At 40.9% G+C, this 72,089-nt stretch overlaps 2 protein-coding genes across 3 annotated transcripts; both read left to right on the top strand.

Annotated features, from left to right (window-relative positions):
- The first annotated feature begins 36,973 nt into the window (after window positions 1-36,973).
- On the top strand, window positions 36,974-55,260 carry ncaph (non-SMC condensin I complex, subunit H). 2 transcript variants are annotated; one of them, XM_032516045.1, is made up of 18 exons: window positions 36,974-37,137; window positions 38,911-39,130; window positions 39,337-39,427; window positions 39,647-39,739; window positions 41,028-41,145; window positions 41,327-41,478; window positions 41,678-41,867; window positions 41,982-42,064; window positions 43,259-43,452; window positions 43,994-44,139; window positions 45,529-45,635; window positions 49,054-49,173; window positions 49,840-49,947; window positions 51,464-51,610; window positions 52,379-52,489; window positions 52,842-52,918; window positions 53,950-54,025; window positions 54,930-55,260. In XM_032516045.1, exons 2-18 carry the CDS (start codon window positions 38,916-38,918, stop codon window positions 54,987-54,989), a joined length of 2,088 nt encoding a protein of 695 aa, XP_032371936.1. In that variant the 5' UTR covers window positions 36,974-37,137; window positions 38,911-38,915; the 3' UTR covers window positions 54,990-55,260. The 2 variants fall into 2 exon arrangements, with proteins under 2 accessions (XP_032371936.1, XP_032371935.1); XM_032516044.1 differs by lacking the exon at window positions 36,974-37,137 and adding an exon at window positions 38,561-38,760.
- A 1,979-nt stretch (window positions 55,261-57,239) lies between these two features.
- On the top strand, window positions 57,240-71,103 carry LOC116689492 (vesicle-associated membrane protein 8). The gene is made up of 3 exons (XM_032516046.1): window positions 57,240-57,488; window positions 66,658-66,819; window positions 68,557-71,103. Exons 1-3 carry the CDS (start codon window positions 57,474-57,476, stop codon window positions 68,746-68,748), a joined length of 369 nt encoding a protein of 122 aa, XP_032371937.1. The 5' UTR covers window positions 57,240-57,473; the 3' UTR covers window positions 68,749-71,103.
- The last annotated feature ends 986 nt before the right edge of the window (window positions 71,104-72,089 follow it).

The raw sequence follows: 72,089 nt of genomic DNA, 5'->3' as shown, positions 1-72,089 counted from the left end.
GAGTAAATTTCCCATTCATTTCTCCCATTGACATCTGGAAAAAATTTGTATATAAAGAATTTTAGACTATGCCTTAGGCTAACCAGTTATGTGTGATTCATAAACATACAACATATCATTTTGAGTGAAAACACAAATATAAAATCCATAAAGTCAAAAAGGTTGTTCATTATCGAACAAAGGAACTACTCATCCCATATACCACCGCGCACCACCGAATAAAAGAAGCTAACATTTGTTTAGCTAACAGCTAATTCGGCTAACCGCTAGCTGAGACAGCATCTAATAACTTTAAAAGACCTTCAAAAACAGCTGTTTTGTCAGCTATAGCCTGCTTTTCCCAGTGTTTACCTTGAGTTAACATTATTTTAGACTGACTCAAGCTGCCCGCTAGCAGTTAGCCAAATAGCTCTTAGCTAAACAACGTTAGCTTCCCGGCGGGGGTTTAGGGCGGAAGCGAGGGAACAGATGGTGATTGTGAATTGTCGTGATTCTTTGTAAAAGGATTCTCGTCTTGCGCATGCGCACAGATCGGGTACCAACAGCTCCCCCTCCTCACCAGCATGAATTCCACCAATCAGAGACATCACTGTGGGATTAAGGGATGGTCCGGATTGTGGGTAATGAAGTACTTATCCAAGACATTGTGAATGAAAGACATTTATCTCAAAATAAGGTTGGTGCGCCATCAACTTTTGCCATCTATATGAGCATATACAATCGTTTAGTCATGTTGTAGCTGGTTTTAAGTCTACCATCAGACGGTTACGATTTTATGGCTTACTCCAGATGTCAGTGGAGAAGTTGCATTGTATTTTTTACTTCCTGAACATGCTGTGTTGAATATTTGACTTGGTAACAAAATGCTTGCTGCAAACAGAACATCAGACATAACATTAACATCAGCATAGTGTCGGGTTCTCCCTGCTGATTCCTCACGTCTGTTTTTAGACTTAGACAGATGTTATTGTCATTCAACTGCACATTCACAACATAGAGTTAAGCGAGATTTTGTTGCAAGGCTCCGAAAAAAGAAAAACAAGACAAGTAAAAAGAGAAACAGTATAAATATAAGTATGTTCAATATAAAATTATTAATTATTATTAGATGGTTATGACTAGTGCAATATCTGTAGCAGCAGGATGTATTACAGTGAAATTAACTATATACATTTAAAGTTACTAAGTGCAAATAGGGTCAACGTAAAGTAACTAGTGTCTTATGTGTGGGACGGGGGATTATTGGGAATTCAGCAGTCTTATGATGTGGGGATGAAGCTTTTCTGGAACCTGGTTGTTCTGCATTTGAAGCTGCTGAACCTCTTACAAGAAGGCAGCAGGGAGAACAGTCCAAGGTTGGGGGGGGAGGGGTCCTCTGTGATTGATTGAGCCCTGGTCAGGCAGCGTTTCGAGAAGTGTCATGGATGGAAGGAAGTGCTTTCCCGATGTATTTCTCTGCTGTCCTCACCACTCTCTCTACACGTTTCCAGTCTAAGGCGGTGCAGGCCCCAAATCAGACAGAGCTGCAGCTGGTCAATATGCTCTCTATTGTACCTTTGTAGAAGTGGTGAGGATGGGAGGGGGGAGGTTTGCTCTTCTCATCCGATGCAGAAAGTCCAAACGCTGCTGCGTTCTCTTCACCAGATTGTTCCTGATCTGCACCCCCACAAATTTGATGCTGCTGACTTGCTCCACTGCGGCTGTTTTTTTACTGAAGTTACAACAATCTCTCTTGTTTTGTTGACATTCAGGATTAGATTGTTTGTGTCAAACTAGTCCACCAGGTGTCTCACCTCCTCCCTGTAGGCCGGTTCGTTATTGTCCCTGATGAGACCCACCACTGTCGTGTCATCCACATACTTAAAGATGTGGTTTGTACCAAACCTGGCACGGCAGTTATGGGAAATCCATTTGGAGATGAAGTGGTCCTTTACCAGCCTCTCAAAGCACTTCATGATGATGGGAGTAATTGCGACAGAGCGGTAATTGTTGAGTGATGAAATTGTGTTTTTTTTGGGCACTGGTATGATGGTGGTAGTCTTGAGACAGGATGGGATGATAGCATGGGTCAGCAAGGTGTTAAATGTGTCCATATGGACGTCAACCAGCTGGTCAGCACAGTCTTTGAGCACCTGTCCCTGTATGTTATTGGGGCCCGCTGATTTTCGTGTGTTCAGGCTGCCTTGAATGTTGCCTTGATGTTCGTGTAGGCTCGGTCTAGTATGTTTGAGCCTCTGTGTAGGAGCCACATTATATTGTTTATGGTTTCATTTATTGATTATTGTATTATGCGCTAATATTGTAGGTGGTGGGCGTTTTCATGACGGTTTGAGCGGAAGTGATATATTTGGATAGGCCTATTACAAAGATTTGCCTTCTACAGGAAGCAGAGGATTCATGAGGACATCAAGCTCACCTTTTGAACTTCATAGACTTTGACTGTGACTTAGACATTGTCTCAGAGGGTTTTTGGCTCTACATGACTGACTAAGTGATTATACTGATCACTCTTTTTAAAGAGTCTATGGACTCTTTCTACGCGTTTTTGTTCCTTTTTTGAGCTCAAGAAGAAAAGGACATTTTTAAATGGACTATTTATCCTTAATAAAAAAAAAAAAGGGAGAAATGATTGTCGGTCTCCTACATAATATGTATTCATGTAATTATTGTGGTAGAATAATTTGGGGCCGGAATGTAGGAGCCACATCATATTGTTTATGGTTTCATTTATTGATTATTGTATTATGCGCTAATATTGTAGGTGGTGGGCGTTTTCATGACGGTTTTTTGGGCTTTGACGGAGAGGGGGTGAAGCTGGGAGCGAACACTTTTGTTGACCGCACCGCGCACAACGCAGCACACCGTATAATGCAATTATTTCTACGCTACAGTTAACAATTACATAAGGTAACAGCAATGTTCAATGTATTGTACATTTTGGAAGACGAAGAACAATAAAATCATTTTGCAATACGATCAAGAGCGCGTCACAGGTGTGTGCATCTCTCAGCATTTAGTCCCTCGCGGCAGCACTCTTTTGGACTGCTTACAGACGCAATACTCTGGTTGCAAACTTTACATACTGATGGAAATGGGAGAGAACTGTCTTCATGTTGGCCTGATTAAAGTCCCCAGCGACAATGAAGACACCCTCGGGATATGTACTTTGCAAGTCACTGATGGAGCGCAAGAGCACACTGAAAGCCTCCTTGGAGTAAGCACTAGGGGGGATGTAAACAAAAGTAATGATGACGGTGGTAAATACCCTGGGCATATAGAAGGGTCGACATTTTATGGTCAAAAACTCGATGTTCGGAGAGCAATGACTTGTGACCACCTTGGCATTGTTATGCCAGCTGTTGTTAGTGTAGATGCAAACACCAGCACCCAGGGTTTTACCACTGAGAGTGCAGCTCCTATCCGACCAGAAGTTGTTAGCCCCTCCATGCTAACAGCGTCGTCAGGGATGGAGGGGTTTAGCCATGTCTCAGTCAGAATTATGGCAAAGCAGTCTGTCATCTCACAATTTGTGGTTAAATCCAGCTTCAAGTAATCCACTTTGTTCTCCAGGGAGCAGATGTTGGCAAGCAAGATGGATGGAAGTGGCGTTCTGCAAGGGTTAGCCTTCATTTTTGCTGTTATCCCTCCACAGCTGACACGCTTCCGCTTCCTATCACACCGTCTCCATCTCCGTCTCCTCAGGGTGCAGCCCGTGCTTATGGGAACTCCCGCTGCTTTGTAGGCCACTGGGTCTTGTTGTCATAGCAGTCCGAGGCTGTTCAGAGTGTGTAGAGTTGTGATGTCCACTGTCGTTGATATGCAGGTTATGCTTAGTTCTAGGATAAACTGCCGATCATATGATAATCTACCATTATTATACAGAATGTTCACTGCTAAACTAGCTGGTGGAAATGTCGTTCCGTTAAATGTCCATTGTTCTCAGGAGCCATTGCAGCCACAGCCGAACAGGGCTGTATTTACCCTGTTGGTAGTAAATAACAACACACAGAATCTTTTAGACGTGGAGACACTTTGTGGAAAGTTGTTGGTGGGCATGGCTTTCAGAGTACGACACCATGCACACTGTCTCTATGTGGAGTGTTCTAAGTGTGTTTGCCTTGTTAGTTTATCTTCCTGCACAAGTTAAAGGTCCCATGGCATGAAAATGTCACTTTGTGAGGTTTTTTTTTTACATTAATATGCGTATCCCAAACCTACTGGTCCCCCAGTGGCTAGAACGGGTGATAAGTGTAAACCGAGCCCTGGGTATCCTGCTCTGTCTTTGAGAAAATGAAAGCTCAGATGGGCCAATATGGAATCTTGCCCCTTATGACGTCATAAGGGGCCCACCCATGAGACAGAGACATCATGGCTTTCAAACGAGCAAAGTGGCAGTTGGTCAAGGCCACACCCCCAGCCTCCACCAGACATCATACAAAGCTTAAATAAACAGCTTGTTTGCTGTGTAGGTTAATGATGTGGTTGAAGCCTTGTTTACTGCTGCTCTTTACTTCTTCTCCGGTGAGAGGAAGAGGAGGATGGCTATCAGAAAACTGGACTGATGGACTCAGGGATGGCTATGGTTGAACGTTTTCTTTCTCAAACCTCAGTGCCTGTCATGATCAGTCCCGCTTCACTTTTATTTTGTGTTCTGTTGTTTTGGACTTTCTGTTTTATTCTGATATCCGTTGTCATTTGTCTTCCTGACTTTGTCTGCCTTCCTGCCACTGTGATTGCCCTTCCGCCCCTAAATCATATCACCTGTGTATCAGCATCATCACCTGTGTCATCAGATTCACTATCCTGTGCCAAATTGTTGACTAACCTCATGTGACTCACTTTCCAGCGTTATTTCCAATTTGTTCGTTCCCAGTGTTTCCGTGACCATTTGCTTCCATCCTGACAACAATTTTTGCCTGCTTTTGTACTGTTGTCTGATTGTTCTACAAACAATAAACTGAACTTACCTGTCTATCGTGAGTCCTGAGTCATGCATTTGAGTCCGCCTCTTGTACCCTGATAGTGTCTAGGGAGGAGTAGCACACAGCTGTAGTGCTGTCAAGACATTCAATACAGTTCTATCAAACTTCACATACAGATTGTGTTCACTGGACAGACATGTAGAATCAATAACAAGTCACGTCAATGTTACACCTGCAAGAAAGATCCCTATTTCTATCTAATTTTGGCACTTACTTTACACAACTATTCACTTCCTGTACATCACTTCCTTTCCTCCCCTGTCTTCCCCACTCCCTCCCTACCTGATTGAGTTCACCTGGTCACTTCATTTTTAAAGACTGCACTCCTTCTCAGTTAATCTTTTCTACACCTTCACATGGGGTGGCAGCTGATTCTCCAACCCTCCATCATCATTTTCCTCATTCCCTTTTGTTCAATAAATCTTCTGTTGAATGGACTGAACAGTGGCTCATTCATGCATTCTGACCGATGCCCCTTGACGATGGCAATCAACCTCTAAAACGGAATCCTCCTGTACATGTAGCCTCAAGGGGCTTTACAAACAGTGTAGCTCACATCACCCTTTGATTCTGATAAGAAAAAACTCCCCCAAAAAAACTTTGACAGATGAGGAGAGCCAGAATATATAAATATATATATATATATAGAGAGAGAGAGAGAGAGAGGAGAGAGAGAGAGAGAGAGAGAGAGATAGATGCAGACATATGTAGGTATATGCACAGCATAGATACAGATAGATGTAGACATATAGACATAGATAGATAGATAAACTGTGTAATATAGATATATAGATTGACAGATATACAGATATATAGATACATACGGTATATAGACAAAGAGATATATACTGTATATATGTACAATATGTGTATATATATATACAGTATATATACTGCATATATGTACATATATGTATATATATACAGTATATATATACTGTATATATGTACATATATGTATATATATATATACACAGTATATATATACTGTATATATGTACATATATGTGTATATATATATACAGATATATATCTATAGATATAGCTACAGTTTATAGATATAGAAATGCAGTAGTTTATTATACTGTATATAGAGCTACACATAGATATATATATATACACAGTATTTATGTATATTGTATATAGAGCTATACATAGATATAGATCTACAGTATATATGTAGTTACTGTAGACATCATTAAGAAATCAAAGTCAGTCGGTCCTGAAAATTGCAAAAACTTTGAATGTGTCTCAAAAAACATCAAGCGCTACAAGGAAACTGGCTCACATGAGGACCGTCCCAAGAAAGGAAGAACCGACCAAGAAAAGGCTTGAACCGACCAAGTAGGCCATTGAATCGCAAGTTTTTTTTTATAGTATTTATTATTGACAAATAAAGTTACAAACATTCAGACATCACAACTCAAAACAAAAAGTCATAAGAGAAGATATTGCCACTTATATAATATAAGATCAGGTAACAACGGTATTAAATACAATATAAACAAAACCATGAAGTGAACAGCATAATAATAATAATAAAAAGAAATATAAAGGAAATAAGGATGTGACAGATTTGCAAACCACGTATATATTACATTGACAACAGATGTTCTTAATAAATAGACTGGATTATATCAGATATAGTTATAGCTTTCTTATTTGTTACAAATTTAAGAGACTCAAAATATATGTCAATTTCAGTTTGGAATAGTTTAAAGCCAGGTCTTGAATTGGAAAACTTTGATTTATGAATATGAAACTTCCCTAGTAAAATAAAAAGATTAACAATATTACACATATTTCTATCTTTACATTTAAAATGTGTAATAATATGTTTCCCTTCAAGTGTGATTCTATGTGTTGTTTTAGAAACCATATAATTTTCTAAACTTTTCCAGAATGTAATACAGAATGAACCATAAAACCATAAAAAAGTGAGTCAACGATTCTTGCTCCCTCTTACATTGTCAACTGGCATGAATTTTGAGGTAAAGAAGTTTGTAGGGTATGTTTTATGCAATATTTTCAAATTTAAATCCCTCACTTTGTTCGAGATAAAATATCTAAAAGGAACAAGCCGAGCCCTATGCCAGTTAATATCATTAAAAAGGAAATTCCAGAAAGATTTCCCACATGGTGTTATTTTCTTTAAATTTAGAAAGTGTTTTCTAATGTGCTTATTAGGACAATTCCTGCTCATAATATCCATACCATTTATATAAAGAGTCAAATTAAAATCAGGAACTTCATTTTGATTTTTATAACTTTTCATTCATTCTAATATGCCATGGGGATAGATTTGGAGACTGAGTTATATTCTTTGAACGTTATCGGGAATGCCTTCTCTCTGAGAAAGGATTCATAGTTAATTGGCTATTACAATCAAAAAGATCCCTTATGAAGATAATACCTATATCAATCCATTTCTGCAAATAGAGTGACTTGTTTCTCTTAGTAATGCATTAATTATTCCACAAGATAGATTTATGTGGAGAAAAGTTATGAGAATGACACAGCTTCCATGCCAATAGAGTTTGACAATTCAACAAAAATGTAAGACCTCCTAAATTATTAAACATCAGAATCAGAATCAGCTTTATTTGCCAGGTATGAGGACACATCCGAGGAATTTTTCTTTGGAGCATCGTTACTCACACTGTGCTTACACATACAAAACAACCAAAACAAATGATGCACACTAATATATACACAATATATACATACTCTAAACAAAAATAATTTATAGGCATGAGTGCAATGAAGAGATCAATAAAATTATTAAATGTGGGGCATAGTGCAAAGGATACTGGGATAAATAGTATTATGTCATTGTATTACAATATGAACAGTATGAACATTATTAACATATGAACAGTTATGTATTAGGAAATGAGAATGATGAATAAATTAAAAAAAGAATAAGTGAGATGTGAGAATTGGAATGATGAATAATACTAAATAAGTGGAATAATAAGTGGAATCAGTGAACAGGTGCTGTCGAGACAGTGTTACTGGGTTATGGACCAGAATTGAACCTGACACTGTGGGTCAGAAGTCAGCTGTTCATCAGAGAGAAGGCTTGTGGGTATGTCCCTGAGTCTGTTGGTTTTTGGCGGACAGTGCTCTGTAGCGCCTACCAGAGGGGAGAAGCTGGAACAGGTTGTATCCGGGGTGAGATGGGTCTGCAGTGTTGGTTCCTACCCGTTTTCTGACTCTGGATGTGTGTAAGTCATGGACGGAGGGCAGGTTGGCACCGGTGATCTTCTCTGCAGTCCTAACTGTCCGTTGTAGTCTGCTCCTGTCCTTTTTGGTGGCAGATCCAAACCAGACAGTGATGGACGTGCAGAGGACAGACTGGATAATGGCTGTGTAGAAGTGGACCAGCAGCTCCTTAGGCAGGTTGAGCTTCTTGAGCTGACGCAGGAAGTACATCCTCTGCTGGGCCTTTTTGATGATGGTGTCTGTGTTGGGCTCCCACTTCCTGTCCTGGAATATAGTGGATCCCAGAAACCTGAAGGATTCCACAGCAGACACAGGGCTGTCGAGTATGGTGATGGGGGAAGAGTGGGGGTCTCTTCCTGAAGTCCACGATCCTCTCCACAGTTTTGAGGGTGTTGAGCTCAAGGTTGTTCTGACTGCACCAGAGAGCCACCTGATCCCCCTCCCGTCTGTAGGCCGACTCATCACCGTCGAGGATGAGGCCGATGACGGCTGTGTCGTCAGCAAACTTTTGGAGTTTAGGAGTTATTGGGAATGTTATTGGGAATAAAGTACTACAAAGACTCTGGTGCTTTTAAACACTCCTTCAACCATTTTACCTTGAAGGTGTAATTCAAGTCCAAAAAGTCCAGAAGTTCAAATCCACCTTCATCCTTAGAGCCAGCAAGCACTGCTTTTTTTTAATGAAGGTGTCTGTTTATCCATACAAAATTCGTAAACATGGTATTTATGTCTTTACAAGTTAAATCATGGACATTGAGAGAGAGGGCAGGATAGACAAATCTTGAAATCCCTTCTGCTTCAGTCAAAAGAATCCTTTAAAAAAATAGAGATGTCTCTTTGAAGCCACAAATTAAGTATTGTTTTAGTGTTTTTCAATTAAGAAGAAAAATTAAGATGCTGACATTACCTATAGTCCTTGCAGATATGAATACCTAAATATTTTATACATTTTTTAACAGGTATAAACATTTTTCCCTCTTCGGTCCGATACAGACATAAAATTTCACATTGAGATTTGTTAAGTGTTAAACCCGAAGCAGCTGAAAATTGGTCAAATAGGGATATGGCATATTTAATCTGATGTGTGTCGCTCAAAAAGAGAGCTGTATCATCTGCTAGTTGAGTTACTCTAATTTCCTTACCAAAAATAGACAAACCTTTAATAATAGGATTATGCAGAATATGTTCAACCACCAGCAGGAACAAGAACGGCGAAATAGGGCAGCCTTGGCAAACTGATGTCAGTACAGGAAATCTTTTTGAACCACCGCGAGTATAAACAATTACAGCGCTCCTATGACGTCACATTAGCACACGCCAGCTCTGCTGCAGCAAACTGTAAACGCTTATGGGAATAAAACAAATGTTCTTACGCAAAGTATCATTGAGAGTTGTGAGATCTTCATTGTGATGACGTTCACTGTTTTGTAAGGACAGAGATGCTCTAAAACAAATTGTGATGGCCTAGGACTATAGCAAATGTTTGTTGTTTCTGTTTTTTCCCGATACCAGTATTGTAATCAAACCCAATTGCTTTTCCAGTGTGTTAATTGCCAAATAAAACAAAAATGTGCCAGCAATCACATAATTTCACTGACACCAATGAAAGTAGCAGCTCTTTACGTTTCATTGCAGTTTTTTGCAGGATCATCGATAAAGTATAGTATATTTCACATATATTTATATATAGTATTAACGTTTAAATCCTTTTGGAGGGATCAATGAACAAGACAAGCCAATGAAATGATGCTCCATCGTACAAGACGAAATCGGGCTTGTTCATTTTGTGGTGGGGGACGGTCCAATATCTCGCCTATAATTCAGGTCAAGACGACAATAAAAGCCATTCCCAAGGGGTGAGGATTGAGAAGGTGGGGAGGGTTGGGGGGGGGGCTTGATGGATAATCATTTTGCAATCACAAAGCCTGCTTAAATGTCAAAGAGGGAAGGGCGCAATAGTCTCTAATTAATAACAGGACCATAATGTGTACATGCAAACACTAATAAATTGAAGCTAGAAGAAGCACTTGAACGCGATGTGAGCCAGTCAGATCGGCTAAGAAGACTTTTATTTATGTTAACTTTACTAAAGCATTTTTAGCTGGGAGAGAGGATTATAAACCCATATCTCACACTGGGGAGTTCTCCAGAGCGGCTCTACTGGAGCAGCAAGGTGCTCAGTGCTCCGTGATGCAATTTTCAGCAGCAGTTGATGAGAAAGAAGAGAGCTCCTTGGGGTCACTTGCCAAAGTGGTGTTCGCTTGGCAAGGTGAGCCACATGTTACCAAGTCTCCTAGTAAGAGTCAGACTTTACTCTCCAAGCTGTCGACTAAACAGAACATGTTTTTTGTTATGACACCACCGCAGATACAGTAGAGTCTGAATCAACGGAAGCACATTTCCAGGATAAAGTCTGGCTTTGCTACCGCCATTTCCGCTCTGTGTGGGCATAGACGTAAATCACGGGGGGGTTAAGGACCTACCCCATCTGAGGGTTGCCCCTCCCTTGTAAAAATCATTAAAATGCACGCTTTGTACTGTAAACAATGTAATGATATATGATTAAGACAAATTTCTTAGAAACTCTTTCCACATTTTCAGCTCAGAAGCGTAAATACCTCCAAAACAGATCATGTTTTTATCTTTGTAAAACTTAAAACGAGGACACTGCCGCAGGATCATCACTGGACCTCGAGCTGCACTGGGGAACAAGCCCGCCATGGGGGTCCATGGGCATGCCCCCCTGTAAGAAAATTGCTCTAAGCGATGTCCTACCAGACTCTGGTCCATCAGCCTGGTCTTACCAGACTCTGGTCCATCAGTCTGGTCTTACCAGACTCTGGTCCATCAGCCTGGTCCTAACAGACTCTGGTACATCAGCCTGGTGCTACTAGACTCTGGTACATCAGCCTGGTCCTACCAGACTCTGGTACATCAGCCTGGTCCTACAAGACTCTGGTCCATTAGCCTGGTCCTACCAGACTCTGCTACATTAGCCTGGTCCTACCAGACTCTGGTACATCAGCCTGGTCCTACCAGACTCAGGTACATTAGCCATTTCATTTGTAGGCTACTGAGAGTCTGACCACTCTCCATTGACAAGTGTTAACGTAAAACTGTTGGATCAGCCCAGAGCCACTCTGAATCTGCCATAACCAATCGCTGATGTTTGGTCGTGACATCGGCTTAGCCTCGCTAGCGTTAGCCTTAGCTAACTCCTTCCCCACTTATGGAGCGAGCTGGAAAATCAAACTTTTCCCAAACCCCCTGGGGAGGGGGGGCCACAACATCATGGCCCCCAACAAAACTCAGCAAAGATTGTTCGGTAACACTTTATAATAACCATCATCAGTGTCGGGCAAGTTACTTTTAAAAATGAATTAGTTACAGTTGCTACTACTACTAAATTAGATATTCAGTTACAAATTATAATAATAATATAGTTACTTCAGAAAGTAACTTAGCGTTACTTTCCAGTACATTTTTAAATCCTCAAATGTGACCCTACCTCCACCCCTCTTTAACGGAGCATAAAATACATGTGCATGTTAAATTATTTATGATAAATCTGAATATTATAATGAAATGGACACTTAATACAACACATTATTATCACTTTTATTATTATTAAGTGGGACCAACGTGTGTGTGTGTGTGGGGGGGGGGGGGTAGAGTGAGAGAAGTGGTAAAGTGACGGTGATTGGCTTTCAAGCGAGTAGCCACTCTGGAGTCATATTGAGAAAAACAAAGTGCCCCCCCTCCCCCCGATTTCATAACGCTATATCTGTCTCTCATTGACTGACTGGCTTGTGTTGTTCGTTATGTGTCAGATTAAGCGTGCTTTTGAACACCCGCCCAACTCGTCCTCTGATTGGCTTACCATAAAATTTTACTCAACCTCAACCAATCGTCAGCATTTATGCGTCGTTAGTAACGCCGTTTTTTTACAAAGCCGTTATTATCATCACTGACCATCATTAATAGATGGTTTATTGATAGTTATTTAACTGTTAGCAAACTGTCATTTTACTGTTAACAAGCAATTTAATTATAATTAATAAAATATTAGTGCTGTAAATGAACAGTTCATTGTTACACATATATTCATATACTATATTAGGTATTGGGTAATATTAAAAAATGTTTGTAAACCTTTAAGAAACCATTTTTAAAACATCTTTAAACATTACACAGACAGATGGACCAGATATTCCAGACACTTTGTTGAAGGTGTCTGTATGGTTATTATAAAGTTGCAATCCATCCATCCATCCATCTCCATCCGCTTTATCCCGGTATCGGGTTGCGGGGCAGCAGCTCCAGTAGGGGACCCCAAACTTCCCTTTCCGAGCCACATCACCAGCTCCGACTGGGGGATCCCGAGGCGTTCCCAGGCCAGGTTGGAGATATAATCTCTCCACCTAGTCCTGGGTCTTCCCCGAGGCCTCCTCCCAGCTGGACGTGCCTGGAACACCTCCCTAGGGAGGCGCCCAGGAGGCATCCTTACCAGATGCACGAACCACCTCAACTGGCTCCTTTCGACGCGAAGGAGCAGTGGCTCTACTCCGAGCTCCTCTCGCATGACTGAGCTTCTCACCCTATCTCTAAGGGAGACGCCTGCCACCCTCCTGAGGAAACCCATTTCGGCCGCTTGTACCCTGGATCTCGTTCTTTCGGTCATGACCCAGCCTTCATGACCAAAGGTGAGGTTAGGAACGAAAATTGCCCGGTAGATCGAGAGCTTTGCCTTCTGGCTCAGCTCTCTTTTCGTCACAACGGTGCGATAAACGGAATGTTATACCGCACCGGCTGCTCTGATTCTCCGACCAATCTCACGCTCCATGGTCCCCTCACTCGCGAACAAGACCCCAAGGTACTTAAACTCCTTCACTTGGGGTAAGGACTCACTCCCCACCCAAGAAAGCACTCCATCGGTTTCCTGCTGAGAACCATGGCCTCAGATTTAGAGGTGCTGATCCTCATCCCAGCCGCTTCACACTCGGCTGTGAAACGATCCAGTGAGTGCTGAAGGTCACAGACCGATGAGGCCACCAGGACCACATCATCCGCAAAAAGCAGCGATGAGATCCCGAGCCCACCGAACTGCAACCCCTCCCCTCCCCGACTACGCCTCGATATCCTGTCATAAATATTACAACAGGATTGGTGACAAAGCGCAGCCTGGCGGAGGCCAAACCCCTCACCTGGAACGAGTCCACATTACTGCCGAGAACCGGACACAGCTCTCGCTTTGGTCATACAGAGATTGGATGGCCCTGAGAAGGGACCCCTCACCCATATTCCCGCAGCACCCCCCACAATTTCTCCCAGGGGACCCGGTCATACGCCTTCATCCAGATCCACAAAACACATGTAGACTGGTTGGGCATACCCCAGGCCCCCTCCAAGATCCTTGCGAGAGTAAAGATCTGATCCGTTGTTCCACGACCAGGACGGAATCCGCATGTTCCTCTCAATCCGAGTTCGACTATCGGCTATCGCCCAACCCTCCTTTCCAGCACCTTGGAGTAGACTTTAAAAAGGGAGGCTGAGAAGTGTGATACCCCTGTAACTGGCACACACCCTCTGGTCCCCCTTTTTGAAGAGGGGAACCACCACCCCGGTCTGCCACTCCTTAGGCACCGTCCCAAACTTCCACGCAATGTTTAAGAGGCGTGTCAACCAAGACAGCCCCTCCACACCCAGAGCCTTCAGCATTTCTGGACGGATCTCATCAATCCCTGGGGCTTTGCAGCTGTGGAGTTGTTTGACTACCTCAGCGACTTCCACCAGGGAAATTGACGACAATCCCCCATCATCCTCCAGCTCCACCTCTACCACAGAGGGCGTGTCAGCTGGATTTAGGAGTTCCTCAAAGTGCTCCTTCCACCGCCCTATTACCTCCTCAGCTGAGGTCAACAACGTCCCATCCTTACTGTATACAGCTTGGATGATTCCTCGCTTCCCCCTCCTGAGGTGGCGAACGGTTTTCCAGAAGCACCTTGGTGCCGACCGAAAGTCCTTCTCCATATCTTCTCCGAACTTCTGGGCTTACCAGCTATCCAGAGTCTTCCCCCACCCCCTGACCCAACTCACCACCAGATGGTGATCAGTTGACAGCTCTACCCCTCTCTTCACCCGAGTGTTCAAAACATACGGCCTCAGATCAGATGAAACGATTATAAAATCGATCATTGACCTTTGGCCTAGGGTGCTCTGGTACCAAGTACACTTATGAGCATCCCTATGTTTGAACATGGTGTTTGTGATGGACAATCCATGACTAGCACAGAAGTCCAACAACAGACAACTACTCTGGTTTAGATCAGGGAGGCCGTTCCTCCCAATCACGCCTCTCCAAGGATCTCCATCATTGCCCACGTGTGCGTTGAAGTCCCCCAGCAGAACTATGGAGTCCCCTACTGGAGCCCCATACAGGACTCCATTCAAGGTCTCCAAGAAGGCCGAATACTCCGAACTCTTGTTTGGTGCATATGCACAAGCAACAGTCAGAGTTTTCCCCCCCCATCACCCGCAGGCGTAGGGATGCGACCCTCTCGTCCACCGGGGTAAACTCCAACGCAGCGGCACTCAGCCGGGGACTTGTGAGTATCCCCCCCACCGCCCGCCTCACACCATGGGCGACTCCGGAATAGGACAGAGTCCAACCCCTATTCAGGAGTACGGTTCCAGAACCGAGACTGTGCGTAGAGGCAGCCCCACCAGATCTAACCGGTAGCGCTCCACCTCCCGCACAAGTTCCGGCTCCTTCCCCCACAGACAGGTGACATTCCACGTCCCAGAGCCAGCCTTCTGCCGCCCGGTTCTGGTCCGTTTGAAGCCCTGACCTTCGCTGCCACCCATGTAGCAGCGCACCCGACCCCTTTGGATCCTCCACAGGTGGTGGGCCCATGGGCTGGAGGGAGAGGTGCCACGTTGCTTGTTCGGGCTGTGCCCGACCGGGGCCCCCGTGGCAAACCCGGCCACCCAGACGCTCGCTCACGAGCCCACCGTCTGGGCCTGGCTCCAGACGGGGGCCCCGGGCTTCCTCGGGCGGGGTCTCTCTATCCTTCCTTGCTCAACCATTGAAGTCTTCAAACCCTTCTTTGTCTGGCCCCTCCCCTGAGACCTCTTTGCCTTGGGAGAAACCCCACCAGGAGCACAAAGCTCCAGACAACACAGCCCTCAGTTCATAGGGACACACAAACCTCTCCACCACGATAAAGGGTTTCCGGAGAAGTTGCAACAGGTGGCTATAATAGCTTGTTAAATAATTCATAAATACTTTGTAAACCATCTATAACCATTATCTGGATGGCTTTTGTAAAATTACGACTGATGTTTTTCATAGTTTTTGGTTAGTAAGTGCAATAAAACATTTTTGCCCTTCATTAAATTATATTAAAAAAGTATCTATATATACATTACATAGACATGTTTTGTGTGAGTATACACATATATATACGTATACATATACAGTATATACTGTATACAGTATACGTATATAAATATATATATATAATATATATATATATATATATATAATATTTCTGCCCCGTCTACTTCCTGAACCAATACTTCTTTGAATGTTATATATGATCTATATATGTATACATATAGATGTTGTCCTGTGTCCCTTATGTCCCAGTATTCTTGCCATACTATATCCATTTGATGCTTAATAATTGCCTTGCCCTCAGTTTTAATAAGTGAAATCTCCGTGTCCATAATCGGGGATGTAGTTGATTGTTTGGTCAATACGTCAGCTTCCTCTTTTCCATCTACACCTACATGGGCAGGAACCCACAGAAAACAAACCTTTACTTCCTTATTACACATTCTGCACAACAAATTATGTATTTAAAAAATAAAGTCTTGTCTGACTGATTACATTGCTTTTATGCCTAGAAGCGCTGCCAACCTTTATCCGAAGCAGTTGTGCATTACTTTGATTACTTTCTCCCAACCATTCCAAAGCTAGTATAACAGCTAGAAGTTCAACACTATAAAGTGATTAAACGATCTGTAGCTTGCTTCTTAGTACATTTTCTATACTGTGGGATGTAAACTGCAGCTTCAGTGAGTCCAGTCTCAGGATCTTTTCTCTGACACAAGAAAAAGGGAACTCAGAGGCTAAATACATGAGGTAACAAGCAAACAAGGGACATGTGATACAGCAGGTGAAACACATCAGGGCGGGGCAGAACAATCAGACAGGAGGGAAAACACAGGAAGTAAAACTAGACAGAAAACCAGACTATCAAAATAAAACAGGAGTTAGAAACATACACTACTCAGAATAATACCCAATCAAAACAGGACAAACAGAAACATACACCATCAACAAGATAATACACAATCCAAACAGAAACATAGACAATCCTCAGAATGATACGTAATCACAACAATCAATATACAAAACAGGAAACAGCCACGTAAATGTACAAACATGCAACAGAAATATCCACAACAACTACATTTTGTTGAAAATCTTTGTGGCTTTACAGATCCTAAATACCTCCACTGCTCACCTGTGAATCCCCATATGTAACCTCTGGGATTGTTGTAATTAAAATAGAATAGAAAAGAATGCCTTTCTTGTCATTGTATTCTTAAAAACTTACAATGAGGAGTGCTACAATGAGGAGTGCTACTCCTGTAAGGTGCCGCTAGTTTAACATAACAAAAGAAATCTCGCCACACATTCATTCAAACGTTCCACACGGCAATAAATAGATAAAGGAGGTCATGTAATGGGAAAATTCCATTTGAGCATGATTTCATATATATTCTTCATTCATTCTTCTTTTATTCCTGTATGTTTTTCCCCTACATGTAGAAAATAAGGTTGACTAACTTTACACTTGAAGGTTGGAGTCTCTAAATCTGATTACCAGTTGTTGTCACATTCTGTCCTTTGGCAGCCGAGATAAACTGCCGTTGGGGACTTTAAGGAATGAGACACAGAAGGAGCAAGACATAAAAAGTGACTCCAAAGTGTTTATGCGTTTGGATTGTTTTCAATGATTAGGCTTGTCTCCAAAAAAGGTGCTCCCACACCTTGGGGATAGCACATAAGCTGAGGGTTTTCTTCACTTCTTTGTAGACACTTCCACATTGCACCGGTGTACTCTAAAACAGTTTTCCTTATACTTGCAAGTACAGTATAATAAACATAACAAAACCAAATTTGTTTCATTCTCAATTGCCTTTATTTGTTTCCCTCAGTCTCTTTTGAAAACTCCTGCTGTAAAGAAACTTCCACCACAGTAATTAAAAACTGCATTGAGAAAATTGCACATTGCGCAATGATGTAAGGACAACAACATTAAAAAAAAAACTACCACACATACCCACACGCAGCACAAATCTAAATTGGCTACAACACCCATAATGACATATTCATTGAGCCATACATACATGACAAACCCTCATCAATCTGACATTGTCCAACACTTCTACACTAGAGAACTCTCATTCTGTAAACAAGAGCTGGATGCCGGCTGACGTTCTATATCCATCTGGCCTGCTTATCAGCACTTTGAATACTATTTTCTATTACATGGACCACCAGCTTTCTGAAGATTTTGTATCAAGCCTCTGCCTTTAACCACACTCATCAGAGTTTTTAAATATCTTAGGGTAGCTGAAGTGATGACAGTTAATATGCTGGCTTATCGGGAGGCCTGTTGAAATGAACTTCCTTTAGTCCCTTGGTTATCCACAAAACAACGTAATAAAAAAGGGTAATATTCCAAAAATGTATGAAGAAATTCCAGCACTTGAACATTCACTTGCTCCAGCTTGTAGTCACTCCACTTGTCTCATGCAGTGCTGCTCTTAATTTTTTAATGGGCGCCCACTGCCTTCTAAAAGCCTTTTTGGCAGCTGATTGGCCTGGCAATCTGAAGGCCAGTTTGACAGACACGGGAGGATGGTTCTTCCCTGATAGCTCCCCCCAAATGTACCAATGTGTCCTCTTAACCCTGGGGGCCCATTTTTACAGTTTATTTTCTGTCTGGATTTATTTTATAAAAAAGCTTGTAAAACATCAACCCTGTTGTCTACAGTCAAGATATTAACATCATCTTTTTCAGGACAAACTAGAAGAATATTAGAATATTTGGGTTGCAGTGAGGTCACTTGCATGTTGAAAATAGTTGTAGGGCCTTAAAAATAAATAAATAAATAAAACGGAACATGAATCTTCCGGATATGTATTGATATCACAGACAGATAAGTAATGAATAAGCCATTTTCCTTTCTAAAACACTTCTCATATGTCTTGGGAGTCACACTGTGAAGAAATAATCATTATAACTTACACAGTTGACAAAATACATGCATTTTTTCAAAGAAAGTCAAGACACTTTTGCTCTCATGACATTTACTTATGCCAATAATAACATAATAATGTCATATTTATTGATATTACACCCACAGCAATGCTATACAAGCAAATGTGTGTCTAAATATTGCATCATTTGGCCTTCCATAGAGTCTATAGGCCTTTTTGTCCCCTCTGGCCTTCCATACAAGAGGGGTGCCTTTATCTCCCATATATGGGCATGAACTTCCTGAAAAATAGACAGTACAGACAGAGAGCGAGAGAGCAGAGACGGAGAAGCGATCCAGCGGCAGAAATGAGCCAAAACGCGATGAATTATGGACATAAAGTGGATCATTCTTGGATATAACAGTGTGGATTTAAAGCCCAAAGAGGCTGAAGTTCCAGCCTGGATAGAAAATCCCCTGTTGAGGCTAGAAAGACAGGGAAAAGACCGCCGTAAACGCAAAAACGTCAGGATTTAAACGCAACCGGAGGTGAGTCAATCGCTTGTATGTTCAAAAGTTATTAAACTATGAATCAGAGGTACGTTTTTACTCGTGGGCGAGTGTCTCGGGCTCAGAGGGTTCTAGGCATGATTTATGCTTCCGCGTTAAATCTACACCGTGGCTATGTTTGTAGTTACGTGGAGACACGGACCCTTTGCCGTAGGTTGACACGCACCTTTTGAAAAATGTACAGTCAACTACAAGTCGCGGCGATGCATGTAGCTTGGCTGTGGCTTGGTAGCTTTGCATTTACCCCTACTTATCCTTGTTCCCTGTCTCTTTATACAACATAAAATTAAAAATACAAAAAGAAATCAAGGAGAACGTTTCCTGTTACAGATTTCCAAACATGGTCATAAAGCACAGGGGAGACACTTTGTTTCTCCCACTATGCCTCTAGAGTTGGTACTCGTTCCGAAACCAATCACTAGTGATGGCCAAATGAAGCTTCGAGAACCAGCGTCTTTATTTTCTGAGCCCACTAGATGGCGCTCTTGGTTTTAAGAGAAAGGCCTAAGGCATTGCGATTCAGTAGTGATGGTCAAATGAAGCTTCGCGAACCACTGTTGACCATCACTACTGTGTTTTTAACCCTTTGTTGAACAGAGGGAACCATCTAGTGTGCTCAGAAAATAAAGACACTGGTTCACAAAGCTTCATTTGGCCATCACTACTAATCACCATCACTCTCTCACTCTCTCTACCACACACTCCCCACGCACACACATGATGGCCTTGCTATTCTCTTAAGAGGTCAACACACACCAAGCACAAGTATAAACTTAAGGTCACTTACGTAGGCTACGGCAAAAAGCTCTGCGTGGAGCCTCCGCAGAACCATAAATCATGCTTATGTCTGGCTCATATTTGATTACATTCTGGGGAAAGTCATCCTCTGGAATCAAAGAGCATTGGAAAATGTAACACACCAATGTAGCAAAGGTGCCAGCTGCAGGGGTAGGAGAAGGTGAATATTTCAGGGAGCATGACACAGTCCTACAACTGTCTTCATCTTCTAGTGAACCTCCCAATCAATGAGGGAATGATGGATTGACACAACTTGTATCCTAATTCTAGCAACGAGAACGAGAGATGCATAATATTCTCCCTCCTGTCAAGCAACAATTCATTTACTCCTGCATGTAGCGCAGTGTAATAATTAAATGTCACCGATTTTAACTCAGAGCACATTCAAAGTATGACACATGGTCTGTGTTTTTTAATGAAGGGAGATGAGAGTGCCATGTATTCAGTCAGCTGCAAAACAATGCATTCTCCTGAACCATTGGGAGGATGGGAGTAATTAAAGCACATTACACATAAATCTCTGACCTCTGACTGCATTGGTTTAAAACTGTGAAATAGCTAGATAATGATTGTTGAGTCAACTGCCAACCAACAACACAGAACAGCATAATGATCTTAAAAATGTGTATAAAAGGTATCCTCCTTGACCAAAAAATGCAATATGTGAACTGTCCAATCGACTCAGCTGTTCAAAAACAAGCTGAGAATTTTAAACACCATATCAACCTGGTCTGGCTGCAGATTGAACATGATGAACATGAAAATGATTTGCATGCACAAACAAGTAAAAGGACATGAATGTCACCTGTGATTAAAGCGCCCATGTTCTGCTCATTTTCAGGTTCATAATTGTATTTTGAGGTTGTGCCAGAATAGGTTTGCACGGTTTCAATTTCCCTTTTTCAAAAGGATGGTTACCCTTTTTCAGAAGGGTAGTTACTCTTTTTCAGAATGGTAATTACCCTTTTTCAGAAGGGTAGTTACATAGAGATAGACATGGGGAACTTTCCATAAGATCATCTCTCAATGCAAATCAAACCAGCTATTAAGTTAACTGAAATAATACCATGCCAATCTCTAGGTATGGTGAAGGGTATACGATATGATGGGGGTTATTTTCATTCCAAAGGCCAAAGGAACTCAAAGTATCCTGATCAATGAAATAACTGGCTTTCAAAAAATAAAAATGTACCTGCCTCTGGGAATTTAACATAGGGGGGGTGTATACTTATGCCCCCTGTATTTTCAGGAAGAACATTTGTTTATTTACAATACATTATTCATTCACACAGACAATTGGTGTCCTTAAAAGGTTGGATTTTCCAACATTTTTTGAATTAAGGCATTAAGATCAATTTCCAAAAGATGTTTTTTTATTCCTCTTTTTCATCAACTTCAGCATGGGTGTGTAAACTTATTCTAGCCACTGTATGTACCCTTTATTTTTTGATAGAAATCCTTTAGTTAAGGTTGGAAACTCAAGGATGGTTGGTTAAGCTGTCAATAAATGCATTCAAATGCACAGAACACATGTGGTGACAACATCCAATTTAAAAAAATAAGTCTAAACATTATTTTGGCCCAATTTAATGCAGAAAATAAGGCGTTTTCTCACTTTTTCCAATATTTTCATCTTTAATTCATTGGCAATCGACTATTCCCCCAAGTTATGACGTCAGTCAATATGTTTTTTTCACCAAACAGTATTCTCATTCCACAGAAATAAATACACAAATCTAACTAAAATCATTGGTTCTGTGATGATATAACTATAGTTGGCGATCAACATAATCAGAACTTCAATAGAATTTTAGACCACTCTCAAATTTCTCACCTAAGCATCTTCTGGCAGTTAGTGCATAGCTGCCCTACTGTGCTATTGGAGGACCTGAAACCAAGTTGCGCTGCTCCAACATGGAGTTCCTTCCAGGCATTTCTCATTCTAGATACCACCCCTACAACGTCCAAGTCAACAAAACCAGATGTGGTTGAACACTCTGTTCAGTACTGCATGGATGTGTTGAGAAAACATGGTCAAGAGTATGCTATCATCTCATGTGACCAAGCAATCTATGAGGGGGTTCTGAGTCTACAAAAGAAAAACTACGAGAAGTATGCCGAACTTATCTTGCGCATGGGTGGCTTCCACATTGCTCACTATTTCCTCGGAGCCATTGGGCTATTGATGCAGTCCACTGGAATCAAAGACATCACGTTTAAAGCTGATGTCTGTCTCCACGGAAGAGCAAACAAAATCGTCAGTGGGAAAGACTACTACGCACACCCACACTATGGTGTATGCAGCCATGTTCGCCCTACACTGGGAAGCGTTTGCCAGATGGTTGGTTGATGAAGAGAAGGACCTGGAGTACATGTACGTGCTTAGCAACAATGTCCAGCTACTCCTAGATGCCCTGTCAGAAGAGCATGAACAGAGGAAACTTCTGTGTGCTGATACAACTGACCAACTGAAAAAGCTGTCATGTTTGATGGCTGAGTTTGATGAAGCACCTACCTCACCTACCACAAAGCTTTGGCTAATGTACATGGATATGGGGATGACTCTTAGACGGTTCATCCGTGCTGTGCAAAGTTGTTTGCTGACGAGGAAAGTAAATATGGTGCAAAAGGTGAGAGCTTGTAGAAGATGATGTGAGAACATGCAGAACAAAAAAATCTGAACTTGTATGTTAAAATTTGCACTTTTAAAAATAAAAAATTTGCACTTGCAAACATATGTCTGCACTTGTAAAAAACAAGCACTTGTAACACCCATGTGATCTGAATTTGAAGTCACACAAAGAAAAGAAAAACACAAGCTGGTTAAAAAAAATCGGAACTTGTAAATTGAAATTTGCACTTGTAGATATTATACACACCTGTGTTCTGAATGTGAAGTCACGGAAAAAAATTCTCAAATGTGTAGAGTGATATTTGCATGAACACAATGACAGCTGCAAGCATGTAGTACCACATTTACTTGTGTATTTTTTAGTATTCTGATTTATTTTCCATCACAACCACAACTCAGTGATTACAACCTCTCGAATCTGTCACAGCAATTTCACATATGAGCTCTCTTGCATCACACAGTGACCAATCTGTGCACATCGACTTTTACAACACTTTTAGCGATACATTTGGTGCAAAATTAATTTGTACCTGTGGACTTAGGCTGCGGAGCTCTGAGCCAACAGAACAGCCGGGGACAGCAGGGTTTCTATCGCCAGATGAGGGACAACTCTGTCTGCTTATTTATGTAGCATGAAAGCTTGGTGGAATAACAAGCTAGCAATAGCTACCTAGCAGCCAGCCCTCTTCTCAATAAACACCTTTTAATTATCTAAACACTTTTTAACAGTCAAACTGAAACACTGGGGGTGAGCGTCAGGTCCTGCAGACGGATCGCCATCAGTGGGGATCGGCCATCGTGGAAACATTGCTAGAAAGCTTTGCTGCCGACCTCGACCAAATCAGAGCTCCAGCGGGACACGGAGAGCCCCACAAACAAAAAGTATGGCAGACCATGTCAGGTTCAACCCATTTTTAGACTTTGGCTCCCCAACTAACAAAAGCTGAAAAAGGGCAGGCACTAAAAACATACCTGACAGGGGATGAGGCCATCCATCTATCACATCCACTATTGTTGATTTGAACGAACAGCCATCACAAAACCTAAACCACGCCTCCAGTTGCCCCTTATAATGCTGATTGGTTTGTTCCACAGCTGTTTGTATATGTATTTTGGTGTAATATGTGAATTCAACGGCTGTGCAAGTTAAGTAGTAATGTGCTCCCAGGGTTCACCGTTTGCTGCATTGCATCAGATGGTGTGTGTGTGTGTGTGTGTGTGTTTGTGTGTGATAACAAAGTCTAAGACTGCCTTTCAGTACTGAGTGCAATCTCAGTTTTTATGTAGAGCCTTGACCACTGCATGGCACCCAATGCCTGGGCATAATGCTCACACAAAGAGTTTATTTAGACGTCTTATTTCAGGATTTGGTATGGATTTTGAACAAAAGTGTGGGTTTATTTTGCTTAACCTTTGTTCTTGTCTTGGAAGGTGTTCTTTTGTTGAAGTACGATACCAGATATATACTACATGCCATTTAATCCAACCTAAGCCCCATGTTGTTAAGTTTTCTCTCATGGGGATTCAAACGTCATCTTTTCCCTTGAGGAAACCAAGCATGAATAACGGGAATACAGCCGCCAAACAGTGACTGAAACTCCCAGATCACCATAAAGGCACCCCCCCCCTCTGCAGACTATCGCCACAGGACTCCAACCACACAAACAAGCTGTTTCCTTGAGCATATTTACCTATTACAAGTGTGCATGAGATCCGACTGGCATCTTAGCTTCACTGATTAACGTGATCTAATTTGTCCCGTTGTTATTGTGCTGTTTTTTTTTTCTCCTCCTTCCTCTGTTCACTTTTCCTAGCTCCCCACAAACTTATCTGCATGAAATGCCCATGTCTGTTCTCCACAGGGACCAAAAGATTAGCACACCACAACCATGATGGGATAGAACATGCTGGGAGGCTCAGTCGCACCTGCACAATTAAACGCATGCTTGTCTTAATCAACGGACGCTACAGTCTTTTGGTGATGTCTCATCTTTTAATTAAAAAGACTACACCCCAGGGTTGCCTAATTCCTTATGGACAAATTGTGTAGTGGAGGATGAATTGTATAAAGGTCCTGAGCAGGTTTGTAACAGCTTCCTGTGGTGAGAGCAGAGAGAACTGCTCTCTCTCTCTCTCTCTTTCTCTCTCTCTCTCTCTCTCTCCCTGCATTATTACGTCCAACACAGTTGCCACCGTATAGGACCCCTCTTTTTCTCCCTCCTTCCCTCTCTGATGTGAAATTGCAGGTGCCTATCCTACCATCATAGAAATGGAATGGCCATTATTCATCTCCCTGTTGCCTGGGAACTAAACCTCCCCTCTCTTACACACTACATTGAAGGAAGACCTCTATAGGGGGGGTGTAATTCACTTTTTCCAGCCTGGCAACCAGATGAATCTGCAGGCTCATGTTTAATTTGCTCTGGCAGATGTTTCTGGATCCCAGTCTGTTCAGACTACCAGGCTCTGGTTGTGCCGACTATTTTAACTGATCTTTCCGACGATGACTGACAACTTCCATTGCCTTTGCACTTTACACAGAATATATTATGACCTCATTTTGGGTTTGCGCACAGGGACAGGGACAGCGAGCATGAACCTAGCTTTTTGAAAGAACCAAAATGGCTGCAGCTGCAACTCTCTGTTGAACTACTATTTGAAGGAAAATAGGAAAAAATGGCAACACTCATATTGAACACAAACATATTGAACACAAACATATTGATGCCACACCATTACAGCTTATATCTGCATGCTACAGTCTGTTTACATTTGTCCGTCGCACAGAACTACTTCACATTCAGTTGCTCTGATTGGTTGTACGTCTATCCCAGGGGTAGGCAACCTGTGGCTCTGGAGGTCCGATAGCCCCTTTTCAGTGGCTCCCTGTGGCTTAGACAAAATATTATGTGGACATTAATAACGGTTATTTTAAGATTCTAAGGTAATTCTTACATTCAATATTTAGGCAACGAAGTATTCGTCTTACCCCCCGTTTTCCACCGGGCCCATCTGCGCTGCCATTCAAGTCCACTCTTGACAATCCACCAGCTGCGCCAAGGCGCGTCCCAGAAGCGTGCATGAAGCAGCTCTCCGCTCTCCGTGAAAATACGCGCCAGGTCTATTTTCATGCAAGCCGCAGGAGTTCGGGCAGGAGTGAAACAGCAAAAAAATATCCAGTCAATTTACCCTCCCCCTCCTCCCTCCCCCTCAAGATCATTTATGTCTCGTATACGACATCACGGACATTGAGAGATTCATCTTGGAGGTTGAAAAACTTAATACAACATCCCAGATTTGTTTTTAAGACAACACTAAAAAGAGAAGGCATGGAGTTTAATTGCATGAGTGCCTGGAGTGGAAGGTAGATACTAGCTTAATAAACACACAATTGTTCTTTAAACAATATAATCTGCAAGTTGGGCAGTAAGACACTACGCTCCGGTGTGGTACGGCGCGTGGTGGAGGACGGAACAAATGCCCAGTGGAGAATTGGAGTTAGGCTCTGTCTATGGCCTGGTGTAACCTTTATAGCATCCTTGAGTTCCCATTCCAAATCCAAATAAAGACAAGCATTGGAGGAAAATGGAGATTAATTTGCTGTCACCGCTAACGCAGTTGGTTTAGCGCTACTGCTTGATCTGCGGCAAGACGTAAGCAAGCAACAGGAAGGTAATATTGCAAAAAATTGCCAGAACAAGCACACTGCATTTGCTGAAATGCATCTGGATAGAGATGAGAGAGAGAGCAATTTCAGAACTGCTGCAGAAAACAGAGCAGCGCAAACATACTTTTAAGAATTGGATAAAATCTCCAAACTCTAGTTTTAGTTTTGTGGCAGCTCAGGTAAGGCGTGAAAAGCCATTCGTGGACAATGAATACGTAATATGAAAGAATAAATATATCAAAGCATCCATTCTTAAAATTAAAAATGATTCAAAAATCATAGGTTGGACAGAATTTGGTATTTTTAATATTCACGTCGCAGACACTGGGTCACAGCATGTCTGATCCACATACTTTAGTGGTCAGACCTTGGACCTTATTCTTTTACGTTTGGTTTAAATATTGATTCTATTTCTCTATTTTTTTTTGTGATCAAATTTGTATCTATTTTTAGATATGGAGGTGCATGTTAATGACCATGAATGTGAACCATGCCTCTCAGCTGAGATGATTTCTGCAGCTTTTGATCCAAGCACAGTGTCTTTTCACCCTGACTCTTTTAATACACATTGCGCTGCCATTTTGAATAAAGTGGCTCCTAGTAAAATATTATGAGCAAATTTCAATTTCGAAAGGTATCTCACATCACGGTTATGCCAATGATATCAAGCTGTATGTCTCTTTTAAGCCTAGTGAGACTGACAAACTCATTGTTCTGCACAATTGTCAAACTGCCATTAAGGACTAGATAGCTTACATTATACAGATCAACACAGAACAGACAGAGGTCTTTGTCATTGCTTCAGATTGCATAACTTCCAAGCTTTCTCACTATGTGGGTCCCTTTCTTCAGCTGTACAGTCTCAAGTTCAGGATTCATTGGATGGTTCTTGTTTTCATCCAATAGAGCCCTGTGTTGCTCCATGCTCCATCTGTATATCACCTGCAGTGTTGGGAGTAAGTCGTTTCAAAAGTAACACACAGTTATGTTTTCCTTTTTGCTGTACGCAGTAATATAACACATTTACTACTAACATTTTGGTAATATAATACCCTTGACAATCTCAGTAACTTGAGCTACAACACATTTTTATCAGACATTCAGTGATTTTTGGGGGGATTTTTTTAAGGATACACAAACACAGAAAAAAAAGTCATCTCAACCATGGATTCCATGGTTGAGATGACTGCATAGACGGATACATTTTCCAGATGAACATTATTTTCAGATGGGTTTTTTTACGCCGAGTTGAAGCGAGCTGTCCCATCACTGTTCCCGTGGTCAAAACCTGAGACAGAATGGACAACATCTGTGTCCCAACAGGCAACGGTACTTCAGCGCTGACAGTCGTGTGTCCAAGCAGCTGACAGATAAAAACGTGTTGGCTGTCCGTCTGCGGCTGCAGGACCTGGAGCTCACCCCCAGGGTATGGCAGTGACAATGGTGTTACGATTCAAATCGATTCCCAAGACAAGATGGTGCTCACCCGACTGGCCAATAGGAACGTGGCCCTGCCTATGACACTATTTTCACATCGAGAGAAACATTCTGAGACGAGAAAAAAAAACTGAATCGAGAGCAAAGACTTAGGTTTTGAGAGCGAGGAGAAAAAGGTTTTTAGAGAACTTTTTTTCAAACTGATAGCAAAAAATGTATATTTGAGAATTTAAATAATTATTTCTAGAGAGATTTTTCATTTTGAGAGAAACACTTTTTTTGAGAGACTTTTTTTTCACACTGATAGCAAAAATATATATTTGAGAGTTTAAAAAAGTATTTTGAGAGAGATTGTTTTGCTATTGGTATGAAAGCTTTTTCTCTCAAATATTCTTTTTTTCTCTCATAAAAATGTTTTTTGCTATCCGTGTGCTAACTTTTTCTCTCAAAATTTTTTTTCTCTCAGATCTCTTTTTTTCTCGCATGTATTAAAGAAACGATTGTAGCTCCATAGTTTTTCTGGTGCAATTCACTTCGAAATTGACCCTTGTCCGACCCTGATCCAATCCACCTCTCGACCTGGGTTGTGAAGCTGAGTCGATTGACTGGGGTTAACCCTTTCAAACACACAGCCAACCCTGGTTCAACCCTGGTTGAGCCCTTGGTGTGAAAAGGGTATTTCTGACCAGGGCTTCATGGTTGTCCCTTGTGCTCGACTTGAACCAAAAAACGATCGTGCCTTTGAATTTATTTGCTTGCTTATAATATGTAGCATGTGTTTTCTGTCAAATATCGCTGAAGAAAAGACAAATGATGCCATCAATAAATCCCAGGCAGTGCTGGCCCGATTTAAAGACTTTTACGCTGCACACAGAAGCTTCATTGATTTTAACGCCATGGCTGTCATAAAAATTGGCCGTGCTGACAGTTGGATTTACCGTGTGATCAGCTGGGGGCCAGTTCATAAAGCAGAATATATAAGACCATAAATAAGCTCATGGCAGTTTTGCTAATCACAATTTTTTACATCTAATCAGTAGATCGAAGAATCAAATCAATATTTGGAATGCCAGCTGCTTTCCTGATATGAGCCATCAGTATTCATGGAATCAATTTTTTTGGGGTATTCAAATTACAGTTCCAGATGGAGCTCTATGGGGCCGTTACAGAGTGTGCTCGATTTATCTTTAACATCCCAATCGACACACGGCAAAAGGGTGTCATGAATTTGATAGAAGACAATTAATTTTTTATGGATTAAGGCTGCCTCCCAAGTACACACTGCATAAATACTAATGTGGAAAAATATTGCACGTACTGTGTGTGCGCTTGTTGAAAGTCTGAGTGCTTGTGTGTCCATGTGATTGTGTCAGCACACATCTGTGGGTCTCCGTAGGTGTGTATGTTTTTTTGTGAGTGTGACAGACATGCTGGCATGAAGATGAAAAGAAAAAGAATTTCTCTGTAACACATATTTTCCTCTCTCCAGGTCAACCAACCTTCCTCAGCTGATTATTTGACAATCCCAGAACTCAGCTGGTTTGGAGGAAAAGGTTACCAAATGTAAGACACAGACACAGTGGAGGTCAGGGAATTAACATCTCTCTCCCGATAGAGCCAGCAGCTTACTCAGAAGCATCACCAGTCATGAGTCACAACGTCAAAATTGGAAACTGCCACAATGGGGATGTGCTTCAAAGACATTGGAAATTCTCTGAATGTAGTATGTTGTATGTATGCATATTTACACACCCAGCAGTAACAGAGCAAGATGATCATACAGTAGGATTTGTTTGGTTTCTGCTAGTTCAGTTTTTGAGCTGTTTACTGCTCCACCATGTTCACTAGCCAGTCTCCAACTGTGTCTGTCTGCTGTTTGGTGCGCAAGTATGTACAAAAGAAGGGATGAGCAGCAAAACAATAACAAGCTGGGACTCTACTCTGTAAACCTGTGTGAAGCTGCCTGCAGATGATTGATCTTCTTAATTATTGACAATTCTCTTTAGTTTTATCACTAAGAACAACCCCTTTTCCTGTTACTTGTCATAAAAAATGTAATACCAATTTCCAGCCACGTTAAACCTGAATTGTTTACATCCATGATCACATCTTATGCTGACCTTATAGCAAATGACTTTTCATACTTCACTGTTGTAAATTTCAAATTTTCAATATTGGAATGAAATCACGAGTCTTAGAGTTGGGGTGTGATCATGTCGTCTCAATCATTCGGTGTATGGTGTAAGGTGAAAGGTGTAAGGTGTAAGGTGGTCATAAAACTCAGTCTGAGCTGTATTAGGTGAGTCTTTTCATATTACGTTTTTTTCCCTCCAACAGAATTGACCAACTGCCACTTTGCTCATTTGATGATGTTGCTCTCTTTCTGGGCAAAGCAGAAAAAGGGGAGGTAAATTTGCCCCTCATTAGGTCATAAGGGGCAAGATTCCAGATCGGCCCATCCGAGCTTTCATTTTCTCAAAGGCAGAGCGGAAGAAAGGATACCCAGGGCTTGGTTCACACCAATTGCCATTTCTAGCTACTGGGAGACCAAACGCAGGCTGGGGGAAGGCATATTAAAAAAACTCATAAAGTGACATTTTCACGCCATGGAACTTTTAAACTGGGCCTACTAATAGTGCAGGGCAGCCTAAAGCCTTTATAAATACGCTTTTAGTGAATAGAATACTAAGCTATAAAAAAATAATTGTTGGCATGATTTGATAAATCATCTTTTAATGTTACACATACATTGTTCAAACAGTGAATCCTTAGAATTAACTGTATCTGTGGGTGGCTACATTAGTAGTCTGTATCCTTGACGTTCCACTTCCGGGATTTCTCCATTATCACCAGGATTTCACTCATTCACTCATACATACATTGCCTTGGGCTTCCTTTTTGATGGCATTTTAAACCCTGGTGTATTTATGGTATGGTACTATGGTATGGTACTATGGTTAACTTCTCCTCAGATCTCTGCAGAGTAAATCCAGACAGCTAGCTAGACTATCTGTCCAATCTGAGTTTTCTGTTGCATGACTAAAACAAATTTCAAATGCACACGTGTTCCACAAAACAAGTTCCCTCCGAGCCTATTTTGCAGCGGCACCGCAGCATTTCTCAGGTGCTTGGCACCGCCCGAGGCGATTGTGATTGGTTTAAAGAAATGCCAATAAATCAAAGCACATTTTCCTCCCATCCCCGAATGCTATGTGGAGTAGCCAGACCCTCCTCCAGCGCGCTTTGGGAGAGGGTCTGACAAAGCAAGACTACTACCTTAGTGACTACCTTACCTATAGGTGGGGATTTATATTTGCTAATAATATGTTAGATTCGTGTTAAGTCATTTTCTTTATTTTTTTTACAATTGAACAATTATTTGGAGCCCCCCCCCCCGCAGCAACTCTGAGGACCCCCTATGGGTACCGGACCCCCTGTTGAAGATCTCTCTTCTAGTATATGATAGGCATTAGCTGTCTTTGTCTTCTCTGCCTTTTGCTGGTGGAATTACTTCTGTATTTTTCTTTTTGCAATGTTTCTGGGAACGTTACCACCAACTGTCAATCACTTTTACAGCTTGAAAATGTCAAAAGGAATGTGAATCACACTGCCAGCTTGCTTGTTTATGCTTAATGATGTTTATGTTTAGTGAAAAATCAGGGACATCGCTCATCAAAATGCTCCAAAACGTCCCTGGTGGTAAACCCCCAAGGGTACCACTTTAGGGTTTGTGACACTAACTGTCTTTCAAACCGTCTTTGAAGACTCGGGGTTGTGGTCCCAGTGGTGAGCTTAACACTCCGGACTTTACTTTAACACAAGTGATTTGCCATATTGTTCCTTGCACAAACCTTAGAGGAAAAATCATCATTATCATTATTAGTAAAGTATTTTTGTGTATGTGTCCAATAAGCTTGCTCTGGAGGAAACTACTAGAACTGTTGGGTCCTTGTAAATTCTGGAGTGTGGTCTAGACCTACTCTATCTGTAAAGTGTCTTGAGATAACTCTTGTTATGAATTGATACTATAAATAAAATTGAATTGAATTAAGATATAAATTATCACATATTTCTACCGTCAAAATGATGTCAAAAACCGATGTTGAAATCCAACATTTCCTCCATTCCTTGTCAAAAACAGCACTTTATTACATATTCAAATCATTTCTGTACAGGCACAAAGTTGTACATTTAGAAGTGCACAGTGCTGTCACTACCACAAAGTTGAGGACATTCAATACACTTACCAAAATGGTTTATTCTATTAATAAAATGACAATATATTTTGCATTTCTTTTCTTTTTTTTCTGTTTTGCTAGTCATATTAATAGCCAACAATTTATTCTTTGACCTTGTTCTACGTGCTTCAGTCTGCCCTTTTTAACAACCCTGTGTACCCATTTACAGCAAGCCCCTGCTTTGTAATTTCATTAAAAGCATTGGACCACTACAGTACCTCTGTAGCTCAGAGTAAATTCTTTCAGGATGACCTAACTTTTAATCAATGCTTCTAAATCAAATCAGCTGTCATCCAACTAAATGTACCTTTTATCATGCTGTGTATAACTGTTGCACATCTGCAAACTACTCTCTCCTGATTGAAATGTTGCTCAGCGTAAATTCTTTCAGGAAAACCTAATTCTTAATAAATTCTCTTTACTTAAATCGAATCAGCTGGTGGAGGCGTTCGCCTTCCTGCTGAACTAATCAGCATCGTACACAAATTTCAAGGGCCAATCACAGATCCTGCTTTAAAATCTGTTTCTCCCTTTGCTATCAGCTGTCGTTTCAGGCAAAGCGTGCAACCCTCCACCCCCCTTCCACCTCCAGTCTTCGACTCCAGCTGACCAGTCCCGAACCTCCGTCGGTCTGGTCTTTGGGCTCCTTCGTCGCCACCACCGGTGTCTAGGTTCCATCGGGGGGTTATGATGGTTCTCTACCCCTATATGCAAACTATTAGTATAACAATTGAGTCTAATCGCCAAAGGCTTTGTACATTTTATTATGCTGTACAATAAACTTTTTTGCATATCTGCAAAGATGTCTCTCCTGATTGAAATATCTCCTTAACAACACAATTTAGTATAGGCCCTTATAGCACTGCATATTCTTTGAGTATGCTATAGTTCCCCATTAACCCTGAGATAACAAGAGCAAGTGTGTGTGTTTGTGTAAAAGACAGGTCAAACTAAGATAAAAAAGTAGTAACCGAGGTTCAGTGTTGTAAATAACTTTGAGCAAGAAATGTTAGTGTTTGACAACTACAGAGTGAAAATAATTAGGATTGCAGAGAAGCAGAGAAAGGAAGGAAAGATGAGTCATTTAATAATTCTCATCATCTCCCATCAAGACTGGGAAGGAAAAATCAATCAAATGGCTTTGTCTAGTTAAAAAAAGCTGAGGCTTCTGCTGAAGAGATACAGTAAATGCTTTTCATTTGTTTGGCACTGCTGCATGCTGACATAAATATGTGTATGCATGTTCTTATGTTTATGTATGGGTGGTTAAAAAATAGGGCCTGTCAGCATGACACACACACACATACACACACGACACAACACACACACACACGCACACACTGTCATTTGGTTGTGATGCCATAACCGTGTATCACACTGAAGTGCGTAAGAGATTTTACAGCACACACGCATGCACACACACACACACACACACACACAGGGGGTTTGCATGTGTTATAGCTGGAACCACATCCAGCTATGAATACTATAACAGTCTTCCACCAGGAGATTTTTAGTGTATCCCTATATTAAGGCATTTGTTTCTGTTCTTGCCGGTCCTGATGTATACACTGTATGGCTTACACTAATGTCAGAGGACAAATTATGTTTGGGTTTTTCAAATATATACATTCTTTTCAGCACTGTAGCCAGGCTGACAGAGAGTCACAGCTCTATTGAGTCATGTAGTCCTACAGCCCACAGAGGCAACAACTTCATGAGCTTCTTTAGTGGTAAAATTTTAGAGACAACATCACCTCCTGTCTTCAACTAGCAGGGGCACTGATTTATCTTTAAACACAGAAACGTTAGATACCTGACACATGTTTAGAGTCTATATTGACAAAGTTCCCCTTGCAGGATTGCTCCGGTGCCGCCGAAAATTCCCCCACATGTCCCTCATTTCAGGCCTGGTGCGTTGTGCACTAGGCCGGTGTGCGACCGCATCAGCAGCAGCCAGACAGCCGCCTCCCCAGGAGGGACGCTGCATTAAGGAGTAAACCTCTATGGGCGCGTGCCTCACCAAGTGAGCTAACCAGGCGCCCACGACACAAATCTTTTTATTTATTTTTCAGCTCCTACTACATGAGCCTGTCTCTGTGTAACATAGAGTGTTCCCTGCCTCTACGAGGTGTAACACTAAACAGCCAATCACAAGCATTACTAGATCTTAGTAGAAGTATGCTGCATGCTAGTTGGCTCACCAACGCTGATGAGATTTACTCCTTAGGTATCAAAATTTGGTATTGAATGACAAGGTATTTTTTGGTACTAGATAGTATAGAGGCAATTCGGTCGTTGCCTAAAACTGAATGAATTCTGTACTTAACCCTCCTCCTTAAGTCAATCTCCACCTCACCATCTCTGGCCCATTCAACAGGCAATTTTTACCAGCCCACTCCACCAAGTTGTCCACCAGCGCTCTCCCCTGTCCATCAACAACTGCCAAGTCATCAGAAAATGTAGGTACTCTAACTGTAGGTGACATGACCCTAAGTTGTACTGAAAGTCTGAGGTGTGTAAGGTGAACAGTAAAGGTGACAGCACAGTCCCCTGTGGAGCCCCTGTACCACTCACCCACCACCCCATCAGACAGAACACGGTCCAGATGGACAAACTGTGGCCGGCTTTTCCGGTAGTCAGTGATCCACGAGATTGTCGACACGTCGACGCCTATGAGCCGCAGCTTCTCACCCAGTAGCAGCGGCTGGATGGTGTTGAATGCACTGGAGAAATCCCAAAACGTAATTGATACAGTGCCGCCATTGCCATAGCAGATGGATGACGGCATGAATTTTTATTTTCATGAATTTTTAATAAAGAGCAAATAGTGGAAATGCAACAGACAGCGTTCTACCCAAATATCATACCAGTGCTGTTGCATATATTGGAATTGCCAGAATGGAGCCTTGCCTTATTTTTTACTGCCACCTAGTGAGCAGCTATTGTTTTTCCATCTTTGACAACTCTTCCACTCTATTTCTTTCTCAACACATATGACAGTTGCCTGAGAAATTAATGTGTCTTAACATTATTGTCAGAAACATAAAACATCCATCCATCCATCCATCTTCGACCGCTTATCCGGTAGAAACATAAAACAGCAGGAGCAAATACAGTATATCCACATTGGGCCATAGACCGCAATTTCATCAGATTGAACTCCTAATCCAGCAGTCTGTAATAATTACAGCATTGTTAAGAATTCCTATACATTTCCATTTGCATAAAATTCATTAATGTACTTTTATGGACTTGAGATGTTATTGTACTATATTTAATTATGAGAATCGGATCTTCAGATCACTCTCCACTTTAATGATGAAATGTGAATTTATGTCGTTAGAGGAACAACCTGTTAGACAGTAGGTCACCCAGTGTCTTGGTGTAAATGGGGTCTTTATGGTTTGTCTGTGGCAGATTTTGTGTTTTGGATATTCATTTTTCTAGCTCCTGTGCTTGTGCTGTGTTTGCCTTATATGTCCCTTTAGCCCTACCCAGCATGTCTTCCCTTCTACACTTTTGTGTCTAGCTTCATAAACCTGTCTTTGTGTTGGCGGTTTTCGATGTCTGTCATCCAGCAAGATCAGGGGCATTCATTAAGCTCAACCAATGGCGTATTACCAATAAGTGTGCAAGAAAGTTGTTTGTAAATGTTCCTGTCCGCATGCAAAATGGCCTCTTTCACATCCATTGGCAGGAACATAGCCTGTCATATACAGTAGTTTGATTGACATTTCCCCCATTATTAGTAAGAATATTAAAAAGGTTGCCAACCCCTGAGCTAGATAATCATTATCATTGTTGACTTTCAGCATCATGTAGCTTTTTAATGAACTCCTAAAGAGCAGAGCTGATTGGTAATTTTGCACTGTTAATTAATACAATACGATGTTTTTACACAATGTGTGTGTCTGCATGTGTATGCATGTCTGTGACTGTGTACGTGTTGCTTCCAGTACTTAAAGCGCCCATATTCTGCTCATTTTCAGGTTCATAATTGTATTTTGAGGGTGTACCAGAATAGGTCTTTTTCAAAAAGCACCATATTTTTGTTGTACTGCACATTTCTGCAGATCCTGTTTTCACCCTGTGTGTTTGGGTCTCTGTTTTAGCTACAGAGTGAGACATCACTTTTTTTAGCTATAGAATGAGACATCTTACTTCTACTGCACATGTATCCAAACATGTTCAATAGTTATGACCACCTTTTGCCCGTCAAACTCGTTTATCAGCTGTAACTCCGTGATAAAAGGAAATAACAGGAAGATGTTTGTCTGATAGAAGGAGGTTAACGTGCTGTATGTTATGACCTAAGGAAGTCTGTCTATCATCATTACACTCGGAGAAAACTGGAATGTTTCAGTTGTCCCGCGTTTCAATCATCATGGCTCTCCCTCAGCCATAACACAGATAACAGATAACTTTCTTAAATAAAACTGAAAGACAATTAGGCCTATACAAAGCAATATCCTGCCACCTTTTACCTGCATGCATACTCATTAACACAGGCTTTTCCAGTGTTATGCCAAAATCAGTGACCTGTCACAATGAGTTACTGTAGTGCCGTCTACCTGCCGCAAATCAGTTTGTGACTTTGTGAGAAAAACCGGACCGGCAAAGGCATTACAGTGTTGTCTTTAGGATTCATTTTAGCAGGTCTCTCTCAACCACCCATTCCAAACAGCTATTAGTATATATTTGTTTCTTTATTTATTGTTTATTTGATAATAATGTTCAATGTGTGTTTATATGCACCAATCACCAAAGCAAATTGGTCATTAACTTATTGTGGCAAAAAAAACTTTTCTGATTCTGCAATGCTTATTTATGATGTCATTATGGTATCATAATATATACTACTACTACAACTACTACTACTACTACTACCACAAATAATAATAGCAATAATAATTATAATATTAATAATAATAATAAACCAATTAATTGATGAAATTAAACTTTTTTAGTCGTAAAATTTCACTATAGAAAAATGCATGCGAACATACAAAGTTTAAAAAAATAACAACACACAACGGCGATTTTAAATTGTATCAGTTTAGTAAGATTTTGAGACTTGACTATATGTATTTTTCCCGTCACTGTATCCTATGGTCTATGCTTGTGAGTCAAAAACCTCGGAGTGGGCGTGGTTTGACGTCATTACGTATAGTGTCGTTACGTAAACCGTTCGGCGCAAAAATTCAAACGCTGTACAGGAAGAAAAACTACAACTTGCTCTGTTGTCTGTATGTCGTATAACAAATTATAACGAGACGCAATAAAGCCACATCGGATTTTAGACAAATTGAGGTAAGTTGGATGAACCAAGTAAGTTTCTTGTTGAGGTTCTTGCTTGTCACGGAGCCATTTAACGTTAGCTATCAAAGTTAGCAAGAACCCGTTCACACTAGCATGTAATGTTAGCGTCATCAGCTAGCTGGCTAATTGAGCTAGGGCAACGTTGTTTTTTTGTGGTTGTTTGGTTGGGGTTAAACATCTAATTAGACAGGTAAGGAAATATGCTGTGTTAATATAACATTTTGCTTTCAAAATTTCTATTAGCGAAGACTTAAACACTTTTTAAGTTGACGTTATAAAACCGTTGGAGTCCTTTGTTTATGTGTGCGTGTCGTTCTAGCTAAAGTTAATTTAATTCAGAAAGGACGGGGTCTACATAGATATAACCCACAAAGCAGCACTTTCTTTACACAATGTATTTCAGGAATGCATCGTATTATGTGAGTGGATGGGGCAAAAATTGTTGTGAAGAGATGTATTACGTTACCGTTACCTGTGTGATATGTAGTGCCTGAAAATGTTGAAAACGTGGAAAACCTCTTCTTATCTTTTCCAAGGCGTATTAACTAAATGTTCACCTTTCCAGCAAACATGGTAACATGTGACGTGCTAAGTTGATCCTGGGGCATGAATGCACATTTATTTTGTTTTCATCTTACAGTCATGACTCTTTGCATTTTTCACTCGAACCCTTATGTTTACATATGGCCTACTACTGGATGTCAGCTCATTGTGAAGGGTGACAAACTTGGCTTTAAAATTCAACAGTACAATATAAGCTAAAAAAAAAAACATGTACTGTTTCCAATTTTCTAAGACTGGTATGCTCTGACACTGCAAGCCATTTAATACACCCATACAGAATACAGTCATTGTTATCCTTTAACATCCAAGCTAGTTTGTGTTTGAAGGTGAAACTTGGACCTTGTTCAACATGTAGCCTCTGATTGTGTGCAGAGTTGAGAATTAGCTCCATTTACCAGCCAAATGCTTGTAAAATATGGAAGGGGTTGGTAGATATGCTTCACTCACCAGCCCCCAAAAAAAAATAATGGTAATCTATTAGGTCTGCATGATATGAGGAAAACATCTAATTGCGATTATTTTGATTGATGTTGCAACTGCGATATGATTTACAATATTGTTTGTGTCATTGTTCTCATTTGCATTGACTACTATTAAATCTTATAAATTTAAATGATTTATATTAGTTGTTTTTGCGAGGATCTGTACCAAACAAAGATGTAGTGTGTAGGCCGGGGCGTCTCTGCAGCGCCACAATACTTCATTCAGAACGGTTTGACGCATATTTTGCCTTTAACAAACATTGCACCCCCCCCCAGCGATTTGGATATTGCACTAGTCCATGTTGTGATTTTGATAACGTGATTAATTGTGCAGCCTTGTAATCTATTAAAGGTCCCATGCCATGACAATTTCACTTTGAGGTTTTTTAACATTGATATGTGTTCCCCCAGCCTGCCTATGGTCCCCCAGTGGCTAGGAATGGTGATCGGTGTAAACCGAACCCTGGGTATCCTGTTCTTCCTTTTGAGAAAATGGATGAATCGAATCTCGCCCCTTATGAGGTCATAAGACTGAAGGCTGAATTTTGGGAAAGAGACTTCAGATATGGTATTAGGGGACCACAAAAAGCATTCAAAGAGCACCATGTCATGGGACCTTTTAAGTGGCTAGTAAAATTTTGAACATTCACAAGCCATTTGGCTGGTGGATGATAAAAGTTCATTTTGAACCCTGGTTGTGTGTTTTGTCTGTCTCTAGCTAAGATGAGTGCAGCCTCCACACCAGTCTCCCGGATACTTCCAGGCTGGACGGCGTCCTCCTTGAAGAACAAGGGTGTGTCGTCCCCTCTAACCTGCAGCACCCCGCTGCAGGCAGCCTTCAATGACGATGTACAGGAACGACGTCAGCGCCGGAGGTCCAGGGTCATTGATCTCCAGTCTGCCAATGACTCCTCCATTACTGACTCTGCTTCTCATAGGTAAGCTGTACAGCTCAAGGTTTGGCAAACCATGCCTTTGACTGTGTTTTTAGCATGACTTTGGTGATGGTGTGACATGTAAACGTTTTTGAGCGAATGTGATTTCCAAAACCATTTCAACTAGCATTAAACTTCACAGCCACTTTCTGTTTGCATTTCTTATATGTATCTTAAGTGCCTAAAGATAATCTCATTTTTGTATTCAGTGCTGTGGGGACTCCTGCTGCTGTGCCCAAACTGTCAAATGCACAGATCACAGAGCATTACTCTACTTGCATAAAACTCTCCACTGAGAATGTGAGTATGTGTGCGCGTGTGTGTCTGGATTGCTGAGAAATCAATCAGTGTCTCACACGGTGTGCCTTTTGAAGTGTTACACTAATTACATCGGAGATGTTATGTTTTTTTTCTACTTGACCGTTGCATTTTCTATGTGTTTAAGACATGTTACTTTTGAAATAGATAGTATTAAGACTTGAAAGGAAGGAATCAAAAATGCATTTCTTTTTTTCGCAGAAAATCACGACCAAAAATGCCTTTGGTCTACATCTGATTGATTACATGGCTGACATTCTCAAACAGAAAGATTCTGAGCTCACAAACTTCAAGGTTTGAATTTTCTTTTTTCATCTACTTTATGCGCCTTTGATAACTCCTCCTTGGTTCACCAGAAGTCTTTGAACTTTTGACTAACTTAAAGAAGTGGGACCAAATCATACTTTTATTGTCCCCAGTTTAACCTTGAAAACCTTTTTGTAGTCATCCCTGCAAAAAAGTTGTCAAAGGTGTATCTTGTATTTTTCTTTTCTTTAAATCAGTTAGGTGAATTCCTTTAAAGAAACTTTTTATAGAAATTTTATAAATGTATTGACATTGAAATTCTGAAGCTGTTATCAATTTATTTTTCCTAAACTAAAATGCGACTTTTTTTCACCAGACGTTTTCATTTCAAGCAATATGGGCATTCATTTAAAATTTCAAATCACATTTTCAAATATATATCGGTTGGTTTCACATAGTGCTTCAGTTCCTCCTTCAAAGGTCTTAGATTCAGTAATATAGCGCATTCAATTCTTTAATTAAACTGTCTGACACAGTGTTTGTTCTGATAATGTCTGCAGCATACTGACTTGACCTAATGAAAGCTGCAGACCCAGTCAAGTCTGACAGGACTGTTGTATTTATTACATTTTTATTAGATATGTTTTAAATTGTCCCAGAAAGGATTGCAATAAACAATGATCTTGTCATTTTCGTCTAATATAATGATAATGGCATAATAATGAACGTACACCTTTTCAAAGATCAAAAAACTATTATTTCTAGAGAATATTTAACACTGGAACTGGAAGACATTTTAAATATGTGGCTGTCTGCCACATGGCGAGTTAATGTTTGTTCCAAAATAGTTCTGTTTTCTGCTTTAATTTTGGCGAAGGTGCAGCTACTTTCTTCTGCTCCACCGGCAGGTTGTCAACTGTGTGGTTTGGAATGAGAAGAAGAAAACAGGACGCCAGGGATATCGCTCATATACTCTTTTTTTTTTATGACGGCGCCTTGCATCTCTCTCTCTCTCTCTGCCAGGAGCCCCGCCTCCCCACACAAAGACATATGCGACTGACAAGAGGGTTCACTCCTCGTTACACTAAGGAACAGAGAGTGGTCATGTCCCCACTGTGTCTTTAGTAGAGAGAGAGAAGGAAAACAAACAAGCAAGCGGCCCGAAAAATTATCGAGCTCATTTTATTCTGCGATTAAATGACATATTGACCATCGCGACAGGCATACATGTGTATGAGTATATAAGTGTGTATGATGTTTGCATTTCTCCTTTAATCAAATTTGTGATATTGGGCTATTTTAAATAAAATTGAACTGTGTGTCTGTCCTCCGTAAGGTGGCAGCTGGCACTTTGGATGCCAGTACCAAGATCTATGCTGTGAGGGTGGATGCTGTTCATGCTGATGCCTACAGGGTGCTGGGTGGCCTGGGGGCCGAGACCAAACCTGGAGAAGGTAAGCTCCTTTTACTTTCACGTGTGTTGTTGGATTTTCATTAGAATGCACTGGAATGGGTGCCTTTTTCTTTAAGGCTTTGTCCTACAGAATGTAAATCTTTGTCTACTCACATTGTTACATAATTTGAAATTTTCTGATTTTTTGTTTTTATTTCTCAATTTTTTTTGTGCATCTACAGGCCATGGACTGACGGAGGAAGACGGGGAAAATGAAGGGGGTGCAGCAGGGGATGGGACTGCCAAGCAGCCAAAGAAAAAGAGACCTCCTAAGAAGACAGTGGAGCAGAACCTGAGCAACATCAATAGTGCAGAGTCTGAAAGGAAGTGTGAGGTACTGTATAGTGTTATCTTTACAGGACAGTATTAGTTCAGATGACACCCATACCAATTCTAAAAGAAAGATAGTTGTGCTGTGGGCAGAATGCAATTAGCAGGGTAATTAGGTAATATTGATGGCCATTAACATACATGTTGGACATTTTACTCTGAAGTCTAAATGTCGTCGTCGTCCCCCCCCCCCCCCCCCCCAGGTGGATCCCATGTTTCATCGGATGGCCTCGTCCTTCGATGAGAGCAGCACGGCCGGCGTCTTCCTGTCTGTTCTCTTCAGTGAAGACAGTCGCTGTGAGCTGCTGTTTCCCTCCTACATGACCCTCCTGCAGTCCAGGCCCTCATACTCTCCTCCACCCCCGCAGGGAGTTCCTGCATCCCCGTTCATGGGTAAAAAACATTAACTCTGCCCAATCTTTCATGAGAACCTTAGTACCACCCAGCTGTGTGTCTCATCTTTTGAACTGTCCCCCTCCCCATCTTTCTGTGCTCTGTTTCTGCCAGCCGGACTACAACGTTCCACGGAGAAGAGCTCCATCTGCCCCTCACTGAAGGACTTCTCCTTCACTAGCTGGAACCCTGAGCAGGTCAGAGAAACAATTTAACCACCTAACCCAATAGTATAAATGATTCTGATGGAATTATTTCATATTTCTCAGATTAAGTGGTAATTAAAGCAGCAATTCCCCTTAAATGTTTGCCATCTTTGAGGTAGAAAAAAAAACACTGGACTCTAGGACTGCATAATAGGGCGACATACCTTTTTATACCCATATGTTCCTAAATCAACTGTATGAGTTTTGAGCCCCTTTCACAAATGGACTTCAATCCTGAAAGTATCTAGATGTTAACCAGCGGAGCTGTATGTGAGAATGCAAATATCCGAAACAGTTAGCTCGAACATCAGTCGTTCTGTACTCTGCAAGTTACTTATTACAAAGTCTGTTTAATCTCCAATTGAGCCCAACAGCAAGGGACTGGGTGTAATGATGTTTTATGATGATGATGTGATTTTTACAAAGACAGAAAACAAAAATGTCTGACTGGAGAGACTGCGAGATTTGGGAACTTCTGTCAGTAAGGGCATATGTCGAAATTGTCAGACAAATTCACTGAAGAGCAGGAGACTCACCGGTAGTTCTTTATGCCCAAATCACAAACCGGTTCACGTCCTGCATTCTTCACGCTCTGCCCAGGCGCCACCCCCCCTTGTTGTTCTATGACACTATAAATAATATTGAATTGCATTAAATTACATTATAGTGTAGCACTGCTAGCTGATCCTGCAACATGATCCATCACTTGAAAATATTCCGCACTATGCATATTTATTTATTACTCTGTGTCACCTACTGTGCAATATGTCATTTCTATTCATCCACACCTTACTCCTTGTGTGTGTGTGTGTGTTGTGTGTGGTGTGTGTGGTGTGTGTGTGTGTGTGTGTGTGTGTGTGTGTGTGTGTGTGTGGTGTGTGTGTGTGTGTGTGTGTGTGTGTGTGTGTGTGTGGTGTGTGTGTGTGTGTGTTGTGTGTGTGTGTGTGTGTGTGTGTAAATTAAATATAAATAAATATATATATATATGTGTGTGTGTACATATTATTATAACTCTTATTCTTATTTGTCTACTTTTTGTGTATTTTTTCCTATGTCTAATGTGTATTTGTATTCTCCAGAATATGTTCGGGCCTGTTCCTTCGGACATGGTCCGTAGTGCATTAGTGAGAACTACTTTCTTTACAGAGGCTGTCAGATCCCAGTTGACTGTGCATCTTCTTTCAGACCATGAATCAGCTTTTGGATAAGATGAAGCAGGGCGAACACGTGTTTGATGTGAACGCTGAGCCCGAGCCTGAGCTGGAAGAAGATGACTGCCATGACTTTGGCGCCGACTATGATGAGGGAATGGGTGACTGTGAGGAGAGAGCCAAGGAGTACAAGGAAGGCTGTGAGGCCTCTGGCTCTGGCAAAGGAAGGTACGGTTGTGGCTTGTAGAGCAGTTGAAAAGGGGTGTGTGTTTTCTGCTGAGATGTAGAGGAACTCACCCTTTTACCACAGATTACTGATCAATTTGTTTTAGTTTGAATCATTTTCATAGTATCCGGCTCACTTTGTGGTGATATCTTCTCTTTCTCTGGTTTCTGCGCTCTTTATCTGTTTCTCCTAGTCCTCTTTCAGTGCGGTTTGCATGTTGTGTTAGGATGAAAGAACGTCAACTATTAAGTTATATACAGGAATAAGCCTCTCCTTCTTAATGTCTTCTTAATTTACTTAGGATTACTGTTTTTAATGTTTACTCAAGCTTGCAAGTTTGAAATGCAGTATGTAATCATGGGGCTAAGATAATTGCATTGCCTATTATCACCATGAGAGGAGGTATTTACTTCATTAGGGCTCACTGAATGGGTCAAAATCAAAACTCAGCATCAGCCACAGCCTCTTTTAACAGATGACTGATTTGTGTATAAGTGCTTGCTGGTTTGAATGGGTTCTCACGCTGTCGTGATGGTGGTACAGGGATGTGATTCCCATCGGAGAGGGAGACATCGCCACTATGTGTCTGCAGCTGTCCTCTCAGCCCAGGGAGTACTCCTACTTCAGCCCCAGGACCATGGCCACGTGGGCGGGACCCGGCTACTGGCAGTTCAAGCCAAAGCACAAGTGTGAGTGAAAATTGTGGTTTAACACAAAATTAGAATCGACTGAGGTGCCAGAGTTGAGAAGTGCCCTGGAGCAAGAAATTTTACTTATTATTTTTCCATGTACTTGCTATATGTAGGCAGGCTATATACAAGTAATAACATTATTACAATACAATTATTTTTTGATAATGTACCCTTAAGGCCTGTCCACATCAAGAACAATAACTAGAACTATGTGAGCATCCACACTGCTCTTCTTTATTACCATTCAAATTCATTCATTTTTTTCAAAATATTTGAATAATAAAAGAATATGCAATTCTCAAATGAAACGGGTTAAATATGTACTACACTACTCAGGCTTATACATTGTTGATGCCACTATAGCATGTGGTTGTTTTTACACGTTCTGTCCACTAGAGGGACTTCTAACATCAGCCTGGCCTTGAGGGGACCTACGTCATGGCACATTGGGTTTCTTGCACGCCGCTCTCTGCAAGGTGGGAAATTGGCAATGAGCAATGAGCGGATGAAGGAAAGTGTGATAGCAATCCACGTTAAGGCCTTTCATCTCTCACCTGAGACCGCCATGTCCAAGCCCAGGCGCAGAACATGACCTTACCGCATGCTGATATGTTACTAGGCCAGGTAGAGCAAGCTACTGTACTAACAGAGAGAGAGAGACTGTATCATTACAAATGGGTAGCATGTAACCAACCCGTCTTAAAACACGGATCAAGGAATCTAACGCATGCAAGCGCGTGAGTCATAGGGTCGCCCCGTGGCACAATTAAAGTGAAGCCAAAATGCTTACTTCCTCCATAACCTCCCCAGCTTTAGTGCAATATCGTGCTGCATCTGATGTCATTGTTATTGTTCTTTTGTGCATGCGCGTCAGCTCAAAACCGCATAGAGTATATCAGAATCTGATATCAGCCACAGATTTGAGCAAAAATATCAGAATTAAACATTAAGACTTAGTGTGAACGTATCCTTATTGTTCATCAGTCAAGACACGAGAAGACAGATTAGCTAACCTTAGCCAACCTATTTATAAAAAAAAATTTACATTTAAATAATATTCTTTACCCATCCTGGAATGTTGTGGACTGGCCAGACCCTCCTCCGCTACGCTGTGGAGGAAGGTGGGGCAAAGCAGGACTAATGCAGCCTCAACTTACGTTATTTCTTTTTATGCTGTCTTTATGTGAAGCTTTGGTCTATAGTCATTCCGTTACATATAATACTATAAATATAACAGAAATTTATTTGGATGCTGTACACATTGGGCTTATTTTTGTTTGTATTTTACTTTTGAGGTATAAATTAGGCTTTCAAATTTTCTACAAAAGCTGAGGTGATTTTCTAATGGTTGTCTGTTCCCTGCATCATGTACTTAATATCTTATAGTGGACCATTTGCCTGACAAGGAGACGCGTAAAAGAAAGCCCAAGAAGACCTTTGAAATTGACTTCAATGACGATGTCAACTTTGAGACCTACTTCCGCACCACGAGAGTAAGACCCCTCGCTGCTCTTGTCATTCCAAACACAACACACTCACAGTTGAAGTGTCATCTGGTAAAAAATATTACCTGATATTTATAAGGGGAAAGTCGGACACATCGAGAAATTTGCTTTCTTGCCAAGCGTTAGATGAGAAGTGAACTGCCTTACCCCCAAATGAAATATGTTGCAGAGAGGGCAACTCGGCAGTTTGCTAACTTGTTGCTCTCTCTACCAATATAAGCTGCTCTGTTTTAGGCTACAAAACGTGGACGCAGGCTAAAGTTTAACCGTGGAGGACACTCAACTACCTGCTAGGCTAATGGGCAATGGTAACATTAATGTGTCTACTTCAGCTGAGAACGTAAGACATTACATAGGTATTCTCGCATATAGGCATAATAGTCAATGCAAATGGAATGTTAATGTGTCATGGAACATTGCGCTCCCCGACACTTCAAAGGTCGGATTTGCTCCAATTTTGATAAGTTTTGTTTAGAAAACCTTGAAACCATGTAAGACATGGACATGTCATCAGACACAATCCATGTCAGTAGAATCCAATTCATGTCATTAGACGCAACGTATACCCGTGCAAGCATGTTTTTTTTTGTGGTGATAAGCTCGGACCGACAAAAAGTAAATTTACTTTCCTGCAATTTCAATCTTGCACACAATTTATGGACTAATATAGATTTAAAGCATGATAACTTTCAGATCCATAAACTGTTCTGAGCACAAATCGCTTGTTGTCTGTGTGACATCCTCTCTCTCTCTCTCTCTCTCTCTCTCTCTCTCTCTCTCTCTCTCTCTCTCTCTCTCTCTCTCTCTCTCTCTCCTCCCTCCTCTCCCCCCCTTCACTTGCTCTCTGTCAGCTGCTCATTTTTCCCCTTCTAAAATATTAGAAACACTAAAGCAGATCCAGAAAACCCAACACGTTATAAATGTGTTGCTCCATTATTTCTAAGACCAGAAGTGTTGGGTAGTTTGGGATATTCTGTCCAATAAACAAGCGACTGTTTCGATCTTGTGACTTTTTATTTACAGTGTTTGGTGCGTGTGACAAATGTAGTGTGAAACCAAACCAAATGAAAAAACATGGCACTTCTTGGTGTGGTAGCGATAGCAACACAGCATTCAGTGTGGTAGTTATAGCTAATTAACCAGCACCACACTCTATTCTTAAAGGATAATTACTGGGGGGGGTTTTCACCCCGGAGTACCTGTTTCTAAGTGACTGATGGGAACATCAATCTTTGAAATTAGACCAGTATTAAGGAGGATGACTGCAGTCGGCAGCGGCAAAACAAGCTACAATCTAAGTTAATAGGAATGTTGTCCAGCTGGTATTTACCTTCACAAAAGTGCTTGTTTTTGTCACTGACAGGCTTTAATTAAAATTCTAAGTGTCTGACAACATTATGGAAAGGATTTTTAAGGAGGTCGACCTTTCATCCACGAAATTGCGTTTGCTAAACCCACCAGACTCCATGTAAATTAACAGCAATTTTAGCATAAAATAAAATAAATACATTTTATTCAAAGTTGACAGAAACAAAATAAAACTATGCAAAGCCATCTTTTCACTGTTTCAACCATCACAACTAGTTTTGGTTGAAATGAACACGTAGTTTACCGATTTTACATGTGAGAAAATGTTTGCTCTATATCTGATAAAAGTATTGCTTTTTTAAATGGAGTCTGGTGGGTTTAGTGCTAGCGACTTCAGGGCTGTTTCTGGTTAAACAAAAAGGTCTCTCAGGTTTTATAGTGGTCATATTATGCCTTTTGGGTATACCCCTTCCCTTTATTGTGTTATATATCATTTTTAGGGGTGTGCAAAAAAGTCAATTTGTATTCGAATTGCGATATCGTTTTTATATATATATATATGTATATATATATATATAAAATTTAGTATTTTTTTATTTCATGTCTACTGCAATCACATGCTAGATAGATACTTTATTGATCCCTAAGGGGAAATGTATTGTCCCAGTAGCTTACAGACATCACAAACAACATACACATCATAACAGGATGTTAAAATAACAAATAAACATATCCACACGAATAATATGGATATGAATATAATGCTCGCTTAACTGCTAATGTGGCAAGCCCTTGTTATTATAAATCCCACGTAACATCTAGGCAAGTCCCACCCTACGATTGTCCTTACCTAGCTACTGCACGTGTGTAACTCCCAACAAAGATTGAACAGAAGTGCGATGCCTCACTCTGTAGCTAAAACAGAGAGTTCAATACAGAGAGGAGCTGCAGCAATGTGCAGTATGACAAAAATGTTTTTTGAAAATGAAACCATGTAAACCTATTCTGGTAGAACCTCTAAATATAATATGTACCTATAAATGAGCAAAAATATGAGCACTTTAAAGGTCTATCTCCAGGGATCATTTCCAGACACTTGTTTTTACCTTCAGATTAATATTCTATTAATTTACATTGTAGCTTGTTTTTCCGCTGCTGACTGCAGCTACATACTGGACCAATGTCAAAGATTGTTGTTCCCATCCCATGTCACTTAGACAAAAAACATAAAAAATAGGGTCCATGTTGAAAAAAAAAACGGTAGTTACCCTTTAAGAGTGTGGGTAATCCGCTTGTGAACTGGACCTGACGACAACATTTTAGAACTAAGCCACCCTGGTAGCTTCAGATCAAATGTCATCAAATTGTCAGGACAGCTATTTTTGCTGATCTGAGCACAGACTCTTCGGTGATACATTGGCACGATACATAATGATACCTACGGTTTTATCTCTAGATTAAATTCCTTGAAATAGGACCCATAATCTGCTAGGGATGTAATGATACACTCAACTCACCATTTGATGCTATCAATGATTTTGGGTTCACAATACGATTTTTTTTTTAACAGAATGAGCTGGAGACAAATGACTGAAAATATTCCTTTATTTATATAAAATGTCCAAAACAATGCGTTCTTTTATCAAAAGTGCACTTACAATTGTATTTTATCTTAAATAATAAAAATTAATAATTGGATTTCTAAAACAAATCCCACATCAAAATAACTAAATTCAAAGAATGTCTGAAGTCAAAGAAGTAAAATCAAAAATAGTTTGCACCCTAGGCTGTTTAAAAATTGCATCATGATTAATGTTTTATCTCAACCTGTTGTAATCTTTGCATTTATGTAGATTTTTAATTGATCGACGATGCACCATTTCATCCCTATTATCTGCAAATAAAATACTCAGCTAGTCGGTAAGTGTTAGTAGGTACTTGTCAGTAAGTGATAGCACTGTCTGTATGGATTTGAGACACTGAACAAAATCTCTGAATACAGTCAAATTAAGAGCATATGAGTTGAAAATGGTCAAGAGACCTTAGACACTTAAATGTATCTGAACTCAATCTGACATTGTCTGCTTTCCCTTTGCAGGCGGCCACAACCAACAGCAAGTCTGCCCTCACGTCAAGCAATAAGAAAACCTCTCTCCCAGCAGACTTCCAGTTTTCCCCAGAGACGCTCTCCCAGCTCAGACTCAAACCCTCCAACTCGGTGAGTCCTCACTACTCCTGTCAGCGGACTGGAAGAGGTTAAAGGTAGAGGAACTCAGCCGTCCTCTTCAACACTGATACGGGGCCGATGTTGGCTGAAGAAAGAAACATTTTTTATCAATTTAATCCACAAAAAATGTACAGCAATCACATAGTTCTTGTGGTGGTTAGGTTTTCAAACAAAATTTGTCTTTGCACAAAATTGAGCCATGCTACAGTCATCATATATAGAGCTGTAACTATTCCAAATTTTGTTGTACAATTAATTTCCTCAGAAATAATTGCAATTAACAATATAATTGTCTCTTTCAGTCCAATTTTTGAAAAGAATATATATAGATATTCCAGACAAACTTTTGAATGAACGCCAGGATACATCTTTTGGTTTTATTGCTGTTATGTGACCCAGAGAGGAGGAAGGGTGGGGTCTGGGCGGTTAATGCGCTGAAGCACTGAAGGGAGGGGTTGAGGTGGAGGGAGGGGAGAGCTGGTCTTGTTTTGTTTGAAAATACTTCAAGCGTCAATAAGAAGTAACATCACCCAGTATCGCTTAGAGCACCTTCAAACAAAGAAACAGGCCTAATCATGTAATGTGCCTTCAGTATCCGTACCCACATAAAGATGATTTGTCGGTTAAGAAGGATGTATTTGGTTTTGTTGATTCTAGTTGAGTCAAGAAGGCCAGAAGAGGTTGTCTGGAGAGCTCGGAGAAGGCATTGGAGACTACGACTACAACAACGCCAACGACACGGCCAACTTCTGTCCAGGTCTTCAGGTCTGAACTTTATTATGGCTTTTGATTAAATTTGTTTTTGTCTGTTTGATTTTACTGTATTTTAACATACTATCTTCATCTAAGGAGTAGGGGTGGGAGACATTGCAAGGTATTGGAAGTTTGGAAAGAACAAACTGAGAAGTAGATGTGTAGCTTTGTCCCTTCTTCAGAAAAGAACTCTAGTCTAGGTGATTCTTTTGGCTACTTCTACCAAATACTGTACTGTAAAATCCCCTAAAAGTGAGGACTTCTAATCTCTGGAGCTAGAGCTGTTCAATTCCAAATTTAGCTGTACAACTTATTGTTGTACATGGTTGTAATGGTATTGTGAACAATATAATTCTCTTTCAGTCAAATTTTATTAAAGAAAAAAAAGATTATTTATAGAATGTATTACATTTTCAAACACATTTAAAGGTCCCATGACATGAGGCTTTTACATAGACCTTAGTGGTCCCCTAATACCATATCTGAAGTCTCTTTCCCAAAATTCAGCCTTGGTGCTGAATTACAGCCACTAGAGCCAGTCCCACAATGAGGATGTGCCATTTCTGAGTCTGTAGCTTTTGAGGAGGAGAGAGGGGGGGCAAGGTGGAGGCTGTGGGTGTGGCCTTGACCAACTGCTACTTTGCTTGTTTGAAAGCCATGATGTCTCTCTCTCATGGGCGGGCCAAATTCTCTGGGCGAGCAAATCAGAGAAGGGGGAGAAAGATTCCAGATCGGCCCATCTGAGCTTTCATTTTCTCAAAGGCAGAGCAGGATACCCAGGGCTCGGTTTACGTCTATCGGCATTTCTAGCCACTGGGAGACCATAGGCAGGCTGGGGGAGTTCATTTTAATGTTAAAAACCTCATAAAGTGAAATTTTCATGCCATGGGATGTTTAAGCTTTTAATGAATAGACCTTTTTCACAGCAGACATTTTGACTTGTCGTAGTAGGAAAAGGGTTCAATTCCATCAAGTGTCCCAGTAAGCATGCAGAATACCAGGGCCTCTCCTAAGTGGAATGCCGCCATCATTAATGGTTTTGAATACACCTGGTCTTTTCCAACTATGACATGTGAACATGCCGTGAAAAAGATCTAGTACTGGATACATCATTTGGTTATATACTCACTGTCATATAACCCAGATAATGTAACACAAATACACCTGTAAAGTAAACAATGCCCATTTATTATCAAACAATTTTTCTAAATGTGCCCCCACCCCCCCTTGTCAATTTTGTTGCAATGAACGTGTATAGGGTCAAGTGCCAACAACTAATAATTAAAATAATAATTAAAATGTAAAGTCCGACCACCCATCAAGACCTTAGTTAATGATAGCAAATTAGTTGTGGTTAAACAAATAACCGCTATTATGTAAAAATATTGACAATTAGCCAATTGTGTAATAATTGTTTCAGGTCTAGGAGGAACCATAATAGAGAATTGTCATTTAAAATTGATTGGGAACCACATCTTGAATGTTTTATCCTTTGCCTTTGCATTTTCTTGTCCATCTTCCTCATCAGGGGGGCGACAGTGATGATGATGATGTCGAAGGGTTTGCTGGTTCAGATGATACACAGCCTTCAGGTGACAGCATACCTCCGTCCACACAAGATCTAGAGGGCATTTCCACGTACGGGGAGGAGGATCTGGTACCTGAACCACACAGGGTGGGTAACGCAAGATTTTGGTGCAGCACAAACACCTTATTCTAACTGAAAATGAATGTGTGTGTTTGCCCGGTGATTCAGATCAGCTCCAAAATGTAATGACTTCTTCCTTGGCCCATGCGACACTCTTCCACCAAGAAAAATTGGGCCAGTAGTTTTTCTCTAATCCTGCTGACAAACCAATAACCCTGGGTTGGTTGCATTTCTGTAAACCAAAAAAAGTCTTGGGAAGGAACTTTAGCACCATGCAAAACAAATAGCCACATAAAATATTAAATAGGTTAACTGTTCACACAATGCAGTTGCATGAGCAATTTACATTAGCTGTTTACATGGTTACACGCCAATTGCTCTTACCAGTGTATAGTGGCGTGTACTTTGTCCATAACAATCCCCGCCAGTCTGTCCCAAAACGTCCCAGTTGGAGAGGAAATGCAGGAAACACATTCTCTTGTAAAGCTTCACAATCATTCAGGGAAAGAACCAAGCAGCCCTACCTTGTTGCACGATCCACATTTTTCTTCAAACTTGTCATTTTCAGCATGTCGCTTGCTTGCTTGCTAGAAGTTTGTTGTTGTTTCCCTTGGCGAAGGGATTTTGAAAATTGCAACACTGAGAGAGGAAGGTGAGGGACAAAGCCTGACAGCAATTGTTTAGACTACACTGACTATAAAAACAGAAGCCTGACTGCTGTGGACACAGTTTAAACAAACAAATCTGCTCATTATGACTTGGACTGGTTTATAATTGAATTGTTTGTTTTTGTAGGTCAACAAGATTGAGATTAATTATGCTAAGACAGCAAAGAAAATGGACATGAAGAGACTCAAGAACAGCATGTGGACACTTCTAGCTGAAAGCCCAAAAAAACCCACAGAGGTAAGTTACACTATAGACTATGAGATACTATAAACTGAAGATACTTCATACACTATAAACTGGTAGACTGGCCATGTATCAGCTTCTTTGTCTGCAGCTATATAAGACAATGCATTTCATTTGGTCATTGCTCACTGTGTGTGTGTGTGTGTGTGTGTGTGTGTGTGTGTGTGTGGGGTTGTGTGTGTGTTGTGTGTGTGTGTGTGTGTGTGTGTGTGTGTGTGTGTGTGTGTGGTGTGGTGTGTGTGTGTGTGTGTGGGTGTGTGTGTGTGTGTGTGTGTGGGGTGTGTGTGTGTGTGTGTGTGTGTGGTACCAGTGTATTTTATTAGTTATCTCTTAATCTTCCCCACAGGAGGTGGACACTGTGGAGAAACAAGAAGTGTGTGGGGAGAAGGTCTTTAGTCAGACTACAAAGACGCTGCTTCAAAGGTACCTGCAGACTTCCTGCTATGGCACAGCACTGATGGGGAATAATAAGGACTGTGTCTCGTTCTGCATACTTTCGTCAGTACACTGCTGCACAATGTGCTCTGACCACTTACTGCTGTAGTGCCCACTGTCGATAGTTAGTATTGTCCCAAAAGAAACACTTATGTTAAAACGCGTACCGGAAATGACGAGCGGACGGCTCAGCTCTCCGCCTCTCAAAATTGGACAAAAATCGATTAAACCTAAACTTTGTTGATATAAAAAACACAGATTCAGCAACTGAATGGCCTACATCTTGTTTAAAATGTTTTCAGAAACACGTTTCGGTGAGCTATTTTCGTAACATTCGAGATCGTATTCCAAACAAGCCGCTATCTGGCCGCCAATAAGCTTGGTTGCTAATTCCGGGAGAAGGCGGACCCATGTGACGCGTTTCTCCAATAAGCTGCCGGACGACGTCCCTGGTCCCTCCCCTTTTCACTTTGTCGTCAAGATGCCGCAGGTTTAGTGCGCGTAGTGTCCATTGTTCCACACTGAACTTTTTGACCATTTTTAGGGGGTCAGCCAGGTTCTTTCAGCGCACTGACTTTTTTGCATTATCTACACTATAGACTTAAAACGAAGTGTTTGAAGTTTGCAAGTAAGCGGTTTGAGACACAGCCAAGGACTGAAAAGCACTCACCAAAAGTGCATGGCATGTATTTTCACTGTTGTCTGGATAGATCAGGGTTTCCACTTGGACATGGAAGTGTAGATTCAAACAATCAATATTTTTGTGAAGAAAAATGTTCATCTCTAGAGTTCTATTGCTTTGTAACGTGCTGTGAACCAGCTAGGAGCAGAACTAAAAAAAGACGTATTACTCCCTTGAAGGCACTAGGTTTGAACAGAATGATTTCACAGAATGTGACATTTATTCTCTCTCTCTCTCTCTCTCTCTCTCTCTCTCTCTCTCTCTCTCTCTCTCTCTCTCTCTCTCTCTCTCTCTCTCTCTCTCTCCTCTCTCCTCTCTCTCTCTCTCTCTCTTCCAGATTGCCAAACACGATGGCTCAGAACCTGTCGGTGCCTCTGGCTTTTGTTGCGCTGCTTCATCTTGCCAATGAAAAGGTGAGTTTTTTCATGGCTTAAAGAATGCCGTTTTATTCAACATTTTCAAAAAATACATCCTAAAATACATAAATATAAAAAAGAGTGGGAGGGAGGCAGGGAGAGTTGGGGTACCTGCTATTAAGCTGTTATTGAAGTATATTAACATTTATTTATTGCTTTTTTTCATTATTTCAGGATGTATTTCATATGCATATTAATGTATTTTTCATGATTAATATTAAAGTGTGTGTGTGAAAATTGATACGTAAAGGCGTCATCTGTGAACATTTGCATCAAAACGTTTATACATGTGTATATCGATGGTGTTTTATGTTTGCGTGTATGTGTATTAATTTAGACAGACGTTTTTCTATTGTTATTGACTTAGATGAGTTCAGAGCACATTTTATGACCAATTCGTGTGTGTGTGTGTGTGTGTGTGTGTGTGTGTGTGTGTGTGTGTGTGTGTGTGTGTGTGTGTGGTGTGTGTGTGTGTGTGTGGTGTGTGTGTGTGTGTGTGTGTGTGTGTGTGTGTGTGTGTGTGTGTGTGTGTGTGTGTGTGTGTGTGTGTGTGTGTGTGTGTGTGTGTGTGTTGATCAAATAGCCACTCTTATTTCTTTTGATCATGCAATTATACACTTAAAGCTGTCTTGTATGAAATGATTGTACATGATTATTACACTATTGATATTGCTGCTAATGGTAGTAGTCTTTACCAGTAATAAGGCAGGCAGAAGGAAATGAAGAAGAACGTGTGTACACACCTTCCATGTTTTCTTCACCTTGGAGTTTTGCTACAAAGCTCTTACAAACACTGGAGAATCTGAAATGGTTGTTTAGACATGTAGCCATCTGTTGAAAAATGAAAAGTGTATATATATTCTTTTTTAAGTACAATATGGAATATGTTTATTTTTTACAGAATTTGGAGCTGGTGAAGGTTGATGACATGTCAGATATCATCATCAGACAAGGCCACTGAGAAGAATAAAATGATGGGATGATATGGGGAGAGTTGCTGCTATTCTCCACCTGTTCATCTCTTTTACTCTTTACTATCTGGTATATCTCTGTCACATTCTCTTGTTTAGATTGTATAATGTTTTTATTAATTTTCTAGCAAATACAATACGTAATAAGCAACTGTTAAAGTCAAAACTGCCTCTATTCTTTTTATTCTGTACTCTTGATGCTTATCCTGTGTGTAGATAATTTAACTGCTCACCCACTGCACAGAAAATGTTTATTTTCAAGAAAATAAAAGCCTTTTTTCTAAAACATGTTGTACAGCGTAATTTTACATCATTAGGCCTTTTCTTCACACAATTCACATTTTAATAATGCAATAGACAGTATTTTTAGCACAGTTGCTAATGCCTGCCAGGCAAATTGTTCTCTGAAATAGACATAATAGCTGGGATTATTTTTAGCTGCTTGTGACTCAGATCAGCGTACAGAAGTCTTCTGACATGACCGAAGCATTTTAGCCTCACCACACCCCTTCCTAGATGGAGGAAAAACCGGTTGGTCGGTGCAACTGGCTGGGTGGGACTGGTATGACATCAGTATCAGGTGCAGGTTAGGGAGGAGTCACTCAGTCAGCTGAGTTCTTTGGTGGAGTTAAATTTCACTGAGTTTAATTTATTTACCAAATAAATAGCAATGACTAATAACCATTCACACACAATGTGGGATTACTATCAGTTCCTAATGTGGATTAAGACATTTTTATGTAATCAAATGGGATCTGGGACATTGAACATGGCTGCTGATGTAGAGATACTGAGTTAGTGCATTAAGGAATGAGTTACAATAAATCCACATTGTGCAATACAACATAATGAGAAATTTTATTTCTCAAGCCAATCAAGAAACTAGAACTACTAATGGTGTTTTATTGTGATAGACTGATAACCATGGCATGAAGGTGGATGATAAACCAAGTTTCTGAAAATAAAACTGGCACCTCATAGGGAAAAAAACATGAGACAAGCTGTAAGACTGGGGAATGTGGAGAAATCTCGCTAATCCCGGGTAAAAACAACTCTTCGGAGTAATGTCAGTGAGGAGAGTCAGATGTTGCAAAGCGTTCCTACACAGACTAAAAAGTCAACAGTTTTATTAATTATTGCATTCAGAGTGACTTGGTTTCATAATGTGGGAGTGGTTTTACATTTTCACTATACATTTCTAATTGTCCATTTTAGTGCAATAGATTCCCATGTTTGTTATTCTGATTTCTGATATGTTGAAAACATTACAATACGAAATCCAAAACCTGTCTTATCAAACTATTGTGTTGGTTGCTTAGCAATTACTTTGCTCAGCTGTTTATTAACAGTTTTTCTTGGTGAAGAAATGGCATTTATTGACTTGGTGGATCAAATTATATTTGTCAACATTCAAATCAAATGTCTTATAATAACAATGGTGATTTTAATTATTGGTAGTAGGTCTATGTTTGCTATAGACTCACTGCTATAGTTGTATTAGTCTGGCTTTCTTAGCACACCTTCAAGCCTTTCCTTAGTCCTTTTGTTTGATCATAAACAAAACATGACATAACACCTAGCTCGTGCCTCAAAGCTCTTAGTTCAGCCATGTAACTAGGCACACAGACAGCATAGTAGCACCTTGATATGACGCCTCCCTGAAGATAAAGTTGGGAGAGCCTTTAAGTGTCTATGGGAGACCCCCATAGCCACAAGAGAGCCACAAGTTGTTGTGTTATTCAACCATTAAGGAAATGAAGGGAAACGGCCTTCACAATAAAAGTAGGCTACGCAATTGTCATGGTGCAACTTTTTTTTAAATGCATACAAACAATATATTGGCCTATTATAAACTAAATATAAGTTTCTTTTCAATTCAATTCAATTCAATTCAATGTTATTTATTGTATCAATTCATAACAAGAGTTATTTCGAGACACTTTACAGATAGAGTAGGTCTACACGACATTCCAGAAGTTTCCAGTTTCCAGTTTCTTTGCGAAATAAACGTCATTCATCAGAGCTTCGTATATGCTAACGTTACAGATAAATTCAGGCCAACAATTATTTATTTTTTCGTTGTGGTTTTCAGTATATTTTGATGTGATGGTTAAATAATACGGTTCAGTATAAATTTGTTCATAAAGAACTTGATTTTTTACTATTCACCGTAACGGTGAGATTTTTTTTAATAAGCTTTAACCACAGAATTTAGACTGTTCGTTTAAAAAAATATATATATATATATATATATTTTAAAAACGTGTTCGGGAAATAGTGATTGCATTATGGGCCGCTTGACACTTGAAGCGAAGGAATTCAGTTTGAACGGGGGGGAAAAAAACAACCAGGAAGTTAAACAGAGCAGGAAACGCTGTGGTGGAGCAGCAGACTTAAAAACTTTAAATAATAGCGTTAACTAAAATCACAGTTAATTCATCGGATTGTGGTCAAAGGGCATAGTTTGCAACAAGATGGACATCGATCCGGTAGGTGATAATGGATGAAGCTTGTGTTTTTTGTTGTTTAGAAAGCCTCTCCGCCATCACCATGTTTGGCGTTAGGCACGGCATTCAACAGGTGTACTTCTGAAAAGTATAATAAGTTACATTTGACCTAAAACTGTTGTACATAGTCGCAAATTTAACTAGTTATGTAGCTAGCTAAGTGAGCGCATTAACTTTTTGCGGTTGAGAGACCAAGTCAGAGCGTCCTAATAAAATGACCTAATTACACTCTTTACAGAAACTATACCGTCTTCGGTGGAAATACAGTGTTTCAGGGAATTAAGCTAATGTTGGTTCAACTCAATACCGGTCAGGCACTTTATTTGACATTTTTCGTCCGCTATTAGGCCTAAATATTGTCAGGTTTTTATTTCAGTCGCTTACCTTCCGCATACATTTCAAACGCACGACAACAAGTGAAGTGGCGGTAGAGCTGGCGCCTGTAGCCAAACGCCATTAAAAAATGGGTCAATCGCTAATGTTACCTTAGCTACTGAATAGGCTACTCAAGGACGTCAAACCCCGGCACAGTATGGCTTATGTCGTTTCTTATCTGCCACATCAAGAGCCCAACGCTTTTTTGAATAAAATTTCAACTTTTACATTACTTGAGCTCAGTGCTTAACTAACTTAAATTAGCTACAAGTTTGTGCATTCGCTCGTGTGTTAGCATTAACGTTACGTTTGGCTAATATCTTGCAAAACCAAAAATGTGCTAAGAGAGCAGTTATAAAAGTTGAACTTATGCTATTGAGTGAAGTCTTCGCTCATATATTATTCTGAAATACCTTTTTCATTTCAGAATAATGAGTGAAGCAAGACTTCACTCAACTATTACAACTGTTCACGTAGCACAGTTTTACAATAGCCTATTTATCATCTCTATATTTATTTGAGTAGGCAAACACATTTTTGTCTCAGTGCGTGCATTGACTTTAACATAGGATTCCATTCTGCTAGCTTAGCTTAGCATAATGAATGGAATCCTATGTTGCCGGTTAGCATGTTGTGAGTAAAAGGGACGCAACAAAAACAAAACCTTATTACTTCTTGTGGCCTGCATATTCACAACAAGCACAAATAGCGTTTGCAGATTAAGACCAGACAATATATAAACATAGAGGAGATATTGGCGTATTCCTTTAATGTCCTTAGAAGTCTCACAGGAAGTCCCTGGAAGTTCAAGGAGTAGCTAATCTTAAGGATAATTGAGGGTGTTATGTTATTCATGTCACTTGCGGAATTGTGTCTTTCCTATGTTTTCTCTCTGCTATTAACAGCTATGTGACTTTGAACATGTATCTTACACAATTCTTCCTTGGCATTCATCAATTTAAGTCTGGTCCAGTGTGGGATCATGGGGTCTAATCAAGAGGGTAAGACAGCCTCTGCAAAGCATACCATTTTGTTGCTAATAAGCCATCACCTGCCGTTAGCATTCCATTGACTGCCATTCATTTTGGCGTCACTTTGACAGCAAATAACTTTGCTTCTGAAGCGTTTAAAGACTTTATTTGTCCATTGTTTATTTCTAAAGAAACATGTATAAAAGGCTCCATTACCTTGTAGCTCACTTCATGGCCCTGTTACAGGCAACTTTGTAAAAATAGGCTAACGAATGTGTCATAACCAAGCGACTTGCTGTCACATAGTCGACAAACTACAGTAAATGTGCTGTATTTATATAGCGCTTTTCTAGTCTTAACAACTACTCAAAGCGCTTTTACATCATACAGGAAACATTCACCATTCACACACATTCATACACTGTGGCCGAGGCTGCCGTACAAGGTGCCCCCTGCTCATCAGATAAACACTCACACAGATTCACACTCCGATGCGCAGCACCAGGGGCAACTCGGGGTTCAGTGTCTTGCCCAAGGACACTTTGACGTGGGACTGCAGGGCCAGGGATCGAACCACCAACCTTCCAATTGGCAGGCAACCGCTCTACCACTGAAGTACAGGAGAACCTTACAGGCAGTTTTGAATTACATTAGCTGTTTTAGTTTAATTGCTAATGTTAATTAGCCTGTGCCTATGTTGTCTCCTAACATATACCTACGCTCTCCATCTCTGCTGATTGGGAATGACTTGAGATTTCTCTTGGCAACACTACCAAAAGACTTACAACTTTCAGACAGGTTGCTCACGTCACAACGACATCGTCAAGGTCAGTTGGAGGCTGCACAGTAACGCTCAGCCATCATCGGAAAAGAGCTTCTAATCGACTTCACTGCTCTCCTTTGCAATTCTACGGCATGGCTTTATCCATTAATTTTACGGTCTGTGGGTCTAATAAGTATCTGTTTGAGGCGATTAACATGGACCTGTTGCTTTCTCTCGTAAAAAGTGAAAAACGCAGACTTCTGAGGTTGTGAAACATTGCCTTCCCTCTCTTTGAAAGACCAGGCAAACCTTAAACTTTACTGACTAAGCTGTGCGGGGGGGGCAAAGGAAAAGTAAAACCCACTGTTTTACTGTAGCCTGCAACATTTATTAGTATTGGTCCGCTATAATTTGGGTACTTTGATGAAAGAGAAATCCTACTGCACCCTGGCTAGTCTATTCACATCCTGTGTGCACTCACAGATAAGGGTTGTGTTACATTTGACTAGATTAGGAGCTGTGAGGATTTACTGTGGCCTAGAAGACCAAATGAAATCCATCCTTTGCATTTACCTTCGCAGTCAAACATTTTAACAGGAAATATTTGATTTATGTCATTCACACATCCTTGTATCACTCACTACCTTGATGTATCATCCTCCTTATTCCTTATCTATCAGGAAAGTAGTAACAAGGTGACTTATCGTCAGGCTTTTTGCTTGAATTGTCAAGTTTCACTAGAAGACCAAAGTCACTTTCCATGCACAGCAGAGGAACACCTTGTTGGGTGAATTCAGTTTTAAGGCAACAGTCCAAATATTTTAATTGGACACTAAATGTAGCCGTCAGTGCATTAACATCTTGTGCGTGGCATGTTTCTGTCTCCCTCTTTCTGTGAATGTTGATACTTGATAGCTGTCAGCCATTCAGTGGGCCTCACTAAACTACTAGCACTGTTAAAGGGAAAAGAGGGAGAGAAAAGGCCTGGTTTACCAGAATCAGAAATACTGGCAAAGCTGGAAGGAGTAAAAGAATATTGTACTCAAGTAAAAGTGCTGATGGAAAATCTGTTCAAATGTCCTTTTAAATAGAACGAAGATCAGTCAAAATTAAATCCGCACGATATGAGAAACTATTATTTCTATAGCGATAATTCTTGCGATAGATATTAAAGTCTACTCAGTTCTGCATTTCTGCTGCTTTGAGTTTTCTGCTGAAATACAACCAATTGCTTGCTGAATTTAAAACCAATGAAAGGAAATCATTTTCTAACATCCTTTTTATTGAACATTGAATTGAATAGAAAAGGCACTACTAAAATAGAAATTACATTTTAAATTGCAGTTTTTAGGGATATTTTCTTTCAACTAACACAAAAAATCTACGAGTGTCCTTTCTGATTTTTTTTTTTTTTTCATATGCAACCTTTCGCGATGTGTTTATTGCGCCAGTTAATATGGCAGAGACGATTAGGCAATGTATCGTGTAGGGGTGATCCGAGTACTCGGCTGAAACGAGTATCCTGTACGGATAAAGCACTTCTGCCGAGTACAAGTATCATACGAGTAATATGAGTCAATATCCGTGCTCGGATTGATTACAAATCCTCAACTGGCCGCGCAGCGTTCTGTGATAGTCCAGCGCCCCCCCCCCCTACAAACACGCTCAGCTCAATCACACACACACAGACACGGAGAACTGCGCTCCCTCGCCTCTCTCTCTCTCTCTCCCCCGCTCTGTCAGTCAATCAGGTCTGCGGGTCTGTAACATTTAGGGTTTCTTCAGCTTTGTTCTTAACTTCGGTTTGTAGTCCTTACATAGTAACCAGTAGATTTCTGGTGAACGTGGGGTTTGTAGTCCTTACATAGTAACCAGTATATTTCTGGTGAACGTGGGTTTGTAGTCCTTACATAGTAACCAGTAGATTTCTGGTGAACGTGGGGTTTGTAGTCCTTACATAGTACCAGTAGATTTCTGGTGAACGTGGGGTTTGTAGTCCTTAAAATTTAGGACCAGTAGTTTTCTGGTAAACTGGGTTTCAGACGTGCTGCTGGTTTAAATGCAACTCCCTTTGCGTCTCTGCCATCGGAGATTTTTTTTTTTTAACTGTCAGCGCCCCCCCCGCCCCCTCTCTCTTTCTTTCTCTCTCTCTGTGTCTCTCTCTTACCCCACACACACACCCCACTCAAAAATATGTGTGGAAAATAAAAGAACCAAAAACAAAAAAAACACTTATCGTAAAAAAATTTAGTTAAAATAGAAAGTTATACTGAGTATGAAAACTCTTTTTCATACATTTTACTTCACAATTGCAACTGCATGGGGTGTATTCATTGTTGCAAAACCTTCTGTATAATTTTGTTGTTACCCTGACAACACCATTGATCTGAAGCTCGATGCTTAGTTTTAGTAGTATAAAGTTTTAATCAGCAATAAATATAACAATTTCTGATCACCCAATCAATTGCGTGCTTAAAATAACCCCTACCGGTTAAAGCCCCGCCCATTCAAAACAACTCGACCCCTTCCGGGTTAATCTGACCACTTCCAGGTAGGCCCCGCCCAGTCAGGTACGGGTACAGATAATTCATGTGGTATACAGTACAGATTGCTGTACTCGCTCATCCCTAGTACCGTGCGCCAGAGTAAAAATGTACTCTGACGCTACATTTACGCTACTACACTTTGGTTTAAAAACACATTTCTTTTGTTACATTTAGGCCTAACGTCTGCACTCCTCCGATGTTTCCAAGCCCCTAAAACAGAGACATTTGGAAACATGGCTGTTACCGTTTTGGTTTGAAAACTCCAGTGTTGCTTTGTAGTAGACGGGCATAAACGGAGACCTTTGGGAACAAGGATGCGCATCATCAGTCTTAACGGTTAGGTAGGCTTACAATCCTTTCAGTCACGGTTCCACTTTGTTGTCGGTCCAAGCAAATACATTCCTGCTCTTCTTTTTTGCCATTGTTGTCCTTTCTCCAAAGTACTTTTCTGTATTTTTTTAACTTGTACATCCAGGGGAGTAGCCGTAATTTGGACATGTCCCCAGCGTTACCCCATACAATCTCTTGTGTGGACAGAGATTGTATTTGTCTCAAAACATTGCTTTAAAATGAAAATGTAGTAGTCTAGATGTACAACGTGGTACCATGACGTGTTATCTGTTTTGAGCTAGTGTTTTACCCATCCCCCACTCCAACAACCTCCCAAGGCAGATTTTCGCCCTTGCATACTACTCGCTACGGCCTAAATTTACGTGCAATCGCAAGGTAATGTAAGTCAATGGAGGCCAGACGGCATTGATAAACAATAATGCTAACCATAACCCATAAAGACGTGATTTAATTGTATTGCTGTGCATTTGTACTGTTCATTAAATACGAATCCTGGCCCGGGTGGGACCAACGTTCCGCACCTTTCCCACCCAGTGATGGCTAGGGGTGGGGGGGGGGGGAAATCGATACAGCAGCTTATTGCATAATTTTCAGTGGCAATACTGTGTTGATGCACAAGCGGCAAGTATCAATCTATTTTTATATATGTGTTGATCAGTTTGTCTGCTTGACAATCCCATTTTGCAACAATAAAATTTGAAGTGATATGAACAGAGTTTCCTTGCGGGAACATCATTTGAAATGATGGAAAATTAGAAGTTGGAATAAAGGTTCTGACTTGCAATGTATTGCAGAAAATTTAAAATCGCAATAATATTGTATCTTGGTGATATCGTATCGGGAGGCATCTGGTAATTCCCACCCCTACTGATGGCTGACAGCATGGGAACATAAACATTTGAAGAAGGGGGGGGGGAAAAAGAGAGAGAGAAGGTAGGGGAGAGTAACAGGTAAGCAGATGACCCAGCAAAAGCCTGCTCTGTTTCCTAGAGACCGTTTTGTTTACAGCCTGGTGCTGGCTCATGGGACGTGGAAGTCGCTGCGCATGAAAACACTGCATATAAAATTTCTGCTTTGAGATCACACCCACGACTGTAAGATCCCATCTTGTCTTCCTCTTGAGTGCAGAAGCAAGGTTTGACTGCCAGCCGGCTGGGCTGTCATGTGCAGCCGCCCGAAGGCCGCCAGCAGCTGTCATGCTGATTGTTGTCTGAAAATACAAGACTGATGAGGGAATAGTTTGATTTGTATTCCCTTACAATCGAATGCTTTACAAACATGTGCTGGTGTCAGACAGATGAATCCAGCCACTGGAAAATAAATGAAAGAACCTTTTCATGGTAAAAATTAGCCTGAAGAACAGATTTAAAAGGCTAGTCACTTTGAATTCAGTTTTGTGAGACATTAATATGGGTGAATATTGGATTCTGATTTGACTGCATGGTTTCCATTAAAACATGTTAACCTACTAAGTAGTATGATTGTCCAATGTGTCCTTGGTGTACGATGAATTTGTAAATTAAAGAGTTAAGTACTAATATTCCATTATTATTACGAATATGACAATATACCAAGTTTGTTGCGGGACATGTAAACAGCATATTCTGTGGAGATATTCCGAATAAGGCCTTTTTCCTATTTGTATAGCTTTTATAGTAGCATTTTGATTTTAGTTCCACACGGTAGAACAAGTCTGCCGTCGGTTGAAAAAAATCCTCAGGCGTTACCAGGGAAAGGGCTTGTGGAAAACTTGAGATTTTGTTTGCAAAGCGCAGACAAATACAAATCTCTGCTCTTAATTTTTTTTTTTTTGCTTTGACCAGTGTCCATGGTACAAGCAGGATAATGCCCTTTGTGGTGTCCATAATCAGGACTGTATGGACTGCGTGTCAGACGTTTCTGGCCTCCCCGCAGGGTCCAAAATGGCCCCACCTACGAGCCAAATGCTGGTAAAATATACAACTGCCTGGTAGATTTGCTTTACTCACCAGTCAAAAAAATGCCAATGGTAATCTGTTGGGTGGCTGGTAAAACAAAAAAGTAAATATTGCACCCTGCCTCCCCGTCTAATGCCCGACACCTCGTCGGGCATTAGCCTTTACATGATTGTGTGACCTGGAGGCAGTTATGTGCAAAGAAAAAGGAAATGATCCAAAAAGTGACACTGGAGGTTCTCGTCAGGGAGCAGATGAAGGAATCCAAAGCTGCAAGACACCTGTCCGCTGCCTCAGCCTGTCTGACGATGCTATAGTCTACAGGTGAAACTCGGAAAGTTAAAGTATCATGCGAACGTTTATTTATTTCATTAATTCAACTTAATAGGTGAAACTAACGTACTACTATAGACTCATTACATGCAAAGTAACATATTGCAAGCCTTTATTTAGATAAGTATGGCTTACAGCATATGAAAACCCCAAATTCAAAATCTTAGAAAATTAGAATATTACATGAACTCAGTAAAAAGATTTTAAATGCAGAAATGTCGGCCCTCCAACAAATATAATCACGCAAATGTACTCTGTGCTTGGTTTTGGCCCCTTTTGCTTGAATTACTGCCTCAATGCGGCGTGGCAGGGATGGTATCAGCCTGTGGCACTGCTGAGGTGTCATGGGAGACCAGGATGCTTCAGTAGCGGCCTTCAGCTCTTCTGCATTGTTTGGTCTCATCTCTCATCTTTCTCTTGGCAATGCCCCATAGATTCTCTATGGGGTTCAGGTCAGGTGCGCTTGCTGACAGTAATCCCATGGTCATTAAACCAGGCTTTGGTACTTTTAGAAGTGTGGCCAGGTGCCAAGTCCTGCTGGAAAATGAAGTCAGCATCTCCATAAAGCTTGTGCGCTGAAGGAAGCATGTACAAATACCTGGGAGTGCACTTTGACAATAAACTGGACTGGGCCAAGAACACTCAAGCCCTCTACAGGAAGGGCCAAAGCCGTCTCTATTTTCTGAGGAGGCTGAGGTCCTTCAACATTTGCAGGACAATGCTGAGGATGTTTTATGAGTCTGTGGTGGCCAGTGCTATCCTCTTTGCTGTTGCATGCTGGGGCAGCAGGCTGAGGGTAGCGGATGCCAACAGACTCAACAAACTGATTCGCAAGGCCAGTGACGTTGTGGGGGTGGATCTGGACTCTCTGTCGGTGGTGTCAGAGAGGAGGACGCTGTCCAAACTAAATGCCATCTTGGACAATGTCTCGCACCCACTCCATGGCTTGTTGCTCAATCACAGAAGCACTTTCAGTGACAGACTCATTCTCCCAAAATGCACCACAGAGCACCACAGGAAGTCATTCCTGCCTGTGGCCATCAAACTTTTATAACTCCTCCCTCTAAATGTCTGACACGCAGACACTTAGAGAGGTTGAAACTGGACAATATTATCTGTATTATCTGTTTTGTGCAATAACACTGGCCTGACGTGTGCAATTCTCAACTACTACAATTATTATTATTTTACTTTTCACCATTGCAATTCCTTAATTATAATTATGTAAAGAATGCATAATAACATTCCTTTATGTAAATACCGTACATAGCCACACTCCTTATATTTCTTTATTTGTATTTCTACTGTGATATTTCTACTATTTGTGCAACTGCAACACAGTTTCCCTTCGGGGAGCAATAAAGTACTTCTGATTCTGATTCTGATGAAGTGCTCTAAAATGTCCTGGTAGGGTTGGGCGGTAATACGGTATACCGCGGGCGGGGCCTTTAAAAAATGGCAACGGTATCAGTTTCAATACCGTCAATAAAAAAGAAAAAAAAGAATGCAATGCACATATAGGAGACAAGGATTTAATATAATTGATTTAATGCCTAAAAATGCTTATGTGTGGTTGTCAGTGAGAGAGATTCCTTTTTTATTAGGGGATGATAAAATCACAATATGGGTAGCAGCTAAATATGTCTTCTCCTGCCACAAGGAAAGAAAGAGAGCGAATTATACGTTTTATTTTACGGGACTTAAGTCTTAAGCCTTGCCTTTTAGTTACCTGTTTAGCATTTACAATATGCATTTCCATGGGTGCTGCCATTGTTGTGTGGTGTCAAACAACCGTGGCTTTTTCTTTCCACTGATAAAAACTAAGACGTTGTTCCTTAACTTATTTTCTCAAACTTCCTTTTTTCTTTCCCATCCCAGGAGCGAGGAGGGGCGGCGGCCGAGCCACAGGACAAGGTGAAGAGCTTGAGGGATCAAGTAGATGGAGTGAAAGACATCATGACGCAGAACGTAGACCGGATCCTGGCTCGAGGAGAGCGACTCGATGACCTCATGGGCAAGTCAGAGGACCTGCAAGCAGGGGTGAGTCTTATCCCGGGAGTCTGTTTTTGATTTGTGTAAAAGTGTGTTGAGATGTGGACTATATTCCCATATGTGCCTCCTCGGTGTACGGGGAATTTGTAAATAAAGAGGTAGAATTTATAAAATGCATTTTTGACTTTGTTACAGTTGCACGGTTGCATGTAAACAGGAATACTATATATTCACTTTCATTAGCCATGTCAACAGCTTATTCAGAATATTGTCTTTTTCGGATAAGGGCAAAAACCGGAATATTATGTGCATGTAAACATAGTCAGTGACCTCAGTGATAACTATCGGCTAAACCAGTATAACAAGTCAGTTAAGTAAGATTTTAGACATGACAGAACACAAAGGAACCCGACTAAGTGTGGCCTTTCTCTTGCTCGGATGCAAACTTTGAATAAAGCCCTTTTTTAGGGAGGCATTGGTCCAGCTGCACCTCGTTAGCTGATTAAGCTCGTTAACCCAACACCTGTCAACCAAGGTTTAAAGGCCTCACACACTCACACACCTGCTTCATGGGAGACATTTTGATTTGGCATAGCAGGAAAAGCACAGTTGGAACTGATTACATTACCGGTTGCTCTGTTCCATTACTGTGTCCCTGGAAGCCATCCAAATCAGCCATTATTCACAAAGCCAGGACCTGAGTTAAAGGGTAACTTTGGGTTTTTCTTGACTTGGATCCTATTTTCCTATGTTTTTTTCGTGTCACAGACACACAAAAAACACGATTTAAAGGCAAATTTGAAAAAAATATTTTTCCTACATAGCTAGCTAGCTAGCTAGCTAGCTACATACATACCTACCTGGAGAAAAAAGCAGCATAGCTCTTTCCAGAAGTAACACAATCCGTTTACCTCCCCTAAGGCAACAAAAGCTGACTAATAAATACATGATATCTTACTCAAAGTGCTTTTACAGAGTACAGGAACCAATCACCAATCACACACATTCACCGATGCTGCCGCACAAGGTGCCATCTGCTCATCAGATACATCAATATCGATATTGTAGGGTTGACTAGTGGTGCTTTTCAGAACTATTTTCACAAAGAAATTTTAGATAATAATAAGTGACTAAAGTGGGTAAAGGCAAATAATAGAACAGCTAGAGCAGTCTCACAAATTCCCGCTACACGTTCTGCGATGCCAGGTTCATCCTGCAACGCTCTGCCGTGCCCTGCTACGTCCTGCTGTGCCTTGTAATGCCGCACAGTACCCTGCTATGCCATGAACTACTACAAAGAACTGCTACAAACTACTATTTTTTTCTATTTTTGTTATTTCCACTAACCCCAACCGGCCCGTCAGACACCGCCTACCAAGAGCCTGGGTCTGACCGAGGTTTCTGCCTAAAAGGAAGTTTTTCCTCGCCACTGTCGCACTGTTGCTTGCTCTGTAGGAAACTACTAGAACTGTTGGGTCCTTGTAAATTCTGGAGTGTGGTCTAGACCTACTCTATCTGTAAAGTGTCTCGAGATAACTGTTGTTATGAATTGATACTATAAATAAAATTGAATAAATTACAGTACATATCTACAGTAATGGGTGACTTGGAGGTAGAATGGTCGCCCCATGAACACAAGGCTGGTGGATGAATCACTCTCTGGCCCCCTTTCAAAGTGCAGCGCTGTGGCTGAAGGTCTGGCAAAGCGAGACTACTGCTACTGTTTAGAGCAAAATACTAAATGCGTCGCTTCATTTCCTCGCCTCGTTTCCCCTCCCTGCTCAGGCTCAGCACTTCAAGCAGACGTCTCAGAAAGTGGCTCGCACCTACTGGTGGAAGAACGTCAAGATGGTCGTGGTCATCGTGGTGATCGTCCTCATCATCGTGCTCATCATCATCCTGCTGGCCACCGGAGTCATCCCTGTCAGCTCCTCTACGCCTCCTACGACTCCTGTAGTTCCTCCCACCAAGCCATAAGAGATGCACACACACACACAATGTATATACAATCATAAACAAACCCATTCTTATTGCACATTATACAAAGTAATATATAGACTAAAGTCAACAATTGCTGTCTGGTGAAACCTTTATTACTTCTAAGTTAGTTTCCACTGGTTAAGGTCTTGCTTTTATTAGAATTCAACAACTTCCTGCTTTTGGTTTAAGGAACTTGATTGGCACATGTGCCTTTTCAGACCCTTAAACACAATTTAAGCTTAGCTTTTTTTTCAAAATGTTGTGAGAAATTAAACAAAAGTGTCTGGAAGGTCCTAGGACTGTCCCTGTTCTCAGAGGATGCGTCATATCACCGCGTCAGTTCCTCCATGGCTCTCTCACCCCCGGCAAAGAGGGAGTCACATTAATTTGCGTAGATGAAAAGAAGGAATGTGGATTTCTCCAGTCTCTTTACTAGACATCATGTTTGTCTTGAATGTTCTCACTTAAGTGCACCTTTTGCAGAAGGCAGGTTGGATAGTTTAAAAGCTGGAAAATGCAGTTTCTAAAATAAGTTGTGTTTTTGCTGTCATTGGACAAACGCACCAAACGCAAATCTGTAACAATTTTAGGTCACACTTTATTTAATGAAAGGCTGAATTGTGTATTGGATATGTATGTTACTACTTGTGGGCTTATTTCTTTTCTAAGTGCTTCTTTGTAGTTTCACAATCTAGAATAAGCAATCATCCATGGAAATTCCTTTTTTAAAATTTGTAAGTTTATTGAATGTATACACTTAGCACTGCTGTAGTTCTCTCAAAAGTACTGTAATTAGCTCCTTACTGGTGTTGAGGGCTTATGTTTGAGTAGAATCAAAGGTTAGGCTTTGTCAGACCTTCCTCCACAGTGCTGCGGAGGAAGGTCTGGCTAGTCCACACAACATTCTGGGGTGGGAGAGAAATGTGCTCTGGTTTATTGGCATTTCTTTAAACCAATCCCAATCGTCTTGAGCGGTGCTTAGTGCCGAGCGGAGCCACGGTGCCGTTTAAAGTTGCTTTAGTCTTGCAAATTGGACAGATAGTCTAGCTAGCTGTCAGGATTTACCCTGCAGAGATCTGAGGAGCAGTTAACCATAGTCCTCAGAAATCCATCGGATCCAAATACGGACACCCTAAAAGAGTGACATCCGGTGTAATTTCCGGCAGAACGAGTGCAATCTTGGAGGTGGGACTAGGAAACAACTGTTATTCATTCAAGAATCCCTGATCTGTGTTGAGTTTCAAAACGGGGAGCTGGGACACCCCTGGCTACATCCCAGTGTGTCTTTGATTAAGCCTATACCATTTAACTAATGATGGGACCTGTTTTTCTACTCCACGTCAATGCTTGGTCCTTTAGAAGGGAAAGTAACAGAAATTGTAGCTTTGTACAGTTGTGATCTGCAGTATCATTAGTCTTTTTAACAGATCATGTCCTTTTTTTCCTTTTGCTGTGTTTTTAGCTCTAGAGATATTACAGTTTAAATGTCAGGCTTTGGTACTTTGATTTAATAAACAAACAAACCAATAGGGTCTGCTTTTCATGGTCTGTTCCCACAGTTGTAGTTTTGGAGGATCAGGCTGTTCCAGCCAACCAGCTGAGAGCGATCACTTACAGTTACAGCCCCTCCATGGCTTCCCCCTGCTGGGTCCATGGCAACCAATAGCCCCCCCCCCCATAGTCACAGCTTATGACTAGGAAAACCTCTTTCAGAATACAAGATCACCTCCCCACCACTGTCTGCTGTTACAGGACCAGTTTAGATCCTAATAGGTCAAAAATGATTCCCATTCTGAGCTGTAAATAGTCAACATAGTCACACATATTTGCAATAGCCTTTAACCAAATGTTGTTAATGAAAGTATCTTTCTTTAGAAATTTCATTCATGTTTTTTCTTTTTTAATCAAAAATGAACTAATAAAAACTGCAAGGGATTTCCGTATGAACAGGTAATCCAGACTAATTCATTGTAAAATGGTTGTTGCTGTTCATCCTTTTTCTGTAAGTGCAGTAGGTATATTTTGGAACAAATTCTCCATTGTGTTTTTTTTTTGCAAGGCTCTGGGGTGCAGTAGTACTAATCTCTTTGCCTGTTATCTGGCTCATCCTGATGTGATTAAGGCTGTGTGAGGACATTGACATCCCATTTCTGTTCCTGCAGGCTCCAGCTGCAGCAGGTCTGTCTCTGTCTTGAATCCACATTCTCAAAACAGATGAAATAACATAATCCTGCTCAGCTGACCTGTGATGTATGTTGATGTTTGAGTAGCAGAATCCTCATGGTCTTTTTCTGATGACTTATGGTATTTAATGGTTTAAATGTTCTATGAAATAAATAATATTTACCTCTGCTCCGTTGTGATCATGCTGTTTGTTAAAGAGCCACAAGATGGAGACGGAGAGTGCTGCTATCTGAGACTTAGGTCGGAGGAAGTAGGTCAGAGGTCATGCTTTTCAGTTTATAGCACTTAGTGCAACATGACACATTTCCTCCCACTCTACATTTCCGTTTAGTGTATTCACAGGTTTAGTACTAACACAGCTAAGCAATAGCAAATGTTGCACTTGACTTTGATAACCTCTGATAACTGCTAACTTATTCAAGATTTCTTTATTGTCATACCACAGTACACTGTAGTACAAAATTACGTGCAAAGTTCACAGCTTAAAAGAATACAGCACAGAAACACTGGAAAAGTAGTTATTTATATGAATGAAAATAAATAAATGCTTATATGGGTTGCAGAGCATGTAGAGTTATAAACATGAATATATAAAGCGTCTAAAAAAAAAAAATATCTAGAGACTAGATACATACAGTCGGGAAAGAGTATAGGGTGTAAATATCTGTATTTAAAGTGAAAGGAGTACAGTAGAGAATAAGGTCCATTCCAAACAGATTATTTTGTACATGAATAGTCAGATTGACCGTCTGACAGCAGAGGGGAAGAAGCAGTTGTTGAGCCTTGCGGTATTCTAGGCAATCATTCTGAAACTTTTCTTCCACGCTGTTGTGGGGAACACAAAATATTGTGAACACCTCACAGAAAAGGACATTTAACTTTGAAGAAACATTTCCATTCGTTCCCCAACCAGACAGCCTGGATGAATGAATACCCAGAGCCCCAAAAAGCTGCCTGGTGTCAGGTGACAAGGAAGTATACAGCGTGGCCAAGAGCGAATGGGGTTTAAACGACCCTGCTGTTCATTCCCCCCCCCCCACCTTGATCTCCTCAACACAAAGCGTCAGCTGTCAGGTCTACTTTGTGCAGTAGGGCCGCCTACTGTCACACCCCATTTCCACCTGGTATTAAAATCTGATCTGAGTGATCCAATC

The sequence above is a fragment of the Etheostoma spectabile genome, chromosome 5 (assembly GCF_008692095.1).
Source record: "Etheostoma spectabile isolate EspeVRDwgs_2016 chromosome 5, UIUC_Espe_1.0, whole genome shotgun sequence".
Lineage (NCBI taxonomy): Eukaryota > Metazoa > Chordata > Actinopteri > Perciformes > Percidae > Etheostoma > Etheostoma spectabile.
Note: the sequence above shows the minus strand (reverse complement) of the source record. Positions and strands in the feature narration are given on the sequence as shown.

Bases quoted from the DNA above. Each gene is read 5' to 3' on its own strand.
- ncaph (XM_032516044.1), top strand. From the start codon at position 38,685: ATGGATGAATCGAATCTCGCCCCTTATGAGGTCATAAGACTGAAGGCT. The intron at 39,740-41,027 runs GTTTGAATTTTC...GTCCTCCGTAAG, and splicing joins CTGAGCTCACAAACTTCAAG to GTGGCAGCTGGCACTTTGGA. The intron at 44,140-45,528 runs GTGAGTGAAAAT...AATATCTTATAG, and splicing joins GTTCAAGCCAAAGCACAAGT to TGGACCATTTGCCTGACAAG.
- LOC116689492 (XM_032516046.1), top strand. The intron at 66,820-68,556 runs GTGAGTCTTATC...CTCCCTGCTCAG, and splicing joins CAGAGGACCTGCAAGCAGGG to GCTCAGCACTTCAAGCAGAC.